Source organism: Arvicanthis niloticus, chromosome 15, assembly GCF_011762505.2.
Source record: "Arvicanthis niloticus isolate mArvNil1 chromosome 15, mArvNil1.pat.X, whole genome shotgun sequence".
In the NCBI taxonomy this organism is placed as follows: domain Eukaryota; kingdom Metazoa; phylum Chordata; class Mammalia; order Rodentia; family Muridae; genus Arvicanthis; species Arvicanthis niloticus.
In genome coordinates, this window is record NC_047672.1 from 2148620 (window position 1) to 2220708 (window position 72089).

The following is a 72089-nucleotide window of genomic DNA, read 5'->3' on the forward strand; positions in this document are numbered from 1 at the left end:
GTCTAGGACATTTTCAAGGCAGAGGTGTGTGAGACGGCTCTGAGAGTAAAGACATCTGCTGCCCGACAGCTTGGGACTACTCCCAAACACCACACAGCAGAAAGAGACCCAACCCTCAAGTTTTTCTCTGACCTCTCACCACACACACCACACATGTGCTGTGGCATGTACAGCCCTCACAGATGCCAATAAAACAAGCAAGAACAGATACACTGTAGATCTGTAAGGCTCAGGGACAGTGCTCGCCATGTCTGTGTGACACGCCAGGTTGGCATGGCAGCCTGCCTGTGACTCCATCACTCAGAAGACGGAAACAGGATCCAGGAGCAAGCTGGCTGGTAGAGTAGGTATGCCATTGAGTTCAGTGCTGAAGGGAGAGACGATGCCTCCGGGAGTCACACGAAAGAGTAACTGAGGAAAACTGTGGATGTTAGCCTGAGGCCTACACATGTGTTCTCTACACACACACCCCTCAGAGACACATAAAAATGTTAAAATATTTCATTAAAACAACAACAAAACAAAGAAGAAACTACAACAGATAGGTTGGAGGTGTCAGTGTGTCAGTGGTAGAATGGCTGTCTGGTATTTACAAGGTCCTGGGCTCACTCTTTGGCTCTGGGGGGAAAAAGGAAGACAAGGCTGAGTAAATAGCTTAGTGCATAAGATTGAGGACCTGAGTTCAGATCCCAACACTCATATAAAAGTCAGGCATGGGGCTGGGTATGGTGGTGAACTCTTAATCCAGTGCTGTAGAGGCATATCTCTTGAGTTCAGTGTGACCCTGGTGATCTCTGAGTTCAAGGCCTACATAGACAAGGCCAGCCAGGGACAAAATGAGAGACCTTGTCTTAAACAAACAAACAAACAAACTAACTAACAAAACAACAAATCAATAAACCAAAACCTCAAACCTACCCAGGTGGTGGTAGCACACACCTATAATCCCAGTACTTGGGAGGCAGAGGCAGGGGGACCTCTGTGAGTCTGCAGGCCAGCCTAGTCTACAGAGAGAATTCCAGGACAGCCAGAGTTACACAGAGTAACCTGTCTCAAAAAACAACCACCACTACCAGCAATACAAAACCTAAACAACTGTAACCCCAGCACACAGGTAGGAACAGGTGTACCAGGGGCTCGCTGGCCAGCCAGCTTCATTAAGAGTCCCTGTCTCAAAAAAGAGGGGTCAGAGGAAAGACATCTGGCCTCGGCTTGTACCTGCACCGAACCCACACAAACACATATGCCTGCCTCTCTCTGTCTCTCTCTCTCTCTCTCTCTCTCTCTCTCACACACACACACACACACACACACACACACACACAACTTAAGAAAAAACAGGAGATGGGAGGAACAGTAGAGCCTAGAGAACAAGATAATAACTCATTGTAACTATTGTAGTTTGGAGTTTTGAGAATCTTGGTCATGTAACTTTCTCTAATCCTGCTTTGGTTTTCTGTGAAATGTTCCCTACCCCGGGGGTGGGGTGGGGGTGGGGATGGGGGGCAGGGTGGTGCATGTCTTTCTTCATCATGGAGAGTCACACACACACTGGGAGGAATTGTTAGGTCAACTCGAGGTGGAGCCTGGGAAGCTGGGGGTTAACATCTTGTTCTTGGTAGCGAGCTTTCCCACAGCTGCCAGCAATTAGGCTAGCTGGCAGCCCCCTAGGAAAATCCTGCTGCCTGATTAGGACTAATTGCTAGCCAGCATCTAAGTCCCCAATCGATAGAAATGGAAATCCATTAGGGAAAGCCTGGGCAGGCAGTGAGGCTGCCTCCTGAGAGTGTGTGGAGGACTCACGAACCAGTTAACTAGGCTCCCACACGGGCACAATTCCAACTGCACCCACCCTGCCAGCTTCGCTGGAAACCAAACTGTGAAACACTCTCAAGGTTCCCCTTTCATCACCCCGATTATAGTTTGAATAAAGAAGCCTGTTTCTGCCCCCAAATGACACAGTGACCTTCCATCTCTTAGCCCCTTCATTAAACATTCTATGTGTATATTTTTGGTATTTTGTCTACACGTATGTCTGTGCAGAGGCCAAGAGAGGGCACTGGATCTCCTGGGACTGGAGTTACAGCTGTGAGCCACCATGTGGTTGCTGGAAACGACCGGGTCCTTTGGAAGAGCAGCCAGTGCTCTTAACTGCTGAGCCGTCTCTCTAGCCCCTCTTCCTTTATAAGTCTTGCTATGTAGCTCAGCGTGTCCTTAAACTGGCAGTAATCCTTTTGCCTCAGCTCCTGAGTGCTGGAATGTGGCAGGGAGAAAGATGGTGCCACAGTACCACACCCTTCCCCCTCTTGAGACAAGAGGCTTAAGGAGCCCAGGCTGGCCTTGAACTCTTGCTCTTCCTGTCCCAGTCTATATGCTAGAATTACAGGTGTGCACCACCACACCCAGCCTCATTAAAAGTATTTTTTGTTAAAATGTTCTAATGTGTATTTTCCCCCAAGTTAATACTGTCCAGTTTGGACTTGTAATGCCCTGAAGGTGTTGCAGGGCCTCCCTGGAACCCCTGGAGGGCTGTCCCCTGGCTGTGTCTCCAAGGTGCTTGGGAGGAGTTCCTACCGTCTTCCTTCTGGCAGAACTGGACTGAGGATGTGCAACAAGACCCAAGAATTAGTGACTGATCTCAGGAAGCCTTCACAAGAACTTGCCAGTGAGCAGTCCCCTTCTCTTCCTTCCTTCTAGCTGTGGTTTGAATAGGAAAGGTCCCTCATGGACCAGTGTGTTTGAAATGCCTGCTTCTAGCCCATGGTACTGTTTTTTTTTTTTTTGGGGGGGGAGGGAAGGGAGGGGGTGTGCTTTTGGAACTTTTAGAAGGTAGAGCCCCACTGAGTGCATGACTGAGTGTTGACCAGGAGGTTTACAGGCTGCCTTGTCAGTGGTGCATGGCGCCTGCACCATGCCTTCCTCATCGAGGTGGACTGGATCCCCTTTAATTGTGAGCCATAGTAAGCTTTCCTCTTGTCAGTTGCTTCCTTAAGCCACTGGCCAAGTCTAGCAATCAGCACTGTTCCTGTCACCCTGCACTTTCTATGTTTCTCTTCTCATCTGTTTCCAACGCTGTTAATTTCCTGCAGACCAGGTGTAACGCCATTCATTTCCCCCTAGGAAACAGCAACAGTGGTGCCCCGTACCCGAAAGGTAAATGTTCCAGCTTCATCTGTGCTGTGGCGCTACACAGTGACTCAAAGCAATGCCGGGAGGAAAGGGTTTATCTGGGCAGACAGTTTATAGTCCATCCTGGAGGGAAGTCAAGGCAGGAGCTGATGCAGAGGCATCAAGGAAGGCTGGCTTCCTTTCCATGGCTTGCTCAGCTCGCTTTCTTACACAAACCAAGACCACCAGCCCAGGGGTGGGCCCACACACAGTGGGCGGGCCCTCCACAACAATCTCCACACACACTTACCCACCGGCCAATGAGTTCCCTCTTCCCAGATGATTCCATCTTGTGTCAAGCTGACAGACAACTATCCAGGACAGAAGCCAAGGCAGGAAACTGGAGGCAGAGACATGGAAGGACTCTGCTCACTGGCTTGCAATCCCTGCTTGCTCAGCTACTTTTTCTCATACAGAACAGCTCCGAGTCTCCTAATCAGATAGCAATTAAGAAAATGGCCCACAGACATGCCTACGGGCCTGATGAGGCGAGCCCTGGGCCAGGCTCTCCCTTCCCAGGAGTATCTAGGCTTGTGTAAAGTTGAGGAAGCAGCACAGGATGTTTCCTATTTAGTATCAAGTCCTGGCCAGTAGGACTCCGTTAGACTTAATATGTCTGCTCTTACGCTTCAGTTTTACAAAGTTAATGTGGGCGAATTCTAAACACCCAGAACCTCAGAGTTCAGAAGCCATGTACCTCACTTTTTAGGAAGCCCCTGTGTCTCAGAGCTCTGGCAGTGAGGTAACTCAGGGGACTGAAGGGACAAGTGATTCCTAATGGCTGCCAGCCTTCCACTCTCCCTGGTGTAGCACAGTTCCCTGACTATCTTTTGCTCAGCACTGATTCCAGTGTCCTTAAGTCTAAGTTTTATCTAATGAACACAGAATCTTCTTAAAAGCCATGGTTTCAGTGGAGTGATGGCTTGGTGGTTAGAGCACTTGTTGCCGGGGCAGAGGGCCAATGTTCCACTGTGAGCATCCACACTGTGGCTCACAACCATCCTCAACTTCCAGGCAATCTGGCATCGTCTTTCCTCACCAGGCACCAACATGGCACATACATATACACATATGCAGGTAAAACACTCATGCACATACAAAAAGAAATAAAAGCAACAACTAAAATCTATGGTTTCTTTTGCAGTGAATAGGAGTCTAGGTTTAAAAATGTTCAACCCACCCTGTGAGGACAAGCAACCCCAGACTGAAGGACTGACAGTAAGTAATATTACAGGAGGGACCAGTGGGGACAGCTTGGTGATAAAGGCACTTGCTGTGTACGTGTGGGGACCTGAGTTCTAATTTCCAGAGTCCACATAAAAGCCGGGAGCAAGAGCATCTGCACCCCCAGTGCTGCTGTGGGGAGATGAGAGTCCTCAGAAGATCCAGGGCCTGCTTGAAAACAACCCATCTCAAACAAGATCGACGGTTGTCCTTGGATCTGCACACAAGTGCTATGGCACACAGGAATGCACACACACACACATACATACTACACACACCACACACACAAACCACACACACACACATACATACTACACACACCACACACACAAACTACACACACATACATACTACACACACCACACACACACACACACACACACACACACACACACACACACGATAGAGAGAGAAAGAGAGAGAGAGAGAGAGAGAGAGAGAGAGAGAGAGAGAGAGAGAGAGTGAGTCAGTAGTCCTGGACATGCCTAGAGGATTACATTCTTCCTAGAGGGCAACTTCAAAACTCAAAACTCAAAATTTTAAATCCTGGCACAGGACTCCTCTACATTTAACTGAAGCCAAGTGTTACAAAAAAAATCCTTCCCAGGTCCCCCATCTCCACCCAGATTCACTCTGAGTTCACTGGCTTCCTAATGAAGCATAGGTGAAGGGTTGCTTACGGGCGCCTATGTTTGATGGGTCACACTGCATTTTTTTTTTTCTCCGGTTTTTCGAGACAGGGTTTCTCTGTGTAGCCCTGGCTGTCCTGGAACTCACTCTGTACACCAGGCTGTCCTCGAACTCAGAAATCTGGCTGCCTCTGCCTCCCAAGCGCTGGGATTAACGGTGTGCGCCACCACCGCCTGGCCACACTGCAGTCTTTACCCAGCAGAGATGAGGCTTCCCCACAGGCACATAGACAGAGGCTAGTCTTTCCAGCCTATACCACCTAGCCCTTTCCTGAGGTCAATTTACGTTTTCTTGATGGAGACGGGGTCTTACCATGTAGTGCATTTTTGCTTGGAACTAACTCTGTAGACCAGGCTTGCCTCAGGCTCAGAGATCTGCCTGCTTCTGCCTCTGGAATGCTGTGATTAAAAGTGCACACTGCCCTACCTAGCCTTATGATGTGGGTTTCCAACATCTGAGAGAGCACCGCCTACTTTATGGGGCCACATGTTCTCTATAACACCCTGCTAAGTTTAGGTTTAGCCCTCACACGTAGATTCTGAGTTACCCTCACATTGGCAAACTTCAGAGAGGAGAGTGTTTCTTGCTGCAGAAATGCAGGGAAGTCTTCTGTCGGTCATGTGGATCCTTGCCTGGGAAGTGATGGTTAAAAACCGATGCTTACTGATTTGACTAGTTTCTTTTTTATTTTTAACTATAGATGTGCATGAGTGGCGTGTATGCATGTGTGCAGGTGCTGGCTGCAGAGGCCAGAAGGGGGCGTTGGAGTGCCTGGAACTGAGTTACAGGTGGCCATGAGCCTTGTGACATGAGTACCAGGAGCCAAACTTGGGTCCTCAGCAAGAGCAGAATTGTTCTTGACTCTTCTGCAGAGTCTCCAGCCCATAGTTTGACTCATTTCAAATTAGGTAAATTTGTTTCTGCACAGACCCTAAGAATCCCTTTTCTAATGGTGATCTGCTTGACCATCACAAATACCTTATTATTCTAAAGGAAGGTGGCTGGGTCCTATTTTGTGTGGTAAAATAACAGGGCTCCACCGGCAGGAGAAGGCACATCAGCCTTGTGGGCTAGCACAGAAAGAATTAAAGAGGCATCAGTAGAATAGATCATAGAGCAGCCTCATAGTCTGGGGAACTACATTCCCCGTGGAATCTTTAGGAGCCATCAGACTAACTTTAGAGCACCATCCAGGAGCCTGGTAGAGAGGCAGAGTCCCAGGTCCTGGGTGTGAGCCTGAGCCGTGTGCATTTGAGCAGGGACTGAGCTTAGTGCTGCAGCAGAACATCAAGACCCGACTCCCAAGTGCCCAAGTGGTCATGAGCACTCCGTCCTAGGAAGTACTTGTGACTCCCAAGTGCCCAAGTGAGTGTAAGCACTCTGTCCTAGGAAGTACTTGGATCGGGATTCATGGTCATGTAGGACAAAGCAATCCCTCGTGGTCTGTGTTAGTTCACAGCCGACTCTAACAACTCAGTCAAGGGCTATTTAGTATATTCTTCTGAGCCAGGTTCCAAGACCTATGTTATGTATATAAAGATGTATATTTTACCCTTAGTTTCTATGGCTGGGAGACAGGCTAGCCTGGAGAGAGGAAACAGTCCCAGATACCGTGTTGGGCTTGTCCTTCAGTGCTGAAGTTATGTGGTGTGCCGCCATGCACCGCCATGCCAGCTCCCCCTGAATGCTGAGGATGGAACCCAGGGCCCCCAGCGCACTGGGCCAAGTGCTCCAGCATTGAGTCATAGCCCTGGCCCCTAATTCTTTAATTTAATAGACCTTATTAGATTTTAGCATGAAGAATAGGACATGTTGCTTTAATAAGCCTCTCACTCACTCAAATGTAAAATGCATGTTCTCATATGAAACCAGGTTTGCTCTTTCTCTCTGCACACCCTGCACTTCATTAGATGAGCCCAATTTAAATGGCACACTGAGCATTTAGGAACAGTCCCAGAAGCGCTCTGCTAAACAAATAAAGCTACAAAGTTGAACACAATGTTGAGCATCAGGAAAACAACAACCATGGGTGTGGACGGCTGAAAACCTGCTGCTCGGAGGAGCCACATGTGACCTCAGGACAAGAGAACAGTGTCACTGGCCAGGCAATTCAGCCACCTCCACCCACACTACAGTTGTTTTCTACCTACACTGTCCAGGAACAGTCTGCTTCCTATTCTCTCACCAACAGCCATTGATAACCGAGCACCTCCTAAGCAAACAACAAAGCAATAAACTTGGTGGAAGCTATAACAGTATAGGATTGAAAACTAGTTCTTTGGGAACTAAGTAGGAGATTAGCCCAGATAGTACCCAAGTCTCAAATGGAGGATACTGTAAGTCTGTAGATGCTAGCTCTGGCCAAGGAAGATCAGAGAGGCCTCACAGGACATGAAGGATTTAGCTGAGGCTGGTCTTGAACTTGCTTTGTAGCGGAGGATAACCCCGACTACCAGGTCCTCAAGTGCTGGGATTTAGCCTTGAACAGCTCAATAGATTAAGTTAAATAAAATCATAGAATCAATGTCAGTCCCGAGGGAGACAGTCTTCCTCAAGGTGGCTCTTATGGTGGTTCCCTTAAAGAAATGTTTTGAGTTCAGGGTGTCTGGGATTTGGGTCTGAGGTCTCGATCTGTCACTGTCCTACTCAGGCATCAGCCACCACATAAAGAAAGCCATCATGACTGCATGCCAAGCTGATCTAGGCATGGGAGCTCTCTCTCTGCTTACCAAGCTGATGCAGGCATGGGAGCTCTCTCTCTGCTTACCAAGCTGATGCAGGCATGGGAGCTTCTCTGCTTACCTGGCGAGATGCTGGTGAGTTAACTTCATTTCCTCGCCCTTGGGATCCCCTCACTGTTTTGGCCAGGAGGAGGAGTGCTGGCTGAAAATGACATGGAGGTGTGCCAACCACTCTCCATATTGCCCTGGTTCACTGTGCCTTCTGGGGTATGCTCTTCCCATGGAGGGAGGGCCTAATAAACACTGCTGGCAGACGGATTACCTAAAACTATCAAGCAAAGCTCTCTGGCCCATCCTTTCTAGGTTGCCAACAGAAGAAATACTCACTAGTGAAAGAGGAAAAATAAAGTAGAGACTCGGGAGCAGCTGGCATAGGTGTGGTTGTAACAGTCACATGTTTTGCTCCTGTTTAGCAGTGACCCGACTTAGAAGCAAAAGTAGAAGTAAGGGTAAAAGAATAATCTCGTGAGGTTCTTCCTATTTATTTATTTATTTATTTGAGACAGAGCCTCACTATGACAACTTGGCTGTCCTGGAACTCCCTATATGGGTCATGGCTGCCCTCAAACTCATAGGGATCTGGCTTCCTTGGCCTCCTGAGTGCTAGGATTAAAAGCATGTGTCACCATGCAAAGCTAATTATTTATTTTCAATTTTATGTGTATGGGTGTTTTGCCTGCATGCATGTCTGTCATCATATGAATGCAGTGCCCAGAGGCCAGCCAGAAGAGAATTTTGGATCCCTAGAACTGGAGTTACAGACAGCTACAGACCATCTGTGGTTTTAGGAATTGAATCCAGGTCCTTTGCAAGAACAAGTGTTATTAACCACTAAGCCAACTCTCCAACCTGTGAACATATTTTAAGATTTTTTATATTATACATTTAGTGTGTATGTGTGTGTGTAGGTGTGTGACCCACCACCCATGTATGGTGGTCAAAGGGCAGCCTGAAGGAGTTGGGCCCTGAGGATCAGATTTGGGGAATCGGGCTTGGCTGTCAAACCATCTTGCAGGCCCAACATTTAATATAAGAAACGCTGCAAGCAAAGCCAAGTGCTCACATGGGGACACATGAAAGTGACTGGGTCAGGCTTAGGTTAGGGGGAGCCAGCAACAGCTCTTTGGAGAAATGGACATGCCAGTGGGGTCTAAGGACCATATACAGGTCTGGCTAGAAATCACCCTTAAGAGAATGACTGCAAACAGATGAAGGGCTGGTGTCAGATATTTTTCTCAAAATGATTCCATTTAGATAGAAAAATGCATTCTAAGTTATAAGATGTGACAGACTGAGGTGTTTTAATTTGTTTTTTATTTTTTTACTTAAGACAGGGATTCACGCCGGGTGGTGGTGGCGCACGCCTTTAATCCCAGCACTCAGGAGGCAGAGGCAGGCGGATTTCTGAGTTCGAGGCCAGCCTGGTCTACAGAGTGAGTTCCAGGACAGCCAGGGCTACACAGAGAAACCCTGTCTCGAAAAACCAAAGACAGGGATTCACATAACCCAGGCTGGTCTGACTTTTACTCTTCTTGCTTCTACCTCTGGAGCGTGGGGTTGCAGGTATGTGCTACTTACTTACTTTATGCTGTTTTGGAGATTGAACTCAAGGCCTGGGGCAAGCTAGGTATGAAATCTACCAACTCAGTCACACCACCAGCCTTGTCTTAGGGTTTTATTGCTGTGAAGAGTCACCATGACCAAGGCAACTCTTATAAAGGAAAACATTTAATTGGGGCTGACTTACAGCTTCAGAGATTAAGTCCATCATCATCGTGGAAGCATGGCAGCGTTTAGGCAGACATGGTGCTGGAGAAGGAGCTGAGAGTTCTGCATCCTGATCTGCAGGCAGCAGGAAGGGAGGAACTAGACATTTGGATCAGCTTGAGCATCTGAGACCTCAAAGCCCACCTCAAATGACACACTTCCTCCCTAAGGCCACACCCACTCCAACAAGGCCACACCTCCTAATAGTGCCACTCCCTGTGAGTTTATGGGGGCCATTTCCTTTCAAGCTACCACAAACCTAATAGTTTGGAAATTACTTATTATCATATGTGGGGTGTGTGTATGTGTGTGTCAGTCTGTCTCCATTAATTCCAGGCTAGCACAAGCTCCCTACAACATGACGTATGTAAATTAGCACAGAGAAGTGAGTTAATGTCCTGTTAGAATAGGACAGAACTGGACTTGACCTACTGTCTTGTCCTCTTAAGATAATTCTGGAAACTCATTGTTTTTAATGAGCCTAAAAGAGTTATTTTTAATTATGTAGCTGGGTGTGGGTTGGTGTGCTTACATGGGGTGCCTGTGGAGGGCAGAGGCATCAAAACCCCTAGGGCTGGAGTACCAGGCCAGTACCTGTGTGGGTGCTGAGCCTGGGTGTCTGTGAGCGCACGTGTACTCTCTCCAACACTCCCCAAAAGGTTTAAACCATTACAATGCTTAAGAAAACCCAAAAGAGCATTAACAATAGAGTTAATATCATTTAAATTTTTCTTTGTTCTTTAAAATGCCTTGTTAACATCCATTGGCAGAATATAATACACAATTATTTACAAGTTGGAAAGAAATGATCTTTGTTTGTTCATTTAAGACAGGGTGTCACTGGGTAGCCCAGTCTAGACTGGAATTTGTGTTGTCTTCATCTCCCCTCCCGCCTGTTGAGATCACAGGCACGTGACACTGTGCCAGGCCAGAAGGAGGCTTAAGCAGCAGTAAGAGTTCTGGGAGTTTGGTCTAAGGAATTCAACATACGTGTATGCAAAATGTCTACATATAAGTTGTCCTGACCCATGTCGTCCAGAAAAATAACTCAAGACACTTCCATGTGAGAAATGACTGGAGTGGGAAGTGGGGGTGCAAGAGAGAAGGGAGACAGCGAGCACGCGAGCCTCATATAGATGTGACACCTTTCGCAGGAGAAGGCAAAGCAGCCCTGCCATATCTGGCCCAGTCTCAAGGTCTTTCTAGAGCTTGGTGCAAACCTCCATGACTTCATAACTTACAAAACCAGCACCGTGTGGATGAGGCTGCCATGTCCCGTTGCCAGCTTCAGATGTGTTCTAATTCCTACCCACCACGGCTGGAAAGGCCTTCATGTGCTTTGGTGGCTGAACCTGGGGACACATCCAGAGGCAGTTTCTTTCTAGCCAGGAACACTTTCAGTGGAATTTGCAGCTGGATCTCTCCCCCATTTGGATGAATGTGCATACTTATAAGTGGGTTGTGGGTGGCGGTCTTTTCTATGGTGCCTCTGCCCTGTCTACCACTTGAAGCTTACTCTCCTTTCCTGCCACACTGCAGGCTTCCCTCCTCTTTGTACTCCACCTACTGCTCTCTGTAGACCTGGAAAGCTTGAGCCGGAACCACACCACAGACTCCATACTGTGCTGTCTTGGGATTTCCTCTACCAAACAAATGAGTCCCTTACTTTTGAATGTGGCCTTATCCAGTGCAGCACCCAGCCAAGCTCATGCTCTTCTCTGATGCCTCCTCAGCTGGGAATTCACTGTCTGTGTTTCTCTTGGCATCCTGGGCTTTTGTTCCCCACCAGAACAGCCTGTTAAGCTAGGTTGACAGAACTCTATTTCCTAGCCTTTGGTAAGAATCTTTCAAAATGCCCCTGAAAACCAGCTCCAGAGGCCACAGTCAGGCAGTCCCACCAGTGGCTTCATTTCTTGGTCCAACGTGTAGGAGTTACTTTCTCACCCTGTGACCAAATACCAACAAAAATGAACACAAGGGAAGCAAGGTTGATTTGGACTTATGGTTTGAAGGAACAGCCCTTCATAAAGAGTGTCACAGTCGGGGGCTGGACAGAAACATGCTCCTGTAGCCAGGCCTCTCCCTCTTTTTTATTCTAAATTCAGCCTGGCACATTAGTCCATGCACTGTCCACATCTGGAGGGAGTTCACCCCTCTCAGTTAAAACTCTCCGGAAACATCCTGATAGATACATCCAAGATATAGCTCTTAGGGGATTATAAATTCTTCCAAATTCTGGGATTCCAAATCTTACCAAGTTAGCAAACAGAACCAACCATCACATCTATTTTTACTGCTTTCAACAGTAGTGATGTAATCATAACGTTTCTTTACTTGAGACAAGGTCTCGTGGATCCTAAGCTGGACCTGAACTTGTTATGGAGCCAAGGATGACCCTGAACTGATGTTCCTGTGTCCTATACAGTGTGCTGGGATTTCAGGAGTGTACACGTAAGACTAGAAGCCAGGGGTTCATGCATGCTAGGCAGACGTTCTACCGACCGAGTCACACCCCCACTGAACCTCAGAGTTCTTCACATTAATTATCAAATATCTGGTGCTGTGAGGACACAGGGAAAACGGTCTGAAACTTAAACCTATATGCACACATTTGTTACAAATATGTGATTTGGCAAAAACCAATAAAATATGATCAAAAAAGTAGTATAGAAGATTGGATTAAAATTCCATGAGGAGGAATAGAAATAAAACTAGAACTAGTATAAAATTCTGACTGTTGCCGGGCAGTGGTGGCACACGCCTTTAATCCCAGCACTTGGGAGGCAGAGGCAGGCAGATTTCTGAGTTCGAGGCCAGCCTGGTCTACAGAGTGAGTTCCAGGACAGCCAGAGCTACACAGAGAAACCCTGTCTCGAAAAAAACAAAAACAAAACAAACAAACAAAGAAAATTCTGACTGTTAAACTCAAGCTTTACTTTTAAAATTTACTTTGAATTTTTTAATATGGCAATATACATGTGTGTTTACTGTGTTAATCATATTAAATGTGGTAAGTACACATACATCATTGTGCAGACAACTTAAGAATCATTTTATCCTGTAAAGCTGGAAATATACACCATCAAACAATTTCTCTTTTGCCCTCCTCCACCTTCTTTCCCACTTCTGAAAGGTAGGTCTTGCAGGGTATACTTCATAAATATTTTACTTTAAAATGTAAGTGGCTAGAGGGATGGCTCTGTGGTTAAGAATGCTTGCTTTACAACCATTAGACCTGGAGTGTGGGTCCTAGCGCCTTTATTGCAAACCTGGTCTCCCCCACACCTGTAACTGTAGCTCCAAAGAGAGGAGAGACAGAAGGCTTGCTGGGGCTGGCAGCCAGCCCCAGATTCAGGGAGAGACCTTGCTCAAAGCATAGGTGGGCGTGGTTGAGGAGGACAACAGTGCCTTCTGGCACAGAGGCATGGATATATACGTGTGTGTGTGTGTGTGTGTGTGTGTGTGTGTGTATACACACGTACACGGAGACATATTCACACAATAAACAAATATGCTAGTATGCCAGGAATTAAATAACTTGGCATTGATTAAACTAAAAATGAAAAATTTGAAAAAGTCAAAAGGTTTGAGTGGATGCATAATTTTCCAAATTTCTTTTAGGGAGAATGGGAGTGGGTGGTTGTTATTGTGTGTACCTTTTCTACCTCACCAAAGCTCTGGGAATGGCCACGCTACCACCTCCTACCCAGCTTCCCTTGAACCCACAAATTAAAGACACACACACACACACACACACACACACACACTCACACATGTTCATTTTCAACTTGCCTTCTTGGCACAATTGCTGGGCATTATTAAACTCCAGCGGCTAGCATGCCCTTATTTATTTATTTATTTATTTATTTATTTATTTATTATTATTATTTTTGGTTTTTTGAGACAGGGTTTCTCTGTGTAGTTCTGGCTGTCCTGGAACTCACTCTGTAGACCAGGCTGGCCTCAAACTCAGAAATCCGCCTGCCTCTGCCTCCCAAGTGCTGGGATTAAAGGCGTGTGCCCAGTTTAGCATGCCCTTATCAATACTCTGAGCTCTGCACCTCCCACCTGCCCTAAACTTTAGTTGCTCAGGGACATTTAGTCCCTGCTAAACACCCCTGACCACCTGCCTGTAGGAGCAGCCTGTGTAGCCACTCCATTTCAACATCTCACATGGCTGGTCAGCTTTCCTCCATCAGAAGCATGGTGGACTCTCTTCTCCTTTTCTTGCATCTGTTTCCTTGCCTCTAGGGACCCAGAAGTCCCGCCTATTCCTTCCGTCCAGCTATTGGCCCGTGGCTTCTTTACTGACAGATCAAGAGCCAACTTGGGGAACAGGACCTCAGCATCAACACTAACCCTACAGTTGGAAGATGCTTGTCCCCAGTGGCACTATTAGGAGGTGTGGTCTTGTTGGAGGAAGTGTGTCACTATGGGGCTGGGCTTTGAGAGAGCTTCCTCCTAGCCGCCTGGAAGACAATCTTCTCCTGTTTGCCTTTGTTACAAGATACAGAACTCTCAGCTCCTCTAGCGCCATGCCTGCCTGGACAGTGCCGTGACCACCATGATGCTAACAGACTGTTCTGAACCTGTAAGCCATCCCCAATTAAATGTTGTGCTATATAAGAGTTGTCTTGAGCCGGGCAGTGGTGGCGCACGCCTTTAATCCCAGCACTCGGGAGGCAGAGGCAGGCGGATTTCTGAGTTTGAGGGCAGCCTGGTCTACAGAGTGAGTTCCAGGACAGCCAGGGCTACACAGAGAAACCCTGTCTCGGGGAAAAAAAAAAAAAAAAAAAAAAAAAAGAGTTGTCTTGGTGATGGTGTCTCTTCACAATAATGGAAACCCTAACTGAGGCAGGGAGTAATAAGAAGCCTCACGATCTTAACTTGGTTTCTGTTTTACACATGGGATTAAATGATACTCACTGTAGTACATCAGCAAGGGTCAAGGGCTCTTGGTATCAGACCTGGTTGGCTGGTACTCTGTGATTCAGGCTGGCCTCCCACATGCTGGGATCACAGGAGCCCATCACAGTGTCCAACTCAAGAACTGTAGACTATTGATACCCAAGTGTTCATTCCAACCATACCCTCCATGCCTACAAACTTTATACATGTGTCTTTGTCAGTGCCCTACTGCTGTGAAGAGACACCTTGAACACAGAACTCTTACAAAGGAAAACATTTATCTAAGGCTGACTTACAGTTTTAGAAGTTTATCATCATGACGAGCAGGCAGACAGACAGACATGGTGCTGGAGAAGTAGCTGAGAGTTCTATGTCCAGATCAGCAGGCAGCAGGAAGAGAGTTATATTGGGCCTGGCTTAGGCTATTAAAACCTCAAAGCCCACCCTCCAGTGACACACTTCCTCCAACAAGGCCACACCTCCTAATCCTTTTTAAGAGGTACCACTCTCTGATGGCTAAGTATGCAAATATATGAGCCTATGGGGCCATTGTTACTCAAACCACCACAACCTATATTTGTATTTTCTTTCTTTTTTCAAAAAGATTTACTTAGCATTTTATTTTTTAATTTTTAGACTCATTGTGTATGTGAGCATATTCAAGTGTGTGTGTGTGTGTGTGTGTGTGTGTGTGTGTGTATAAGCCACAGGTAACACTGGGTATCTTCCTACATTACTTTGCCCTTTGTTTTTAATCAATAATCAATCAATCAATTAAATTTATATGTATGAATGTTTTGCATGTATATTTGTCTGTGTGTCACATGAATGCAGTGTCCATGGAGGGCAGAAGAGCACTGAATCCCTAGAACTGGGGTTATAGATGGTTGTAAGCTGCCATACGTATTGTAAGAGTTGAACCCTGGTCCTCTGTAAGGACAACTACTGAGCCATCTCCAGCCCCTCCACTTTACTTTTGAGACAAAGTCTCTCACTTAACCTGAGCTCACCATTTTGGCTAGACTGGCTGGCCAGCAAGCCCACAGGTTCTACCTGTCTCCCTTTACTTCCACAGCTGGGGATACAGAGGAGTGCCATTATGTCCAGCTTTTATGTGGGTGCTAGGCACCTAACTCAGGTCCTTTGCTTGCAGGGCAACAAGCACTTTGCCCACTAAGCTTCCTCCCCCAACCTTACTTATTTAGATTTCCTTTTTTTTCCAATGAGGTTTTTTTTTTTAAAGACTTATTTTATTTATTTCATGTGTATGAGTACACTGTAGCTGCCTTCAAACACACTAGAAGAGGGAATTGGATCCCATTACAGATGGCTGTGAGTCACCACGTGTTTGCTGGTAACTGAATTCAGGACCTCTGGAGGAGCAGTTGGTGCTCTTAACCACCAAGGCATCTCTCCAGCCCAACTTATTTAGATTTTCAATACTGCATTTACAACCTTATCAGGAATACTGTATACATTGTAATTTATCTGTGGCATGTTAGATTTCTGTACAATGGATTCAAATGGATACGCCTTACTCCATAATATAATCACTGTTTTAAGATAAACTGTACAACCATAAGTGACCCTAATAAGGACTTACAGAAGACAGGAGAATTTAGAGGCCATGTAGTTAGAAGAATGTAGAAGAATAAATCAGGTCACAGTGATGACCTTCCAACAGGGCTCCAGGAATTAGGAATTGTATTATAGATGTTAAAGACACAGACTACATAGCCACCCACAAACATTCCTTCTTCTTTCATAGGGATCCCTTAAGAATTTCTGAAGTAAATGAATGGAGCCAGTTATTATAAAGCTCAAGTACTGCTATTTTTACGTCATCCTGGATTATGTGCTCATTTGCTCCTCAGAAGAAAAATCACATTTTTATTTCTTATATTTTATTTATATTAGAGTGGGCACTTTAATATTAATTCAAATATCTACCCACTAAATGCAAAAATGTTAATGCAATATTAAAATCGAAACTTAAATGAAAGCAAGGGAATGTTATATTAAGGTTTCCATGGAAACACTTATTACACGTGCCAGCTTCTGAACCGCAATAAGGTAGTTTCCTATCAAGCTCATATCAAGTATAATTCTGAAAGGGTTTGAAGATGTATAGGTTAATGTGTGTCAATTTGAGACTTCAGATGAAATGTGATATAAAGCATCGGACTGAAGATATGCAAAACATTAGCCTGTATTCTTAATTTAGACAGTCCTACCCAGGTCAGAGGCACACTGCCCAAATTCTAAATGACTTGCTAGCTCCACAAAAACCACAGCAGTCCCTATCACAGCTGAAACGAAGTCCTTTCATCTTGAAACATTCACAGAGGTATGAGCAAGCCACTCACTTCAGGGAGAATTTCAAATCACAAGTAACAAATTTTGTTACACTAGGCAAAAATATAAATTTGCCAGTTCATACAAATGAAATGTGCACAAAGCGAACCCTTCAGCTCCATGGAAGCTCCCCAGACTCTACCTTTAAGATAGGCCTGTTTGTCCTACAACCCTTTAATTGTAAAGATTATTGTACTGAAAACACAAAGCTGCCAATATCTTTTAACTAAGAGCCTCCCTTTTAAATGTAAAAGACATAATTGGATTATCACTAAGCCATAAGTAGGGACTTAGGAAAAATATAAACAAATTAAGAGTCCATTAGTAGGAGTCGAGTAGGCAAAACAAGGAGTATTGTAGATGATTAGATTGATACTGTAAATAGAGTGTGTGGCAGCACACAGGAAGTGATGCAGGAGGATCAGAAGTTCCAGGTCATCCAAGTGATGCAAGGATAACCTGGAGTATAAAACAAAACAAAACAAAAACCAAAAACGGGCTCGGGAGATGGCGAAGATAGCACAGTGCAGACAGAAAGCAGGATTAGTGAGTGGGTACCTGGGGCTGGGGAAGAAGGGCCTGGGGTGACAACCAACAGGTGTGGGGTTACTTTAGGAGCAGGGTGGCTCAGTGGTTAACAGCACCTGCTGCTCTTGCAGAGGATCTAAGTTTGTTTTTCAGCAGCCACATGTTGATTCAAGCACACTGTAGCCGCAGTTCTAGAGCACCTGGCGCCTTCTTCTGGCCTCTGTGAGCACAGCATGCGTGCAAACACACACACACACACACACACACACACAACACACACACACACACACACACACACACACACACACACACACACGGGCACGCATGCAAGCACATGCACACAAAAAGCTTTCTAAAAGAAAATACTCTAAAGAAATGTTGTCTAACTTAGAACACTAAAGTCATCACAGAGTATACTTACTTTGTTGGTCCCAGGGATCGAACCCAGGGCCATGTACATGTTAGGCCTTCCCTACCACTAGGCTACACCGTGATTAGTGTACTTCAAATGCATGAACTTTATGTAGGGAAATGCGTCTCTACAAAGCTGTCAAAAAGTATTATTTTAACCAGCATGGCAGCATCCTTGGTTCTTTTGTGGTTTGTTATCATTAGATTTAGGTGTTAAATAAAGATAACTTTGATGTTTGAAAACACCTTCCTAGAAGGTAAAACTTTATGGAAAACTTGCCCAGTTTTGTTCGGATATCAATTTATGTTAACAAACTCCAAATTACATTTTTTCTAGTATTTTCTTTTTTAAAATTAAAATTTGTTCTTGTTGTTTTTGAGACAAGGTTTCTCTGTGCAGCCCTGGCGATACTGGAACTTGCTCTGTAGACCAGGCTGGCCTTGGGCTCAGAGATCCACCAGCCCCTGTGTTCTGAGTGCTGGGATTACAGGCATGTGCCACCACTGCCCAACTGTATTTTCTTCTTTAAAAAGGAAACTTTTTTTCAGATTAGAATTACCTCATTTCCCCTTCCCTTCCCCCCCGCCCCCCCAGTTCTCCCATATACTCCTCCTTGCTCTCTTTCAAATTCATGACCTCTTTTTTCATTAATTGTTGTTCATTACACATATGTGCATACATATATATATATTCCTAATAAACCCTGCTCGGTATGTACAATGTTACTTGTATGTTTTCAGGGATGAGCTTTTGGTATTGGTAAACAATTGGTATGCTCTTCCCTGGGGAAGGCTTAGCATTCTGTCTAAACTCCACCCCACAGCTATCTGGCCCACTATAAAGGGGGCTGCTTGACCCCTCCTTCATCTCTTGTTCCTTTCTTGCTCTCTTGGGCTCTTCCCTTCCCTCCTCCCTTCCCCATCTCTCCACAAGTTCACGGCCAGCTTCTCTCTCTCTCTCTCTCTCTCTCTCTCTCTCTCTCTCTCTCTCTCTCTCTCCCCCCTCCCGCCCTCCCTCCCTCCCTCCCTCTATTACCCTCTGAACTCCTCTCCCCATGCCCTGAATAAACTATTCTATATTGTACTGTTGTGTGGCTGGTCCCTTGGGGGGAAAGGGATGCCTCGGCATGGGCCCACTGAGGCATCCCCTTCTTCCATACTTGACTACACCTCCATAGAACATATCTCCCCTCTCTTTATCTTTTTATAAACGCATCACTATGCCCACTCCAGGTGTTCCTTAGTTGTGTGCAGGGTTGAGGACTCGGGCTCTCCCATCCTCTTCAGCATGTCTACAGTTGTTCTTGTTCAGATCCAGTTTAAGCAGTCAAGTCGTCATGTTGGGAAGACTATAGGTTTCGCTTCTGACATTATGAGGTGACAGAATCTCCCAGTAACTTCCCGATCCCCTGGCTCTTAGTCTTTCTGCCCACCCTTCTGAATGACCCCCAAGCCTTAGGGGTGGGTGGTTATGACACAGATTATCCGTTGGGACTGGGCTCCACAACTCAGCATTTTGATTGGCTATGGTTTTCTGTAATGGTGTCTGTCAGTTGCAGAGTTGAGAGTAGTCAGGAATCATGCTGGTTTAGTAAGGAGGCGGTGTAGGTTCTCCTCTGGGATCAAGATTACTCGCCCTGGGAAGTTTGCTGGATTTCCAGTCAGTTTCTCTGTTGTTGATTGGGTCTTCAATTCAACTGGAAAACTTGGTTACCACCACCAAGGTATGCAGCGACACATTCCTTTAATCCCAACACTCAAGAGGCAGAGGTTTGAGCAGCCCACAGCTGTGCTTTACTGTGGGGACACTAACATGTCCATCATTGCTCTGCTGTCGCTTTGAGTCACTGTTTGCTCTTGCTGTTACAAATGGTGGTAATCAACATATTCCTGTCTTTCCCAGTGCACAGCATCCATTTCTCAACGATATTCACCTCCCAATCCTGTGTGTGCTTGTTCCTTATGGTTCCCCACCCTACAGCCATCAATCGGGGCTCTTATTTCTGTCACCAGTGTAGGTGACGACGTCTTACTGAGATCTTCATATATACTTGACTTTTTTTTTTATTTATTTATGTTGTATGGGGAGGGGGCAGTGAGCACACCACAGTGTGTGTATGGAGGTCGAGAACAACTTGCTCAATCTGCTTCTCTCCTTCCACTACGTGTATCCTGGAGGTGGAACCGGTTGGTGGTTAGTGCTTTTAACTGCTGAGCTGTCTTCTCAACTCTTCATTTGTATTTTTAATTACTGATGACATTGAATCTTATTTCTCATATTTTTTAAAATTATTTTATGTTTGAGTATTTGCCTGCATGTATGTATGTGTACGTACACGTCTGGTGCCTACAGAGGGCGGAGGATCCCTGGGAATTGGAGTTACAGATGGTTGTAAGCTGCCATGTAGGAGCTGGGAATCAAACTTGGGTCACCTGCAAGAGCTGCTGACACTCTTACTTCTGAGCTGTGTGTCTAGTCTCACTGATTACAAACACTGTGCCCTTCCCACACCTTCTGACCCGTTCCTCCCTACTATTTCCCCGTACAGCTTTTATTCATTTCCAAGATTAATTGAACAACCCGTCTCTTCTCTTAGCTGTACCCAGCTGAAGAACTGACAGGGAGTTCTGGATGCAGTGGGATATTGGAAGCGTTATTTCCAAATTGTTTAGCCCATACCATATCAACCCAGACATCAGAATCTGTTTTTGTGGTCTTGCATTCTGCATCTGTATCAACAGGACTGATATCTGGGGTATGCTCATAGACCCAAGTTATCACTGTGGCTAACCTTGACAAGCTGGAAACTGAGTCGGTGAATTTCACATTACTTAACAGGCACCAGTTTCCAAGTAACCCACAGCCCATGGGAAGTACCTACCATGTTAAAAGCCTACCTTTCAGTGGGTGTGGTACCACACACTTGTAATCCTAGTACTCAGGAGACTGATGCAGGGAGACTGTAAATTCTAAGCAAGCCTGGGCCAATCTCAGCCACATAATGAGACTCCATTTTAAAACAAAATCAGGGCTGAAGAGATGACTCGGGGTACATAAACACTGCTCTTGTTAAGGACTTGAGTTCAATTCCCAGCATCCACATCAGGCAGATCACAACTTCAGTTCTAGGGAAATCTAACAACCTCTTCTGGACCCTGTAGGCACCCGCACTCACACGGGCATATACTCCAACACTGACACACACACATAATTTAAAAATAAAAATAATGTTTCCTACTCTGGAGATTAATTTGGTCTTCAGGGACAGTATTAAATTGGGCCAATTTTTATTTATTTTTGTTTTTTGAGACAGGGTCTCTTTACATAGCCCTTGCTATCCTGAACTTACTATGTACATCAGGCTTGCCTAAAAATCAGAGATCCACCTGCTCCTGCCTCACAAGTGCTGGATTTAAGGCGTGCATCAAGATGCCTGGTAAACTGAGGCAATTTTAAAAGGGACATGTCCAACAACATTCCACTCTTAAATGTTTTTACTGTAGGATTTTTTTTATATATACTTGATCAATTCTAGAAAATTATCTTCAATTTCACCGCAAGTCATCATTTCCTGTCAGTGAGCTAGAAACTGTAACTAAAAACCACCTGAGATAGTTTAGATTTTCCCCATTTTCCCTGTGCAAGCACGTACAAGCTCAGCACTGTGCACAGGTGAGGTCATAGCACAAGCTTCCTCCTCATGGTGGTTTCACTGCTATCAGGCTTGGCCGCTGCACTGTCCCAGCGGCCCAGCCTCTTGTGAGCAGGAAGGCTGGCTCTGCTCATGTTTCCACGGGTTTCCGTCCATGGCCTATTGGCACCATCGATTCTTTTATTTCTCACGTGTGTGGTATCTGCATGTGTTCATGTGGATGTGTGTAGGTGTGTGCTGGGGGAACTGTTTCTTCAGTTTTTGTGTCATGTGACTGTAGATCAGTGGTTCTCAACCTGTGGGGCCGAACAGCCTTTCATAGGGGTCACATATCGGATATCCTGTATGTCAGATATTTACATTATGTTTCATAACAGGAGCAAAGTTAGTTTATGAAGTAGCAACAAAATAATTTTATAGTTGGGGGGGGGGGTCACCGCACCATGAGGAACTGTCTTGAAAGCTAACAATTTTAGGTCACCTTCATATTAACCAGACTTAAGTTAGTATTTTGTCATTCCTGTTTCATCTATCCCAAATTTTAAATTAAAAGAAAAATAAGTAAAAAAATGATAATTTTCAAGGTCTGTGACTCTCCCAGCCAGCAGATTCGAGGTAGAACAGTCTAGGTTCATCCTTGTCACCTAGGGTACCACCATTCAGTGTGCAAAGACAGTGGGCTGTAGGTTATAGCACTTTCCTTCCAGAGTGATCACACTCATCTTTGTCAAGGGACAGCAGACACCTGCCCTCTCCCAGAACATAGTGACCCACTAACTTCACATCTCTCTGACACCTTAAATATAAATGTGTCCCAATTTTACCCCCTCCCCAATTTAATGAGGTTATCAAAAACTATGTAGTCAAAGCTGGACATGGTGGCACATGCCTGTCACCTACTGTTTGTACAGCATGCACAAGGCCTTTTGTCCCAACAAACAAACAAACAAAAACAAACCAAATTGAATAAAACAACCCCAAAAAACTACAAATTCTCTGGGCACGGCCATGGTGGCTCACACCTTTAATCCCAACACTTGAGCTCGCAGGTGGATCTCCGTGAGTTTGAGGCCAGCCTGGTCTATAATGTTCCAGACCTCCAGACCAGCTAAGACTAGTGAGGCCCTGATTCAAAAAGAAAAACAAAAACCAACCAACCAACCAACCAACCAACCAACCAACCAACCAACCCACCCAGATGTACATATTCAGCTATTACTAGAAATGTAATTCTCCCTAAACACACATGGGGAAGACTTCAAATAAGCAACACAAGGCTTATAATGACAGCATTAATGGCTGTCAGTGGGTTCTGGGCTAATAGTGGCTGTTTTTAATCACTAGTTTCTTAGCAATGGTAGGCTTTCCATTGGCTTTACTCATTAATCAACACCTCAGGGTTTCTCGTGTATTTATGTGTACATCTGTGCAGGTAGGAGCCCGAGCATGTGATTAGAGGTCAAAGGTCAATCTTAGATATCATTCCTCAAGTGCTTGTGTTTTGAGATAGGATCTTAGCCAGGCGATGGTGGCACACGCTTTTAATCCCAGCACTTGGGAGGCAGAGGCAGGCAGATTTCTGAGTTCGAGGCCAGCCTGGTCTACAGAGTGAGTTCCAGGACAGCCAGGGCTACACAGAGAAACCCTGTCTCCAACAAACAAACAAACAAACAAACAGAGATAGGATGTTTCTCATGGGTCCAGGGCTCTGTCTGTCTCCACCTTCCCTGCGCTGGGGTTACTGAGTGTATATTATATATACTGTATGTTATTGAGTGTGTACCACCTGGCTATTTTTTTACGTGGATTCTAGGGATGACACTCATGCCCTATAACAAGGCACCAACCCAGCCTTGGCTTCTGTAATAATTTTTCTCCCTCCAACAAAGCTTGCCTAGCAATGGGTGTGCGTGAACATGGGCTTTAGAGCTAAGGGCTGAAACCAAGATATACAGAAGGAGGTGAGGGGTAAAGTAGCTACTGTGAGTGGGAAGTCAGCCTGGGCTACATATCACCTGCCTCCATAAACAGGCTATGTGCTATCTCAGTTCTGTAAGTATCTTCTAAAAGGAATGTCTGGACCAAACATGCATTTTATAACTAGGTTCTTACTGTGCCCTTAGGTCAGGTAAGGACTCCCCCATCCCCTAATAAACAGGATCAATATTTTAAGACCTGTAACCACTCATATACTGTTCTTTTGGTCCTATCTAGCACCCTGCATCTGCTACCTATATAATTTGTTACACACCTCTTCTTTCTCTTTAAGCCCCCTTCCTCCACAGGCACTGGATTTTCCGTGGTGCTCATGAAGTCCCATTTGCATAACTTTCAGTTTAAAAGAAACATTTTTTATCAACTAGTATTCTTAATTTCAGCCGTCAGGCCAGGCAGCAATCTTTTTAAGTTAACTCTTTGGTCTGGCACATTAATATACAGTTGATAATTTAGGTTACAACAGAGGTTGTTATTTTTTAGTCATGTTCCTGAATAATCCAGTCCATTAAAGAAAAGGGAAATCTAATCACATCAAGGGTAGAACTCTGCTAAGCCTTGCAAAGCTGCTTGTCACACACTTTACCAGACTACAGGGCTGAGAGGGAAGAGATTGCATTTGCATGTCTTCTATGAGCTAATAGCGCTGTAAAAGTGATAGATTCCACAGGTCATTACGAATATTCAATTATTCCTGTGTGACATGTTAGAGGTGCATATGTGTGGTGCTGACAGGCTGAGTTTGATCCCTGGACCCCACAAGATGGCAGGAGAGAACCAATCCCGAGAGCTGTCCTCTGAACTCCATACCCTCGCTGGCACACACAAGAATTTCTTTTATTAAAAAAAATGGAAATATGAAATACAGAAATGTTTAAAATTGTATTAATAAACCACTTTATTAAAGCAGCATAAGTCCTGTATGCATTGTAAATATACAAAGATAAATACAGCTCTTCTCCCTCAACAAAGAAACATCTCTTTGAAACAGGAACCATTACAGAAAACCACAGGGACCAAGATGAAGAGAAGGAGTGGACATGTGATGCCCTGCCCATCATCCACCGACAACATCCTGGACCAAGGCTCAGGGGGCATCTCAGAAGAAAGGGTAAAAGACTGTAAGAGCTAGAGAATGGGGTGTCTGCTGTAAGACTGTGTCCTAGACACGTCAGGAGGGAGCTCAACAACATGGCTACCTAAACATGACCTGAATACTGACAGCACCAGTAGACATGCTAACAGAAGGGGAGATCTCAGACCCCAGCCCTAGACAAAAATCTGGGCAACCAAGGAACGCTGGGAGCAGGGGACACAGTCTTCCCCAGGGATGAGCATTCCAACTGGTTAGTAGTGAGCCCTAAGAACATACATACAAGTAACATTACAAGGACTGAGAAGGCTGTGTGTTTAGAAGGCTGTGTGTTTAGAAGGCTGTGTGTTTAGAAGGCTGTGTGTTTAGGAATATATTTGTGTATTTATCTACAATTAAATTATCTGTATGTTTATATACAATTAGAAAAAAAAAGGCCAGAAACATGAGTGAATTTGAAAGAGTAAGGTGAGTGGTGTACATGGTAGGGAGAGGGGGTAGGAAAGAAAATATGAAAATTATGTCATCGCATTTTAGCTTCAAACTATTTTTAAAATCATATTAATGAGCCAGGCAGACCGGAATACATCTTTAATACCAGCAATCAGGAGAGCAGCTGAGCCACACAGTGAGACCTGGGTTTGGAGAAAAGCTGTCTCACTGATGAGGACAATAGCCCTATGAGAAGAGGCAACTGAGGAACTTGATATACTCAGGAAGCTTTACCGAGTTAACTGGCTGTCCATCCACCTTGCAGTAGCCAAGAAAGCCAGGAAGTCAGCTCCTACCTACTCTACTGTCTAGCCTGGCTCACAGGCAGCCCAGCAGGCTCTAGACACAGAAGACAGCCTCAGAAGCCTGGGGTGAGTGCAAGCAGGCCCAGGGATGCAGGCAGGGCACAGACAGGAAGTTAGATAGCTGTGCCTTCATAATGAAGAAACTTAGTCACAGCTTCTCTACAGGATGCTTTTTAACTCACAGACCTCTGGTAGTATGAATGAACAAAGCCACAGCGACAAAGGGAAACACGGTATTTTGTGACATAGGCATTAAGAGGTTTGAGAACAGCAGTTAGTCTGAATATCACATGTGGAACTTTCCCTGGGTCTGAACAGGAAAAGAGATTTTCTAAAGCCTTCTTCCTATGCATACTCTGTGCTGGATAGTTTTATGTCAACTTGACACAAGCTAGAGTCACCAGAGAGGAGGGAGCTTCAGTTTAGAAAATATGTCCATAAAATCAGGCTGTAGGGAAGCCTGCAAGGCATTGTGATTAATGGGGAGGACCCAGCCCAATCTGGGTGGGGCCACCCCAGGCTAATGGTTCTGGGTTCTATAAATAATCAGATTGAGCAAACTAGGAAGCAACCAACACTCCTCCATGCTTTGCATTGGCTCCTGCCTCAAAGTTCCTGCCCTTCCTAAGTTCCTGTTCTGACTTTCTTCAAATATGGACTACATTATAGAAGTATAAACCAATAAACCCTTTCCCCTCCAACATTCTTTTGGTCACAGTGTTTTATCACCGCAATAGTAATCTTAACTAGGACACCTCCTGAGCAGTGCAAACTCTTTCTGGGTTTTATGGACACACAGCACCCAGTTCCCCTCAGCTCACAGCTGGAAGTGACAGCCTGTTCCAAGGTATCTATAGCTATTCTAAATAAGAAAACACTAGTAATATAAAACTTAAACAGTTTCAGAATCTATCAATTAATGAGAAGAACATTTCAAAATAAACTTCAAAATTCTAAAATGAGTACATCATTTCCCTGTATTTGAAAAAGTACACAGAACCCCCAAATAATGTAAACTCATCTTGAATTCAAGTATAACTCATCAAAATCTGCTGGCTATAAGGAGCAACACTGATTACCTGGCTACCTCAGAGACAGAAATGCAACGAAGTCTAGCTTAAACTATATGACATCCTTGGCGAAAGGGAAGCAGGTAGAGAGGAAAGGAAAACGGGGAAAGAAGACACGAACATTCCTTTCTGTCTGTCTGTCTATCTATCTATCAATCAGTTTATTGACTGGCTTTTTGGGACAGGATTGTGTAGCTCTGGCTATCCTGGAATTCACTATATAGACCAGGCAAGCTTTGAACTCACAGAGATCCACCTGCCTCCACACCCAGCTCATTCGTTTCTTGAGGGAGGCAGATGAGCAGGTGGCCCTGTGCTTCTTCCTTTGATTGGAATAACAGCTCTGTACATCTGCTCCAGCCACAGCCTCAAGGAGCCAAGGGACCAGCAGTGAAGCCTTCCTAAAGTACTCAGAAAGTGACTTAGTCTGAAACATGTGTCATGTATTGAGCTTCAAAACAAGCTCAGGGGAGCCCAGTATGTTCTGATTGACCTTCCACACCCTGGAGGGGACAGAACAGCTTCCAGTTTTTCTGTACTGTTTATATTAATTTTGCCAGAATTAAAAACTTTAGAATCAAACCACTTTAGCTTATAAAAGACTTTAAAGACCTGCATTAGTGCACCTAAAAGCCTTTCTGATGATAAAGATCAACAAAACTCCACCCCACTTTCTCTGATCATAAAAATGTGTTTTTTTAAACTGTTACTTTTTAAATGATGCGAAACTAATGAGAACCGGCTGCTCTTGGCCTCGTCCTCTCTGGAGAAGATGACTCTGTGCTTCACGACCCTCTGCCAGGCCTTGCAGAGATAGGCTCTGTGGTCCATGTCTCCATCGCACGGGTGCTTGGAGGAAGAAGGCCCTTCTGCTGAGTCTGAGCTTTTCTGCATTAGACTCTGTGTTGTTGCGAAAAGCAGCAGACGGTACTCAGTGGCGAGCCTCTCTAGGAGCTGAGAGCACTTCTTCAGCGTTGACTCCTGCAGGGACACACTCTCCCCTCCGCTGACTCGGTCTACCCAGTAAAAAGACGACAGGCTATCCACAATGAGAAGGCAGAGCGAGGGCTGACTGCAGAGCAGGGCTTCCAGGGAGTGCAGTGTGAGCAGCAACTGCATGCTGCTGCTGCAGTAGGCCAGGAACAACCTGCCAAGGCAGAGCTTTATGGTTTCCTCGGAGCTCTGCGAGAGTCTATGCTCAAGAACTGTCACAAGCCGGAGCATGTCAAAGTGGTAATCTGTGTCAATAAATAAGACTTCTATTTGCAGTCCACCCTCTGATTTTGGAAGTATACATCGGGCTGTTAAATGATAGAGCATTTCTGTTTTCCCCGTTCCTTCTGGACCATGAAATTCAAGAATGTCACCTGTGTAAAATTCAAAAATGTCCATCAGGATACAGCAGGGCAACAGTGGGGCACAGACCAAGCCTCGGGGAGCTTTACAGAGAGGTTTATTAGAATACGAGCTAAAAATCTAAATCCACTTGTTACAGTGGACCTATATAGGCAAATGCAAACAAAGAAGGAAATTCATATGGCATCTCTGAGAAAGGACCCAGCTTAAACAAGTTTTTTGTTGTTTGTTCTGGTTGGTGCTGAGTGAAATCCAGGTCCTCAGCTGAGGTAGGAAACAGCTCTACCATTGGCTGCACCCCCACCCACAGTAAGAGGGTTGAAGTGGTGCAAGGGAAACTTCCTGAGATGGGTTCACAGGACTCAATGGCGTCAGAGCCTGTGTTGTTAGAGGCTGAGCCTGAGCCCAGTCCCAGAGCCACATAATGCTGACGCAGTGGCACTTGGTGAAATGGGGGTGCAGGCAGGAGACCCCCACTTGCCTGCTGTACATCCACGATTGTCCTCTGACTACTGTGTGCTGTGGTGTAAGTGCACACATATACAGATTAATGTAAAAACTGGCTTGAAGGCCGTAGTTAAACACACAAAAGCACAAGATAGAGCCTGTCAGCAGGCTCTCAGGAAGCTAACACTAGTAGCCACTGTCGCAGTTATGGAGCTGATGCTCAATCTTGAGCATCACTGACTGGATTAGAAAGTGCCTGGACAGTGAGTAATGTCTCAGGGACTGTCTGGGAGACCTGCTATTGTGACAGGTCAATCCCCTGATGACCTCATCTGATGGCATTCTTGGGAAGTGGGAAGGTAGAAGGTGGGAGCTAGGTGACTGGAGAGTATCTTGCTCTGGCTGCTTCCTGACCTCAGAAGTGAAGAAAAGTCTTTCCAAATGCTCTTACGTAATGGTAGCACTGAGGCCAGGTGACCATGGATGGAACCCTCTGAAACCATAAACCACAGTGAATACTTTCTCTTTAGGTTGTTGTGTCCTAGTGATGTGAAAATAACTAATACATGTCTGATTACATTTCCCATTGCCTTCTTGAATTCAGGTTGCTACCAAGTATTCTAACCCCAGGACTCCAGGCCTTCCTTCCTTCCTAACACACTTCGGCAGATGCTCTCCTAAGAGCAGGTATCTCCCTGAAGAAGACAGATCACAACCGTCCTTCAGCTTGACTCCTAGACCTAACCCTGGAAAGTGCTTTTAAAAGTGGGTTCATAAGGTTCCCTAAGACCGTCCACTGGGAAACGCCAGTGCTGGGGATGGAGTGATGGCTCAGGAGCTAAGAGTAGTTGCTGTGCTGGCAGAGGACCGAGGTTTGATTCCCAGCACCCACATGGCCATTCATAGCTGTAACTCCAGTCCTAGGGGACCCAACAAACACTTTTGACCTCCATGAGTATTGCACATACATAAAGCAGACATTCATGCAGACAAAATATCCATACACATAAAATAAAACGAAGGAGAGTTCAAAGCCACCTTGGTCTCAAGTCCAGGACAGCCAGGGCCATACAAAGAAACTCTGTGTAAAAACAACCAGAGGAGCCCCCGGGTGCTGACATAAGTAATACTGTATAAGGATAAAGTAAGACTCTTGCTTTGCATGAATTAAACTGAGGGGGAGGGGGAGGGGGAGGGGGAGGGGGAGGGGGAGGGGGAGGGGGAGGGGGAGGGGGAGGGGGAGGGGGAGGGGGAGGGGGAGGGGGAGGGGGAAAGAGAAGAGAAAAGAGAAGAGGAAAAAGAAAACAAAAATTCCAGAGTTTGGCACTTGAAAAGCTTAAACTGACTTGGCTGGGGAAATCTGGATGGCTTGGCCCTGACAGCTCCTCTTGGATGCTGGGAGGAGTTGGAGCTAACAGACTGAGGCAAGAGCCTTTAGAATACGTAAGAAAAAAGCCAAAGCAATCACCTTGGTAGCAGCCTAACTGTGTAGCCAACACACTGAATTTGCAGATCACAACTTCTACTTCCCAGGACTTAGAAACTGGGCACTGCAGTAAGCAGCCTCCATTTGTAAATGCATTAAAGATGCTTCCACAGCCAGAGCCCAAAGATCTTACTGCAACTTAAATGTCCTATAATAGATGCTGGAAACATTTTGGTTGTTTGTTTGTTTTTGTTTTTTGAGACAGGGTTTCTCTGTGTAACCTTGGCTGTCCTGGAACTCACTCTGCAGACCAGGCTGGCCTCGAACTCAGAAATCCACCTGCCTCTGCCTCCCAAGTGCTGGGATTAAAGGCGCACACCACCACTGCCCAGCTGGAAATCTTACTAACATAGAAACCCCAATCTTGGGTCTGCCAACCGAGTTCTTGTTTAGTTTTACAGTAAATGTAAATAAATGTAAGCACATGTTTTTGATAGTGACTAAACATGATGGTGTTTCTCAATGTTTCAATAATATTTGAATGCAAAAACCTGCTAAAAAAAACCCTTTCCCTATACACAGTTGGTTTCCTACGGCCCGGCTCATCAATACAAACACATGTGAAATGACATGCCTTCTTATAAAGTTCAGAGACAACTGACAGATGTACCAGCAAGCCCGGAGTCCTTCAGGCTGAAGGAAACAACAGTAGCTGATGGCGAAAGGCAGATGACGGAGGCAGCACAGGAAAGTCAGTGTGCGAGCAGCATGTCTGTGTCTGTCCTCTGGGATCAGCTGTGCCACTGGAGCTGCTGAGCATTAGGTGGATGCAGCACTTACACGATGACACTAGGGGCCACTGAGACAGTCAGACAGCCGTCCGTTGTTCCCTTGCCTCAGCCATCAAACCTTTTCTTTCAGCAAGTTTGGTACCCTCATTTCCATTTCCACTCAGCAACACAGTTTTGGACACAGACTCCTAGAGTGGGAAGTGGTGGCGCACGCCTTTAACCCCATCACCCAGGAGGCAGAGGCAGGCGGATCTCTTGCGTTTGAGGCCAGCCTGGTATAGAGAGTGAGTTCAGGGACAGTTAGGACTACACAGAGAAACATCTCCCATAACTCCCCTCCCCCCCCCCCAAATAATGGTCAAGTCCCCATTAGAAATATCCACATTCAAAAATGAAAGCAACAAACACTCTCAAGCTGGGTGTGGTGATAGACACTTGTCATCCCAGCACTCCTGAGGGTTAACCTCAGGTACACAGTGAATATGAGGCCATCTTAGGTTATAAGAGGACCACACTCAAACAGAAAAATGCACACAACCCTAAAACCTTACTACTATTTCCAGTTACTGTTATTCAGTAAAATGAAGTTTCAGCGAACACACAATGCACAGACATAATGGGAGGAGTACAGAGGGTGAAGACTAATCAGACCTCAACAGCAGTGAGGGCTGAACTATCGAAGCCAAAATGTTAATCCAAACTAGACAGCTATAAATTAAGATATTAACTAATGACAAGAAAGAAGAGTCTAAAAAATATAAAAGAGAATGGGACGGGAATTAAAATGGTAAAGCAGAGGGGCTGGAGACATGGCTCACCAGGTAAGAGCATTGCCTGCTCTTGCAGAGGACCCAGGACCCAGATGGTGGCTCACAACCACCTGTAACTCCAGCTCCAGGGGAGTCAACACCCACTTCTGGCCTCTATGGGCACAGACAAAACATATTCATACATATGATATAAAATAAACAAATCTTAGGGGAAAAAGTATGGCAGCAGAGCACAATCTAAAACAAAACAACAACAAAAACAACCAGAAAAGGTTGTAATAATGAACACACAAATGAACCTTTAAAATAAAAGTTATTATTTCAGATAGTAGATGTGTATGTATGTAGGCTAAAAAATATAAGAAATAAAATAGATGTGTTAGCTACTTATAATCTCAGAATGCTGAATGCTGAGAGACAGGAGGACTGTCACAAGTTCAAGGTCTGCCTGGGCTACACAGTGAATTCCAAGCCTTGCAAAGCTGCTACTCTGATCCATTTAAGTGCTTTCAATAACCCAGGTAAGTAGAATCATATGGTTTGTCTTAGTCCACTTAACATATCATTCTCAAGGTTTTTTCAAAAATATTTTATGGGTTGGGGAAATGGCTCAGCAGTTAAGCACACTAACTGCTCTTCCATAGGACCTTGGTTCAAATCCCAGCAACCACAAGCAACTCACAACTGTCTGTAATTCCAGTGCCAGGGCATTTGATATCCTCGCACAGACATACATGCAGGCAAAACACTAATTTATATAAAATAAAAATAAATAAAAATTGTTTAAAAAAACGTATTTTTAATCATGTGTATGAGTAGGAATGTACATTTGAGGGCAAGTCCCGAGCAGACCAGAAGTGCAAAGCTCTCCTAGAGCTGAGGTGGATATGAACTGTCCGATGTGAGTTCTGGGAACCGAACTCGGGCCCTCGGGAGCAGCCCAAATTCCTGAGACCAGGCTGCTCTCAAACTCACAGAAATCTGCCTGCCTCTGCCTCCCAAGTGCTGGGATTAAAGGTGTGCGCCACCATGGCCAGGTCTTTCTCTCTCTCTGATTCATAGGAAAAGCAATGATGCAGACAGGGATGGCAGAGCAGAGCAGAGCCAAGGGTGAACCAGCTTTCTAACATCCACACTGCACTTCTCTTCATGAAGCTTCCAGCCTCCAGCTATTCTCCAATTCCAACAGAGCCCTTCCATGCATGCTGTCAGGAGCAGGACAGTAATAAAAACAGCTCAGCCACCTCCCCACGCGCCTGCTCTCAGACCTCTTGATGGTCCCAGCCCCACGTGGATCACCACAATACCAAGGTAAATAAGAGAAGTCCATGCAAGTCCGGTGTGAGCAGGTCCCGTCATGAAGAATGTACGGGAGTACAGAGGGTGGAAATAGTGGCTATCTCTCCAGTTTTATCCATATTGACAGGATTCCTTTATAAGGCAGAAAATTATTTCATTGTGTGCGTGCGTGCGTGCGTGCGTGCGTGCGCGTGCATGTGAAAGTGTCACTTTGTAGCCTCACCCCTCTGGTGACCTCCTCAAGTGTCAATGCTGAGACAATTACAGGTGACAGCCCTTGTACTTTGCTTGTCCCTGCAGTCATCGATGAACATGTGTTTGCTTCTACCTCACGATGGTTCACATCATATGGTAGTTCTAGTCCCACTAACACGCAGAAACTCCTTGCTGCTCTCAATGACTGCAGCGTTCTTTTCTGCACGTATCAGAGACACGTGATGGTTCTGGCCTCCTCACAACTCTGACAACACCTAGGATTTTGCTTTTGTTTTAGATAGTGTCATCCTGATGAGTATGATGGAAAAGAACATTTTATAATGATGAATGGGTCAGCCAGCAAGAAGACATAACAATAATAAATTTTATATGCAGAATGCTCAAATCCCTAAACACAGGAAGCCAGATAGACAGAACTGAAGAGAGAAATAGAAACAGCCAGGAACATCAATAGCTTACTCACTCTAGAAAATGGGATGACAGCTAGAACAGGCACACAGGAGTGCAGCAAGGAGGCGCAGTTACACCAATGGCCAGCCAGAAGCAAGTGTCATCAAGAGAGCACTTGGCCCAGGGACAGGAGAGTACAGTCTTCTAGAGTGCAAATGGTGTCCTCTAGATTAATAAACACTGCTCGTGCTGCAGCACAAGTCTCAGTACATTCAAAAGGCCTGAAATCAAAGCAACGTGCACTTTCAATCAGAAAATGACAATCTATAGACCTTTTTGTTTATTTCTGAGACAGGATCTTGCTACACACAAGCTGGCCTTAAACTCTGACCGTGCATGCTAGAACCACCCGAATGTACCAGCATGGCTGGCCGTAAATCTTCCTGACCCTGGATTAGGGAATAAGAGTCTTGTACATGCTACTAAAATATGAGCAAAGAAGAGATATTAGGACCTCAACAAAGTTAACAACCCTTTCCTTTAGAGGAAGCAACAAATCCCAACAACAGTGTGGAGAGGCGCACTGCAGCTTCATCTACTGGAGAAACATTGTTTATCTAAAGCGTGTAACGCCACTACGATGCAATAAAATTAGCAAATATGACATTTCTTCTAAAGACACAGGCAAACTGTGAGTGAGTTCAGGTAGATACATGCAACATTATCAGCCACAGTAGGGTGTTGCTCCATCTAGAGCAGGATGCTGCAAGCACAAAGACACACTGAAAAGCAGTCCTGGGATGTGTGGAATTTGGAACCAACACTTCACCAATGGCCACAAGAAAAACGTGATGCGCCTTTAGAGATCACTTTGGCTATCTCCAAAGATGAACAGCACACATCTGCTTATAACTTTCAAACTCCCTCATGAGTGTCACCCAAGGAACCAAACCCCATCCACCCACAACAAAGACTTGTACTAAAACCCCAGCAGCACGGCCCGCAGCTCCTGAGTCATGGTGACCGACCACAGTGAGACTGTTCCCCACTGCAGAATCAGTTACTGGGCTGGAGTCATGACTCAGTAGTTCTACTTGCTGCTCTTGCAGAGCATCTAACTAGGTTCTATACCTAGCACCCACATCACAGCTCACGGCCACCTGTAACTCCAGTTCCAAGGCCTTTTTCTGTCCACGGCAGGCACCAGGCACCCACACGGTTCACAGACATATACACTGGCAAAACAATCATATGCATAAAATAAATAAATCTTAATGGAGAAGGATGTGCTACTGATACATGCTACAAAGACAGATATGAAGGTCGACCTTAATTACATAAGACCTCCAGAAAGGGCAAGTCTACAGAGAAAGCTGGCTATGGTTGCCTAAGGGTGACCACTAGTACAGATGGGTTTCTTCCTGTGGTGGCAGTTACACATCTGTGTGACTACACTAAAACTCAGTTATAGGCCTTAAATTCTGTATTACAGTGAAACTAAGCTAGTTTAACTAGTCAACCTTCCCTGTAAGTTTTCCTAGTATGACAAGTTAGTTCCTATTTTTCCTGCTGGAGAAATATTAACAGAACAGTTGGGAACCTGAGGACTTCCTTGAGGCTTTGCAAACATCTAAGGAAAAAGAGTGAAAAATAAGCCAAGCAGCATTCCCATGAACACTGTGTGCCAGAAGAGACCAGTGTATGTGCTGAAGATGATGGCCGACTAGGAAGGCTTGGAGCTCCCTGTTCTAGTGTGCCTCACACTTAGCCTACACTGCCTCCTCCTAGGGCAATGTGTGAATATGGCTACTCAGGGGCACAAGAGAATACTCCAGGAAAGCGGTCACACAGAACTCCCTTTCACAGGCTCTCCTGCTAAGCACTGTGTTTTACCATGCACTGGTGAATCTTCATCAGCAAACAGGTTGGGTTCTAGTTCTTTCAAGGAGCTTCTGCCTTCAAGTCGGGCAAGGAGCTTAACAAGAGAGAGAGAAGGGAAAATATTACTAAAGTGGATACAGCATTCCAGAAATTATTTACATAAATTTCAAAAATCTTTAAGACTATAATTTTGAAGATTTAGAGGAAAATATTAGGAAGGAAATACATCTTAGGAGAAATATTATGTTTATATTTAAAGAATTGTATTATTTATGTGTATGTGTGTGTATGTCATGTGCAGAGGCGCCCAAGGCCAACAGAGGGTGTTGGATCTGCTGGCTCTGCAGTTAACAGTGGTGTGAGCACCAGTGTGGGTGCTGGAAGTCTCGTGGGTGCTCTGCAGGAGCACCACACATGAACTGCTGAGCCATCTCTCTCCAGACCCTGCCTGCCTCCTTGCCTCCTGCCTGCCTGCCTGCCTGCCTGCCTGCCTGCCTGCCTGCCTTCCTTCCTTCCTTCCTTCCTTCCTTCCTTCCTTCCTTCCTTCCTTCCTTCTAAAGACAAGTCTTCAGCTGTTCCACAGAGACATCCTGTCTTGAAAAACAAACAAACAAAAACAATAAAGTCTGGGTCCTCCTATGTAGCCTTGGCTGGCTTGGACTCACTATATACATCAGGCTGGCCTCAAAAAACTCACAGAAACCCACCTGCCCTCTGCCTCCCTCCCTCCCAGGTACTGGTTAGTATTAAAGGCACATGCCACCACCATCCCTGTTCATTTACTTTCAAACTATTTTAACTTTTTATTTTTATATCAGAGCTACTGATGTGAAATGAGTCTGAACCTTTGAAGTAATAGACAGCAACTGTAGGGAATGCGGATACATTTCTAATGACAAACTATCATTGGTGTACGATTTTACAATAATGCTTCTTGTACCTATGCCAGCTATGCAGTGATCTGATTGAATTGATCCCATTTTATTTCGCTAGGAAAGGGTCCCAGGGGAAAGTCAAGCAAAGACTCCCTGGGGAGCTGCAGGCCTAGTTGTACTTTTAAAGTAGGAGCTCAAGTACACCAGCCACGGGCAGGCACAGCCACAGGCATAGGAGAGGGGTGCAGCCAAACACACAGAGAGCAGTGTAGGAAGCAGGCAGGAGACTTGACTGGATTCAGAACCACTAAGGACACACACCTCGGCTGTGCCTCAGAGTGTTCCACAGAGGTTTAACTGAAGAGGAAAGAACCTCCATCAATGTGCGAGGTGGTAAGACTGGGCTAGGGTACCAGACTGAACAAGAAGGAAAGCAAGCTGAGCTAGAGGGTCCTAGTTTCCTTTCTGTGGCTATGATAAAACACTCTGACCAAAAGCAACTTAGAGGAGGAGAGGGTTAAATTGGCTTACACATCCAGGCCACAGTTCACCATTGACAGAAATCAGGGATGGGAAAGCAGAAGCCATGGAGGAACACTGCTTGCTGACTTGCTCTCTGCTTCTATTTAGCTAGTTTTCTTAAACAGCCCAGGACCAGAACCTACGGATGGTGCATCATAATGGGCTGCACCCTACAGGATCAATTAATCCTTCACAGATATGCCCCTGGGTCAGTCTGATCTAGGCAATTCCTCAATTGAAGCTTTCCTCTCAGATAATTCTAGGCTGTCACATGACAATTAAAGTTCACTAAGGCAAATTCCTTAAATCTTTATTTCCTGACTGAGGATGCAGTGTGACCAACCATATCAGACTCTTGCTGTCATGAATCAACTCTCTCCCTTTGCCTCTGTCAGGTATCTGGTCACAGCCATGAGAAAAGTAATACAGAGAACAAGGAGCAGGGTCGCTGTGATAAACCTGACCCATGCTTCTCAGGTCTCTGGAACTGGTTAGCAGGATGAATGCGGAAGAATCTAGAGCTATGGGCAGAAGAGCTCTAGAAAGCTGTATGCAGAGCTAATGGGTCATCCTGGTGTTTGTCTCGCCCCGCTTGTCCAGCAAGGAAGACACAACAAACCGGATCCTTCTCAACAGCCTTTATTGGAAGTGCTCTTTTAGATTTCTTGGGGAGACTGCCTCGAATGCCCAGAACGGGCTGCTTATATACCCCCAGCCCTGGGCGTGGCAAAGCACATGGAGGTGTCCGATTGGTCAATTTGCAATGCCTCATTAGCATACCCCACCCGGGAGGGGGTGATTGGTCAGGTTCGTGGTACCCTAGTGGTACCTCATTTGCATGCCCCGTTCGGGAGGGGCTGGAGCCAAATTGAACTGCGCATGCGCAGGCCTCTGGTAGTTCCTACCAGAGCCTAGGCAGGCGTCATCTTGGATTGCCGCCTCAGAAATGTGCAAATGTGCGCCCTTGGCCCGCAGAGTTGAAGCGTGCAGCGTTGTTTTAGTCAGCCATGTCAACTCTGCGGTGCCGTTTTACTCAGCCGCATAAGGTTGGCGGCCTACATCGGTGGGAGTTGGGAAAGCAAGAATGCAGAGAGAAATGGAAACAGTGAAGGCCCAATTCCTATTGGTCGTTCAGGCTATCGTCTAGCAAAGAATCTGGCTGTGTTCTCAACTTGGGTAAGGCTGAATTTAAAAGTAATGAATTTATCTGTTTGGTGGCAGAAATCTCAAGAGGACTACATGAGGCCATGCCCTGGCTATAGGTATTCAATTCAAACTGCAAGTGTGGGAGGGTCATGGAGTTTTTTTTTTTTTTTTAGATTTATTTATTTTATATATGTGAATACACTGCAGCTATCTTCAGACACACACTAGAAGAGGGCATCAAATCAGATTACAGATGGTTGTGAGCCACCATGTGGTTGCTGGGAATTGAACTCAGGACCTCTGGAAGAGCAGTCAGTGCTCTTAACCGCTGAGCCATCTCTCCAGCCCGGGTCATGGAGTTTTATACTGTAGTTCCAGAAAGCTGCTGAGACCACTCATGTGTGGCAGGTTTGGAGGTCAGTATGGGAAGCTATGCTGATGGAGCCCAGCTTCAACAGGGACCTCAGAAGATGCCAGGACCATCAGACATCCTGTGGGGAAATCTGTAGCACTGAGTACCTCAAGAGAGAAGCTATGTGTGCTGCAGGCCAGAGCTAAAATGGAGGGGAGTCCCCACGTCCTCTGGAGCTGTACGGACGTGACAGCCGGCCCTAACCTGATAGCATTCTGCTTTTGTCTGCTCAGAAATGATTTCACTCATCTGAGTGCTCAGACCTGAGTAATAACTTACACAGGTTCCTTGTGATGATTAAAGAAACTTACTATGGAGCCAGGCATCCCTTAAGGGCCACTGAGCTTTTGCTGTGGAATGTGTGGAAGATCCTAGTGGCCTGCAGGTGAGCTAAGAATAGGATAGTGGCTGGGCATGGTGGTGCACATCTTCAATCCCAGCACTTAGGAGGCAGAGTCAGGAGGATCTCTGAGTTGGAGGCCAGCCTGGTCTACAGATCCAGGTCTAGGACAGCCAGGGCTACACAGAGAAACTCTGTCTCAAGAGGGGGAAAAAGAACAGGATAATGGGCTGTGAGGTATTAATAGCTGCCTTTGCTCCTGTAAAACTTGCTTTTTGCCATGGGGAAGGGATGAAACAGTCGTTTTATTACTATATTGCCCGAAAGAATAAAATAACCAAGGAAAGTAAACAGCTGCCCAGCTGTGGATTCCATGGACAGCTGTGATGTACTCCTTTCTGATGTCTACTTTAAAATCAACCTCAACTCCCTTCCACACAGCATGCTGTTTGGCTCTAAAACTGCAGTCCTGCTGTAGGAGGAGCTAAGGTGGGAGGAGTAAGGAGAGGAAGAGAAGGAGTAAGGAGAGAAGAAGAAGTAAGAGGAGGAGGTAGGAGAGGGAGATGAGAGGAGAGAGAAAGGGGGGAACATGGAAGTGGATATGCGCATGTCTCTAGCAGTCAAAGGTAGTTGGTATATCTAGGTTGGGTATTGGGTTATACTTCTAATTGTATAGGCATACTGTTATTGAGCATTACCAAGCATATAAAGCCTTTGACTAATGTTTAAGCATTTGAGTCTCATTCTCCTACTGGGCCGCATAGATAGCAGGATGGTCTGGGCAATACCCAGCCTTTCGGAGACAGCATGGAAGATTGGCAGAGCCATCTCCCACACTGGCGTCTCGAGGGTGGCAGGGCTGGTGCTTCTGGCTGGTTGTTTCCAGCTGTGGTGCGCATGTGGCCTCTGGACACGAAACATGGCGGATGAGCTAAGCAGAGCTGCCGCAGCTTAGATAGTCACTTGACCAGCGGCCATTTTAAATAATTACTTTAACAAAGTGGTGCCCATGTTAGAGGTATAACCTAATGCCCAACCTAGATATACAGACTACCTTTGACTGCTAGAGACATGCACACATCTGCTTCCATGTTCCCCTCTCTCCTCTCCTTCCTCTTCCCACCTTAGCTCCTCCTAGCAGTAAGAATAAATTAATTTAAGGTAAATTTGAATCAAGTCTGTCTTTGGTTTCCCCCAGAGTATGTAGGGCCACCCCAAAGCCCCATTCCACCATGAGTGCCAGGTGCTAATATGGAGCTACAGGGTTTAACATTTGTGTTGCTGGGTTTTTGGTCTTGTTTTGGTCTGATCTTTCCCTGTACTATGTTCACAGACCACAAGAGAATGGATTACGGGCTTCCACATGGTTTCTAGCATCAGCACAAACAGGAATCCCACTGCAGTAGGGTCACAGACCCAGATGCAGCTGGGCTTGTGGGCATACCAGGGACATCTGCCTTAGCATTCGGTGGCAACATGGGCCATGGATATTAACACAGACCCAGTCATGGCCGTCTGTGGCATCATGGCCCCAATATCACCTTGGCCTTGGGTGGAGTGCAGGCCACTCAGCTCAGCATTACCCACAGCGACAGCATGGCACACAAACATCAACATGGCTTCAGGTTGCAGCACAGACCACAGACATCTGAGTGGCCTTCAGTGGTAGCACAGGACATGAACATCAACACAGATCCAGCCACAGGAAGACCACGAACCCAGGCATGGCTCTCAGAAGCAGCACAGGCCTGGACATCACCATGGTAGCAGTGCAGGCCACTGACATTGGCATGGCTCCTGGCAGCCAGCCAGCATATCTTAATCGGCAAGCTCCAGGTCCAGTGACAGACCATGTCTCAAAAAAAAAACGTGGACAGCTCCTAAGGAACAAGCCCCGAAAGCCAACCTCTTGTATTGACAATAACAATCATGAAAAGAAAGGGAGGGAAGGAAGGCTTTAAAAGTAACTTTTATTTGCCTAAAGTAATTGTCCTCTCTGAGGCTTACTGCCTCAGTCTACTAACCTAGGCCTTGAAACTTCTAGTCTCCATACATCTAGAATGTTTTCAGCTTCTGAGACTTACTGCAGAGTAATCTTACTGTTTCTTTTTCTTTCTGATCTTGGACTGGCTGATTCAATTCAGCTGTTTGGGCTCAAATGGCTCTCTAAGCTGACTGATTCAATCTGGCTTCTCTTTATTTGCCACTCCAGGATTGCTCTGCTTGACCTCAAACTAACTCTAGCAATCTGTTCTAATCTTCTGACTCCTTCTCATTTTCGGGCTCATTTTGTCTTCATCTGTATCTAGCTTGTTTTCTCCATATCCTGTCTCTCTCTGTATGACTGTCCTTTTAAAACTGCCTTTCTCCTTCCCCTCTCTGCGCTGCCCCTTAAGTAGCTTCCCTTCCCTCTCTCTTCTCATGAGAGTTGGGCATTTCCTATTCTGTCAAATCTTTCTCTGATTCATCACTTTTTCTGCCACTCTAATAATTAGACTTTCAAACATGGGTGTGTCTTCCTACAAACTAACTTTACCATCAGTGTTTGGGATTAAATGTGTGTGCTAAGGCTGAGCCTCACCACAACTAGAAATAGCTTTTTTTCAGTAAATAACACAATCTTGGGGTTCACAGTGAGATCAAATATCCTGCAATAGAAGGCAGGCAGCTGGAATGGACAGTGAGTGAGAGTAAGAAGCAGTTGCCCTGGTGTGGATATGATCAATGTGGAAGTTTTGGCTTTATCACAGATATTCCCTAAAGTCAGAGGATGTGCTGGCTAGTTTTTATGTCACCTTGACACAGGTTAGAATCATCTGGGAAAGGGGAGCCTCAATTAAGAAAATGTTACCACCAGACTAGCCTGGCAGCAAGCCGGTGGGGACATTTTCTTAATTAGTAATATTCATGGGAGGGCCCAGGCCTTTGTAGAGGGTGCCATCCCTAGGCTGGTGGTCCTGGGTGTTATAAGAAGGCAGGCTGAACAAGCCATGGTTAGGTAGAAAGCCAGTACGCAGCACCCCTTCATGATCTCTGCTTTTCCTGCTCTGACCTCCCAGAGTTAGGCATGATGGCCCATGTCTACAGTTTTTGATGCTTGGGAGGTTTAGGCTGGGGATCTTAAGTTTCCAGTGTTGCCTGGACAATACAGTGAAATTCCATCTCAAAAATTTAAAATATAATGTAATAAAATCAGAAGACTAATTTTTTTCACATGTGAAATTAAAGACTCCTCAGCCACTTCCAAAATTCAACTGCCCTTCAGGGCATAGACTCAGGCTTGGATCTTTTTTTTTTTTTTTAAGAATTTATTTATTTATTTTATGTAAGTACACTGTAGCAGCTGTCTTCAGATACCCATATGAGGGCATCAGATCTCATTATAGATGGTTGTGAGCCACCATGTGGTTGCTGGGATTTGAACTCATGACCTCTGGAAGAGCAGTCAGTGCTCTTAACCACTGAGCCATCTCACCAGCCGCCAGGCTTGGATCTTGAACAAAGCATTTATCTATATTACACAGAAAGACAACTGTTACTCCAATATGATATGATTAAATAAACCTCAGAGTTCTAAATTTATTCCCAGAAGGACTGCTGCTCTATAATTACCTTTTTAAAGCAACCATTTCATAAGACTAAAAGGAAAGACAAATGCATAAAAGTGTAACTATAAGATATACCTATTTAAATATTATATTCAAAAGCAATTAATAGAGACTAAAATGTCAACTTAAGTTAGTATTACATTGGGTATATGATTAAGTTTTAACTGGGAAGGGACTGAAGTGATGGCTCAGGAGGTAAAGTGCTTGCTGTATGAGCACAAGGACTTCAAATCAGAGCCCAGACCTATGCAAAGCCAGGCAAGGACAGTGTTAGCATCAGGCATCTCCACCACCTGGCCCAGGCACCCAGCAACAACAGACACTTATCACTAGCTACCAAGATGCCACACAATCCCACTGTCACCATGAGTTGCAAATCCTCCTCCCCTGTACACGGGCTACACCCCTTATAAAAGGCTAGTCGCTCTTCTTCCCACTGTCTTTTCCCTCCATCCTCGCCCAGAAGCAGCCTCCCTAATAAACCTATGTGAGACCTGTTGCATGGTGTGACTTTATGGTGTGCATAGCTTAGATCGTAACATATAGTGTACATATGTAACACTTGGGGGTGGGAGGGTGAGTAGAGACAGGATCCCTGTAGCTTGCTGTAGCCCATCAGCCTAATTGGCTTCTGCATGTGACATGGAATATGTACATATACACACAAACACAGAGATTTTTTTTTTAATTGGGAGTTTACACCAGACTGTTTCAAAATTTCAGTTAGAAATGTCTACAAGATCTTGGAAAGAGCTGGGAAAGTATAGCATAAATTATTTTAACCCCATTGCTGATTAGTGAATTCTAGGCCTTGGGCTTGCTAGGTGTGCTGGTTAGTTGTCAGCTCGACACAATTTAGGGTCATTTGGGAAGCTTCCACTGAGATTGGCCTGTAGGCAAGTCTGTGAGGCGTTTTGTTTTTTATTTTTTTAATTAATGATCAATGAGGGAGAACCTAGCCCACTGTGGGCAGTACCTATCCCCACTCCCCTCAGGAGGTAGTCTCGGAGGTATTCCTCCATGGCCTCTGCTTTGGTTCTGGCCTTGATTTCCCTCAATGATGGGCTGTGATTTTGAAGTATAAGCCAAACAAACTTTTTCCCTCTAAGTTGCTTTGTCATGGTGTTTTAGCACAGCAAATAGAAAAGCAAGACACTAGGTAGTGCTGTCTCAGCCACGTTGAGCCTTACAGGGCTAGACAGTACAGAGGTTCCTCCATCTTGTATTCTTGTGGAGGTCGTTTGAGGTTTAACTAGAATCTAATCTCCTTGACAGAGAATCCCATAAAAACAACCCAAGTCTATTCTAGAAACTGATAGGATGTCCGTAGCTAACTTATCTTGGTTTTCCTTAAAACTGCCTGTTTGTGCAGGAACCCTTTCCAGCTAACTGTTCATCTTAGCGGCTGGCTTGCACGGGACTCCACCCTTAAGCTTCTCTTAAAACTACTTGCTTCAAACTGCTTACTCTTTGGAACCCTCCTGCAGCTGCTAAGGGAGATGCCTTGATGAGGTCTCTGCTCTTCAAAACCCCATGTTCTGGACAGTCCTGAGTCCCTGACACTTGGGTGTAGTCCCAACCAGCTGGAATAAAGATTTTCAAGTGGCTATAAACTGTCTGAGTGTTCACCTCTGGTGGGCTACCAGAAACAAAAGGAACTTGAACATTTTTTTAAGTTACATTTATTGTATGTCTATGTGTGCATATGCAGGTATGTTATGGCACATGTGTTAAGGTCAGAAGGCAGCCTGCAGAAATCACTCTACTCTTTCACCATGTGTGTTCTGGGCTCAAAGTTGGTTATAAGGCTTCATGGCAAGCCCTTTACCCACCAAGGGTCTTGCCAGCCTCTACCCTCCTTCTTTGAGACAGAGTCTCATGTAGCCTGTGCTGACCTAAAGCTCACTCTGTAACAGGACAGCCTTGAACTCTTACACCACGCCTGGTTTTATGTGGTGCTGGAGATCAAGCCCAGAGCTCTGAGCATATAGGTGAGCACTCTGCCAATTGAGGGAGTTACAGCACCAGCTCTGTAGGAACTTTTGATAGCAGAATGCTGACCACTTTCATTGGACATGAAGTTTGGACACAACCTCCCATCCTCTCTGTATTACTTATCTCACTGCTGAGACAAAAACACCTGACAAAGCAGGTGTCAGGAAGGAGGGGAGGGAGACACTGGGGGCGGGGGTTACTTTGTCTTACTTCTGAGACACAGACCACCTTGTCAGAGAAGGGAGGCTGATCACATGGCACCCTCAGTCAGGAAGCAGAGAGAGCACTGAGCACTTAGCTCAGCTCACTTTCTCCTTTTACTCAGTATGGGATCTCAGCCCATGGGATGGGCAGAGCCTGTATTCAGGATGAGTCTCCCCACCTCAACTAATCCAACCTAGAAAATCCTTTATACACACGACCAGGGATTTGTTTTCATGGTGATTTTTAAATCCCACCAAGCTGACAATTAAGATAAACCATCGTGATCTTCCAACTTTCCCTCAGGAAGGAACGTTCACTTGTGCAGCTCCCCACTATACTGCGGTCTCTTCTGAGGCACGGTTACCATAAACCTAAGGTGTCCTGGAGCTCAGTGTGTAGTATAGGTTGGCCCCCATGCTAGGATTTCAGACGTGTAGCACTGGCCTGGACAGAGGTCTTCCAATGGGCATCTTAAGAGCAGGAAATAATCTACTGTGCTCAGCAGTGTAAAGGTCTCAGTGGTGCTGACGACAGATTCCATGACTGGAGCTAAGGAAGCAGAGGCAACTGCTTCAAGCAAAGAAACGGATCGAGAGGCTGGGGTGCCACAGGGTAACATCTTGGTTTCGCTTTTATCTTGTTTTAAATTGTGATTCTGGTGGGAAAGACCAGTAGAAATAAACGCAGAAACCAACCATGGTGGTTCTTCCTGTAACCCTAGCACTGAGGAGGCAGAGGCATCATGAGTTCAAGGCCAGCCTAGACTATATAAGACTCTGCCCCAATAAAACAAAAACAACAAAAACAGTGCAAAAGGGAATAACCTTAGGAGGAACACAGCAAAATCCTTTCCTCTTCATTTAAAAAAAAAAAAAAAAAAAACACCAAACTGTTTTCAGCTGGGCAGTGGTGGTACATGCCTTTAATCCCAGTGCTCAGGAGGCATAGGCAGGTGGATCTCTGTGAGCTCAAGGTCAGCCTGGTCTACAGAGTGAGTTCAAGACATCCAGGGGTATACAGAAAAAAAAAAAAAAAACCTGTCTTGAAAAACAAAAACAACAGAAACAAAAAATATATTTCTGGGGCTAGAGCAATGGCTCTTGCAGAGGGTCAAGGTTCAAGTCTTACTACCAACATGGCAACTGGGAACTGTAACTCATGTCTACCGAATCTGATGATCGTCTGGGTTCTATGGGCCCAGGTGTGTACAAAGTACACACATATGCACAGAGCAAAAATTTATATAAATAAAGAAGTTTGTAAGCCTATGATTACACAAAACTATTTTTAAGTAAATGCTATTTTGTCTTACTTAACATTTGTCTATGACAAAAGCGCATGCACACACACACACACACTCACACACACTCACACACACGCTTGCCTGTGTCCATCCGCTTTTACACTGGGAGATGAATACTCCACCTATTTCTTAAAGTTCACTTCCCACCATTCTCTTTGTTGCCACTCTACAGAACACTGGCTGTACCCCTAAGTCAGTGGCTCTCAACCATTTTAGTGCTTCAACCCTTTAGTACAGTCCCTCATGTTGCAGTGACACCCAACCATAAAATTATTTTCGTTGCTACTTTCATAACTGCTAATTTTGCTACTGTTATGAATCATAATGTAAATATTTTTTGAGATAGAGGTTTGCAAAAGGGGTGGTGACCCACAGGTTGAGAACTGATACCCTACATGTTGCCCTTACTTAAAAAGCACACCATACCTGAGCTGTTCCCTCCTCAGCAACAAACCACTGCAGATAGTCTTTAAAATGCCAGTTCAGGGGCTGGGAATTGTAGCTCTGGTGGCAGATTCCGTGCCTAGTAATCATGAAATTGGCACTGGATAACAGGGTGTGATAGCACACACTTGTAATCACAGCATTTGGGAGGCAAGACGATCAGAAGTTGAAGGTTAGGGGCTGGAGAGATGTATCTCAATTAAGAATGGGTATTGCTCTTACAGAGAACACGAGTTTGGCTCAGAGGACTCAATTGCTAGTGACTGCAGTTCCTGATCATCTGGCACCTTTTCCTCTGGCCTCCAAATTCATCTGCACACATGGGTCCAGATCAACCCACAAACACACATTCATTTACATAATTTCTATAAATAAATAAGCACATTGGTCAAGGTTACAACTGCACAGCAAGTTCAAGGCCAGCATGAGCTACCTGGATCCCCTCTGAACACATGTAAGTCATCTCTTCCTACAATGTCTTACAGATCATCTTTTGGAGAGACATGCTTTTACCATATACTATACATTTTACGGCAGCTTCGATTATTACATTTTGTTTGTTTGAGAGAGGGTCTCACTATGCAGCTCTGACTGGCCTGGAACTACCTATAGTAGTTAAAGTTACCAGGCTAACTTCAAGCTCATGTAGATCTGTCTGCCTGCGCCTCTTTAGTGCTAGGATTAAAGGCGTGCACCACCATGCCTGTTGATTTTTGTTGTTGTTGTTTCTTACTCTCTTGTCTTGGCTGACATAGTACTCGAACCAGTAGCACACTTTAACAGCTAACGGTTCCTGAATGAAACGGCTTGCGTGGCTCTGGAGAGACAGACCATGGGGGTATTCTGGGATAGAGGGCCGGATGCCACAAACAGGTTAGTTACAAAGGTGAAGCAAGCTACCCAAATTCAGAAAACCTCTACAGAGGCCAAACTGATGGGCCTGCCTTCCCTAGCTCCTGCCGCACATCCCGCCATCGCTGACCCGTTCCTTGGCGGCTGTCGCGCCACCCCACGGTGGCCCTCCGCACGGCCAACCCCCACCCCCACCCCGCGGTGAGCGGCCCTCCGCCGCCCCGAGTCTCTCACCTCCGTCCCGGATTCCGCCCGGCGAAAGTCGCTGCACATCGCCCCACCAGCTCCTCAGGTTCAACCCAACCGCCTGCAACGCCATTTAGCAAAAGCGCGAGACACACAGCCAGTCAGAGCAACGGCCCTGTGTGCGCGTGCGCACAGTGCGGGCGCTGGGCCAAAGAGGCCAGGAGCATGCGCAGTAAAGCTGCGGCGCCCTCTGGGTGACGCCAGTCCCCTGCGCCTCCTTTAGTCCTTTCGTTCTCTTCTGTTAGTCATCTCGACTTCCCTTTATCGAGCAAAATTAACATGCATTTGATTTTTAAATTTTATTTAGTTGTTTTTAGAGACGAGCTTCCTATGTAGCTCTGTCTGTCCTGGAACTCACTACGTTGACCAGGCTGGCGGCGAACTCACAGAGATCCTCCAGGCTGGCCTCCAACTCACAGAAATCCGCCTGCCTCTGCCTTCTGAGAGCTGGGATTAAATGTGATCACCACCATTCCTGGTGCTTACTTGTTCTAAAGACACTTAAAGTAAATCTTCCTACCACGGTTGTGTATGCCTGTGATCCTAGCGCTCAGGAGGCGGAGGCAGGGGAATCACCAAGAGTTGGATCAGGCTATAAGTCTGGGCATGAGATCATGTCTAAAAGATAGTAGGACAAAAGTTTACTGATTTGGGCTTTTGGTGTGACAGGTCCCAACAACTCCTGAGGCGGAAACCATATGATCTTTTGAGCCCAGGAGACTACTCTGGAACAGCGGAACCGGGTTAAAAGGAAAACTAATAAGGTTACTGAGCAAGCACATTCTTTTGTTCTTTCTTGAGTCAAAAACCTCTGGCTGGCTGTGTTAATTATAGATAGTTGGGGTGGGAAGAGAGAAATGTATGTTGAATTGAAAAGAACTGTGGAAATACACCGAGCCTATGAATTTTTCAAGCTCTTGGTTTGGTTAGGTTGTTTGTTTGTTTGCCTTTGTTTTTTGTTTTGTTTTTCTTAAGTTTTAGAAATACAGGTCGGGAGCACTCCTTTATGTGGTTCTAGGCACCAACACTTCAGTGCATGCTAGCTAAGCACCCTTGGAGATGAACCACATTCCCTGGCCCATTTCGTAAGATCTTGGGAAGGAATGGAGAGTAGAATAATTTTCTGTTTCCTTTCACATGCCCATTGAATAAATAGGTAGAATACTTATATTCTGTATAGCTATGAGTAGAAATCTTATGTACACAGTACACATGAGTGTCTGTACAAGACATACTACCACACATCAGATTTGAACTTTTCTAGGAGTATGCCACTGGAAACACGCCTGATGGAGTTTACAACTTATTAGGTCAGTTACTGGAACTCTCCTGAAAATTCACTTTCCCACAGATTTGTAGGTTGTGTCCTTGTGAAAAGGTGTGAGGTTGGCTCTGTGTCATTTTTCTCTCTTGTCATATTCTTGAAGCTGTGTAGTTAAGTATCTCTGATGGCTAGTTTATGTCATCTTGATACAAACTAGAATTATCTGAAAGTCAGGTGCCTCCATTGAGGAAATACCTCCATGTCTGTCTTTCTGTGTCTCTGTGTCTCTGTGTCTCTGTGTCTCTTCCCCTCCCCCCTCCCCTTCCCCTGTCCCTTCTTTCCCTCTCTCATTAAAGACAGGGTTTCTCTGTGTAGGCCTACTATCCTGAAACATGTTTTGTAGACCAGGCTGGCCTCAAACTCAGAGATACACCTGTCTCTACCTCCCAACACCCTGGGATTAAAGACATGCAACAGCAACAGCAGCAGCAGCAGCAGCAAGGGCATTTCTTAATTAGTGATTGATGGGGGAGGGCTCAGCCCGTTGTGGGCGGGGCCATACTTGGACTGGTGGTCCTGGGTTCTATAAGAAAGCAGGCTAAGCAAGATATGTGGAGCAAGCCAGTAAGCAGCACCCTCCATGGCCTCTGCATCAGCTCCTGCCTCCAGGTTCCTGGTCTGCTTGAGTTTCTGCCATCACTGCTTTTGATGATGAACTGTTACCTGGAACTGTGAGTGAAACAAGCCCCTCCTTCCCCAAGTTGCTTTTGGTCATGGTGTTTTGTCACAGCAATAGTAGCGCTGACTTAAGACATGAGACTGCTTTGTAAATGCCAGGTGCTGTTCCAAGTGTGTTACATACACTGATCCACTGACTCCTTAGTCCTGTAGAGTAGTTGCTGTTATTGTACACATTCAGTAGAGAACAAGAATGAATACCACTTAAGCCCCAGTTACTTTACAGTGATACTGTAATGAGTTGATAGAATGATGCAAAATTGCAAGTAAATACCACATATATAAACAACTGCTTTAAAAAGCCTTGATATGGCCAGGCAGTGGTGGCGCACGCCTTTAATCCCAGCGCTTGGGAGGCAGAGGCAGGCGGATTTCTGAGTTCGAGGCCAGCCTGGTCTACAGAATGAGTTCCAGGACAGCCAGGGCTACACAGAGAAACCCTGTCTCGAACCTCACCCCTCTCCCCCCCCCCAAAAAAAAAAGCCTTGATGTGAATGAGATATTCTTCAAACCACCACAGAGAGCATTGTTGTCCCAGGAATTTGACATTTGGCCCAGGTTCACATAAGGAGAGCTGACCTGATAGCAGGTGTTTTGTCTCTCAGCTCATTCCAAAACCTTCTTTTCTTCATCTGATGCTTGCAGACCTTACAGATGCAAAGCCCAACCTCAATGATCATTTAAACAAAACCTTAAGTTGACCTTTCATTTCTTTCTGATGAATTTGAGTAAATTAATTCGGAATTATTTCATACAAATGCAAATATCCTTGGGGGGGGTGGAATCTCTAAAGTTATCAGTGTATATTTCCTTGAACCAAAGACTTCCTCTCATAGTTTTTCTTTTTCTTTCTTTTTTATTTATTTTATTTTATTTTTGAGACAGGGTTTCTCTGTTAGCCCAAACTGTCCTGGAACTCAATCTGTAGACTGGGCTGGCCTAAATTCTTCTGCCTCTGTAATGCTAGGATCAAAGGGGTACACTACCACATTTGGCTTTTCCTCTCATAAAATTTAGAAAACACTGACAAAATATTTAAATTTCACACCTAGGTCTCTTGAACTCAGGCCCTAGATCTTCCTCCCAGCCCCATGCTCCCAGAAATAAGACTCAGACTCAAAATATAATTACAAATGCCTTGGCCATATAGCTAGGCTCTTCTCTGACTAGATATAAGTTAAAATATCCCATTTATTCTAGCCTACATTCTGCCACATGGCTGGTTACCTGTGCTCAGGTTCCATGCATCTGTCTCATCACACCTTTTCAGCGAATCTCTGCGTGGCTCTATCCCAGAATTCTGTCTTCTCCCAGACATCCTACACCCCATCTTCTGCATAGCCATGGGCCATAGTCTTTTTAAATGACAGGTGTTGCATCCATAGAATACACCAGATATTCTCTGTATAATTCCCCTTTTTAGTCCAATAAAAGGCTCTTTTTCTTTCAAATATAAATTGAATGTAATTATAACAATTATGAAAATTAGAAGGTTTGATATACATTTACAATGTCCAGTCCATAGTATTTGGCAATTTAGGTAAAGTATTCTATAATCTATTCTATCTTGGCGAGTTCAGAGTTCTGTATCTAAATAATTTTCTATCCTAACTTGTGTTATTAACCATCTTCTTAGACCTAGAATTTTTTCTTAAATCCTAAACAATGTAAGCTTATAGTAAGACTATGACTATCTGTCTCAAATCCTATCAGAGACTTAAAAAGGAGTATTACCTGAGTGTGCAGGAAGTACAGGGATGCAGCTTCCAGAAATTATAGAAATGACAGAGACAGTTGATTGTCAGGAAAGTCCCCAATATTGTCTCTATAATATTGGAGCATCTATCTTCAGCCTTCTCTCCCAGGATATCTGACAGACCTTATGTGAAGCAGGAATTATGAAGGACTTGCTTACCCTGTCTTGGCAGAGCTTGGCAATTGACTTTGCTGTGTGTGTTTGTCCATTCTGGACAGATTTCTCTGTAGTTGAAGCATGGACATTTTCTTTGCCCAGTGGCTAACTTGTCACAATTGAAGCAATTGCATATGGAGGTTATTGATGCTCATCTTCTTTGATGTGGAATGGGAGTACTGTGCGGAGCTGACTTGTCTCATAGTCAAAAGATTTTTAGTAATGAAATAATTATAAATGCCATATTCTGTGGATCTCTAAGGTTTTTGAAGAGCAACTTATCTGTTGTATATCTGGATTTTCAAACATTATATATTCTTAGCTATCTATTATGTAAATAACTTTGAAAACATTGTATTATAATTAGCAAAGCTAGTATCATGTGATGGTTTGAATATGCTTGGCCCATAGGGAGTGCTACTGTTAGGCAGTGTGGTTTTGTTGGAGGAAGTATGCCACTGTGGGGGTAGACTTTGAAGCTCTGCCCAGTGCAGAAGTGTCAGTTTTCTCCTGGCTGCACTCAGATCAAGGCAGAACTCTTAGCTCCTCCTGCACCATGACTGCCTGGAAGCTGCTGTGACCCTGCCTTGATGATAATGAATTGAACCTCTGAACCTGTAAGCAAGCCCTAATTAAATGTTGTCCTTATAAGAGTTGCCTTGGTCATGGTATTTCTTCACAGGAATGGAAACACTAATGAAGACATATCTAATATAAACATGAGTTTGACTGTATAATTAGTTGTTGAGAACAGCACTGCCCCATGCTTTGGGGCTAAGTGCTCTGGTCTGAGGGGATCAGACAACAGGGTCTAGCAATAGAGAGAGAGTGGGGATGGATGGGCAAGAGATGAGAAGAATGGAGACAAGACAGGGTGTGTGTTCAAGTCTCTAGTCTCTTTTATTGCAAGGAAATCCTGGGTATTTATAAGCACAGGAAGAGGAACATAGCTGAAGACACTTTACCATGTGCACCTTGCAGCCGGGGGCACTAAACAACAAAACAAGATACGTGGGATAAACAAGATGTTTATCGGAGTGTGCTCAGCTGTCGTAGGCTGTTGAAAACAAGTCTCTTGTCAGGGTATATGGTCCAAGATGTCTGTGAAGATGATAGCTGCTTTCTGCTCCAGACAATTAGTAATTTGTATTTCTTAAACATCACCAGTAGTTTGTAATAACAGCTTCCAAAAGGATTAAACTTTATACTGCATCTTTAAGAATTATATAAGTAAAATACCTCAAATATACATTGTGTTCATGAAAAATAATCTTAAATTTGTATCAGTATACAAAAGTCTTTACCAATGTAAGCTTATGGTTATAAAATGCTTTTTGGTTTGAGAGTAGATTCAATAACCTACCCCTATTTATGTCTAATTTCTTATATTTCTATATCCTCGCCTTTTCAACTCCCTTTCCCTTATCTAAGAAAGAGAGAGAGAGAGAGAGAGAGAGAGAGAGAGAGAGAGAGAGAGAGAGAGAGAGAGGAAGTTAGAGAAGAGGAAAGATAGAAATTCCTGAGTCTAAGCTCTCAATTTAGTTTCCTCCCTGTCTAAGACCATAATTATTTGTAACCATTCCCTAAAATGACAGCATATTTATAATTTATAAAATGACCAAAAGTATCCACTCCAACTTAAGGGACTGTGACAATATTCTTCTTATAATTGCTTCATGCTGGATTGGGACAAAGAATTTCTGTTTGGAGGCCCAAGAAAATCAGAAAACTGGTTAGTCTTAAGAAAGTTAGCTGTAGCATTTGTTTTCCAGTCTCTTTTTTTTTTTTTTGAGAAAGTTTGGAGCTTAAGGAACAGTCTGAAAGGCTGGATGAACTGAGGTCATCTGGGATTAGCTCTCCTTTCTGAAGCTGTTCGTTCTAGAAGCAAGTTTCAGGAAACATCACCAATCTGAGGCAGAATCAATTAGGGAGCTAGAACAGTAGCTCTCAGCATCTCAGCATCCTCGAGGGTAAATCTCGTTAGGGCTGCCCTCCTGGTTTTTTATTCTGCAATATACGGACCTTACAAGGAATACATAGTTCTATAAAGACATTTGTATGGAACGTGCAAGGTACACAAATAAATTAAAGATCATTTCTTTCTTCCTCTTTGTGCAGTTGAAAGACATCTGTCTTTCTTCAGAAGTTAGTTTGACCATATAAACAAACGGCAATATAAATTTCCACTCATGTTCCGAGCCCCTCCGTGTCCCCTTTGCCCGTGAAAAGAGACACGTGAGGCAGTGTTCGGGTGGTTACTACAACGAGGCTTTACTTCTTGTATAAGCAGAAGCAGAAAGACCCAAAGCCCGGGAAAGGCACTGCTATATGTACCCTAGAGTGGCGTGTTCACTTCTGATTGGCTGTTCACTCCTCACCCCATATTACGCCCCAGGATGGGCAGTGACTTTGGCGCGCTTTTTGCCTTTTGCACCTGCGCAGTCAGTTGTTTACTAGTGGGAGGACAGGATGCCCGCGCCATCTTGTAATGGCGAATGTTGACACGCTCACTGCGGCTCCCAACACACTCATGCCATATGAAAGGATGGTATGTAAAAAATAAGTCATGAGAATTTTGTTGCCAACAAGATTTATTGGCTATGCAAGCCATGCAAGCTGTGGTTCTGGCTGGGAATATATATATTAGACACACACACACACACACACATATATATATATACACACACACATATATATTTTATATATATTATAATACATATTATAATATATTAAAATAGCTCTGAAACTGACATATTTTATATATTTTATATATATAACATAATATATATTATATATAATATAAATGTCAGTTTCAGAGCTATTTTAATAGCAGGTTTAGTAATATACATTACCAGTTTATTTGGTCCTTTTGATTTTCTCCTGTCTGTAGTTGAGATCTTAAGAAAGTCTCCCTCTATCAAATCTGATCCTTATTAATTTGGGAGGCCTTTTCCTCTTTCCCACTAACACAAACCTAGAATCTTTCTCCCAAAATAGCGATGTCCTTGGTCCCACAGCCCAAAGTCATCAAAAGTACAGGTTGATTCAATCTAGCATCCTCTGTTTTATTTAGGTCTATTCTATTTTGACTTCTCACATAGAGAATTTGTAATACTATCATAACTGTAGAACTTAAAACAATATTTTGATAATTAAAACAATTTGAAACTAATTAAATTTTATTAAATTATTAAAATTTACTAAATTAAATACAATTTAATAAATTAAATTTAATAAAAAATTTAAAATTATTAAACTCAATAAATAAATTATATTTATTGAGACAGGGTTTCTCTGTGTAGCCCAGGCCGATTTGGATTTGTTCTGTAGATTAGTCTGGCCTTGAACTCAGAAGGAACCTGTCTGCCTTTGTTTCCCACATGTTGTCAATTCACAGTCTAATGTTTTTTAAAACTATAACTACATACTGTTAGACCTGTAATTAGCTTAGGGTTAATGGTTAATAGAATAAGTGGAATAATATATAGGGTTATAAGTGTGAGCTCTCCTGTATGTGATGGTTGTAAGTTGTTTATGTGACTAGTCAGATCAAAGGTCTGGATTTATTTATTTATTATCTATGTACCCTTGAAATAATTTATATCAATTCCCAATTTCTTTCTCTGTTCTTTTGATATTAATATCTATGTGGATAAATATACCTATATTCCTTTCCCTCTTTATATAAATCTACATGTATGTGTGTGTACGCATGTACATGCATGTGCAGTTTATTGCTTGTGAGTGTGCTCCAGCCCATGTATCCTTGCCTTCCACTTTGTCTGAGGCAGGTCTCTATGTTACCCACTGCTCTGTATACACAGCTAAGTGGTCCACAGCTTCCAGAGATTCTTCTAGCCCCCAACCCTACTTCACTGTAGGAGAACAGAGACTACATCTGGCTTTTACGAACTTAGCATCTCTCCAGCCTCACTAGCCCAGAATCAGTTTGAGGATCCTGCATTCTCCCTAGGTGTCAGACCTCTTCAGTCACCTTCCAACTGACAGGGTTTTTTATGACAAACCCTGGTGAGTGGTATTTCAGGATGTACCTCCTTTCTGGTTAGCCTGGCAGTATCCTACCTGGTGCTGTGAAAAGACAGGACAGCCAAGGCAGCAAAAGAAAGCCTAGAATAGGGGCTGCCTTACAGTTCCATCATCACCACGGCAGGCAGAATGGTGACTCACTGGCAGACACGGTGCTGGAGAAGTAGCTGAGAGTTCTATGTCCAGATCTGCAGGCAGCAGGAAGAGAGAGACCATGGGCTGGATATGGGCTTTTGAAACCTCAAAGCCCACCCCCAGTGACACATTTCCTCTGACAAGGCCACACCCCCTTATCTGTTTCAAGCAGTGCCACTTTCTGTTGACTAAGCATTTGAATAGGCATCTCAGGGGCCATTTTTGGTCAGCCTCCACACTGACAGATTTACTGATGCACCTGTGGGAGGAAAGCCACGTAGGAATGATTTTTTTCTGCTTCTGACACTGACTTGGATTACTCTAAGGTAGTTAATATTTTTCCATCTGTGACAATGAGCATCAGGGTGATGCTCTATGTAACATTCTGCCACTCTGACCTACTCACTGTAGCATCTGTTGGTGTGGCTTTCCCAAAGTACTACCCCGGGATCCCCAATAGTTGTTTTCTGACCTAACATCCTTTCAATGTTTCCAGCTACAAGTTTTCCTGTAAGCCATACTTTCCTCTGCTTCCTTACTTTATTTATCTTCAGACAAGGTCCTGCTATGCACCCCGTGCTGACCGAGACTTTACATTCTTTCTGTCCCTTTTGTCCATCTTTGTAACCCAACCTTGTATTTATTCAAAATGGGGCTTTACCCCACAGCTCAGATTGCCTGTAGTCTACCATGGAGCTGAGGCTGTTCTCAAATTCATGGCAATCCTCCTGTCTCAGCCCCAAAGTACTGGAATCCCAGATGTGTACTACTAATGATAACACATGTTTCACTTTAGTAAGACTCATCACTTAAGTTACGTGACAAATGTGTGCTCGGATGTCTAGGTATGCATGCAGGGATAGACCATGCAATAAAACATGTATCAAAACTAAAATTTCATTTTTATACTTTGTAGATACAAAATTCATTTTAACCAAAGGAGAAAAGGCCAGGATAAAAAAAAATAACCCTTCCAGATGATCCAATGGGGTTGAAAGGAATAGTACACATTCATTGTAAACTTCTCCTAGGAGGGGCAGGGCAGGTCACAATGCCTGGAAGGCTCTGAAGAAGATGGGTACTGGATAGCTTTGAAGCCTTGTGAGTGAATAACTCCAAGGCAGGAAGAAAGAGGCAGCTTTCAGGCTAGTCCACAGGTTCTGCTGTGGAAAGGCAGGAGCAACCCTATCACGGCCATTCTGTCCAACAAGGTCTGAATGGATCCACCTTGCTGCTCAGTGGATATGGCCAAGTCCATAAACTATGCCTAAGGGTTCAAAGTAATCTTGGAATATGTGGCTTTGGAACATATGATCTTGCAAAAGCCACTGAGAATTGGGGATACAGAATTCTTGGGGATGAATTAAAAAAAAAAAAACATGGAACATCCTCTGTTCTAAAAAGCTGCATGAAATTAGAGATGATTGGTACCAGTGAATGGCTGAGCAGATAATGGCACCTCAGTTGATATCTAAAACCCACTGTGGAAAGAGAGACCGGACTCTCAAAAGGTGTCCCCTGACTTCCACACACATGCCCTCTCAGCCTTAATACTTCTCTATGCTTATGCAAGATGTCATGACCAAGATGACTTGTAAAAGAAAGCATTTATTGGGCTTACAAAGTAAGAGGGTTAGAGTCCATGATGGCAGAGCAAAGATGTGGTTCAGGAACAGCTGAGCTCACATCCTGATCCTCAAGCTGGAGCAGGGAGTATACTGGGAATGACCTGGGTCTTTTGAAACCTCAAAATCCATCTCCAGTGACACACCTCCTCCAATGAGGCCACACCTCCTAATCTCCCAAACAGTTACAGCAACTGGGGACCAAGTATTCAAACAAATGATCCCACGGGGACCATTCTCTCTCTCTCTCTCTCTCTCTCTCTCTCTCTCTCTCTCTCTCTCTCTCTCTCTCTCTCCCCTCTCTCAATCCTCACACACACACACACACACACACACACACACACGAGATATATTAGACCTTTTATGTGAGCAAAAACAAGTTAGAAAGAAATATAAAGAGTGACAAGATGGCTCAGCTGGTAAAGGAACCTGCCGTCCAGACGGCCCAAATACCTAAGTTTAATCCATTGAACCCACATGGTGGGGGGAGAGAAGGAGTCGACCTCCGCATGCTTGCTGCAGCGTGCTCATACAAATAAACAAACACACAAATGATAAATAAATAAATGTAATTAAAAAATTGAAAGCCAAATACCCATGAATTGGAGTCACCTGTGTGGTGACTGGGTGACTGCTATTCTAGCACTCGCTGTGGAGGCAGATCCATGGAGCTGAGAAAGAAAAGAAGCATTGTTCAGGAAAACAAATACTTATCTGAGCATGGTGCAGCCAGGATAGAGAGCTGTGGTCTGCGGCTGTGACCACACCCGTATGACACTTCAGGTTAAGGGGTATGGTTTTGCCAGAGGAGTCTGGTGTTTTATTTTTAATTTATAGATAATGACTATGCATGTTATAGGGTATAGAACAATGTGCCAATAGATATACAATATGAAAAAAAACTCAGGCTGGGTACTGTTGGTTATACCTTTAATCTCAGTACTCATGATGCAGAGGCAGGTGAATCTCTGTGAGTGCCAGGTCAGCCAGGGCTACTTTATAAGATCCTGTCTTATAAAGCAAAACAAAACCCTCAATACAGACATGTACGTGCCATATGGTCATCATCCTTATCTGCCTGCGTGCATATGCTATAGACAGGCCTGAAGGTCAATGAAGGACTCAGCTCTTCCTGAGCTAAAGTCTCATTTCCTATTTAACAATTTATTGGCAGGCCCTCAGAACTGTGATTCATGGAGTTTTTTTGTTTGTTTGTTTTTGTTTTACATCATGATGTATGTATATAATAAAGATGAAGCCAGTCTTGTGTGATTTACCGACTATGCCAGGAAATACACAAACGGGGCTCAAAGCATTTTCTGGTGATAAAATTCAACGACGTGCTTAAACAAAACAAACCAACAACCAAAGCTTCACATGGATGGAGGAACCAATTGACATGGCCCCAAGTGCCAGAGCCTGGATGATTTGACCAGCATGAGTGTGCTGGATTATGGCCCAAAGGGTAAAATAAATATACATGATATCGTACTGATCCAGGGAAATGACTGAATAAATGATTAATTGGGGGGTGATAGACAAAACTTCACACAGAAGGCTTTGAGACAGTTCATATAGATTCTCACCATGGAGTGTAGCTCCCTTCTTCTGTGTGAGGTATACATCATGACTTCCTTCCACAGAATTCAGCACAGAATGAATGAAGAAGACAAAGCAACATTGCAGAGGAAACCTTGTGTGTTAGTTACTATTCTGTTGCTAAAAAAAAAAAAAAAAAAAAAACAAAAAAAAACCCAAAAAAACAAAAACAAAAAACAAACCAAAACAAAAAAAAACCCACATTGACCAAAGGCATCTTATAGAAGACAGAGATTATCTTGACTTAGGTATTAGACAGAGAGCATCTTGCTGGGGAAAACATGGTGTGGCAGGAGAAGGCTGGATGATCACATTTTCATCCATGCAGGAAGCAGAGAGCACAGGAAGTGGATGGAAAAGGCCAGATCCTTCAAAGCCTGTTTTATTGGTATACTTCCTCCAGCAAAGCACTGCATCAACTAACGGTTCCCTAATGTCCTCAAACAGCACCACCAACGGGGGACAGAGTGTTTAAAAACATGAGCCCTTGGGGGAAGTGTCTCACTGAAACCACACCTGAAAAGCTTCTCACAAGGTTTATCACAAGGTGTTACAACAGGAAGCCATGCTGATGTGTGGGTTCTGGATAAGATGAGATGGGGCTTTGGCCTAACCTCTGCGGACTCCTTTCCATACCTATGACCCCAGTCTAATCATGAGAAAAAACTTCAGGCAAATCCCAGGGAAGGACCATCTTATAAAACACCTGACAGCATCATGAAAACTCTCTGTAAAGGGACCCCAGGATTCACCACTTGACTCTTGAACCTACTGTAGCTACATGACAAATACCAGCTCAGTCTGAACAAAACCTATTTGAAAACAAACAAATCCAAAAAAACCAAGGAAGGTCTTTTCGTACTTCAAGGGAGAGAGGACCAAGAAGAACATTACACAGTTGGGCGTGAGTTCCTGGCTAGGAACCTGTGACAGACTTGGAGACATTAGAAGACAAAAGGAATCAGAATAAAGAATAGACTTTGAGAACAGAGAGAGGTAGGCATAGCAGTGCAGACAGTGGGCTGAGGCAGGAGCCTTGACAGCTCAGGCTACATAGTAAGACTTTGTCTCAAGGAAAAAGTATTAATATTTTTGTATTAAATGCAACAAGTAGACCATACAAAGATGTTATTATATAAAACTGGGTGCCTGATACATGGGAATGCTTTGAGCTGTTTTCTAACTTTTTCTTTGAATATAATTTACTCTTAATATTTATTTATTTTTAATTTTTAACCTTCATTTTTATTTTATATGTATGGGTATTTTGCCTTTATGTACATATGTGCACCATGAGGCCAGAAGAGGACATTGAGTCCCCTAGGGCTGGAGCTATAAATAGCTGTGATCTGCTGTGTGTGTGCTAGGAATAGAACCTGGGTCTTCTGCAAGAGCAGCTGATACTTTTAAGCGCTGAGCCATCTCTGCAACCCCATAACATTCCTCTTTAAGTTAAGTCTACCAGAAAGTTTTGGGTTTGATTGAGATCCTAGCTCAATGAATAAGGTAAGAAGAACATTGAAGGGTTGTTCTCAACAACAACCTTGGGCCCACATGTGCAAACATCACACACACATGAACAATAAAGTCTGTTAGGAGGTATACACATACGTAACACCAATTCCAGCCCTAGGAATGCAGAGGTAAGAGGAGGTGGGCTATCCACAGCTACAGAACAAGTTGGAGGTCAGCCTATGCTATATAATCCCCTGCCTTGAAAAGCCAAGAATAAAAACAAAGTATCCAGGTGTGGTGATGCTTGCTCATAATCCCAGAATTTGAGCATACCGACAAGAGGATCAGTAGTTCAAGGTTATTCTTGGATGCTTAGAGACTTCATGGCCAGCCTGAGCAACAAGAAATACTGTAGGGAAAAATGGAAGATGACTCAATGCTTAGCATTGAGCATTGCTGTTGCAGAGGACCGTTCCGTTCCCAGTACCCACATGGGGGAAGCTCATAACTGCCTGTAACTCCAGCCTCATTTAGTAAAGTAAGAAAATAAACAAAGCTTTAAAAGCACCCAGTGAAACAAAAATAATAACACCTCTAATAGAGTGTATATAATACAGGAAGTTTACGGATATAAAGATGCTATGTATAGTGGAAACTTAGTGTTCTTCATCCTTTGTATTAGACAGGAGTTGGCACACATGTGACAGAGACCATAGTACGTTCATGGTTGTGTTTGGAGACTCCAGATGAGGCTCCTGTTAAATGACTAAAGTGTTCCATATAAATTATAAAATCCTTATACATTATACATTTTAACCACTAGTGGCAAAGGGCCCGGTTTTTACCTGTTTAACTCACTTTAGACTTGAAATTTGTAGTTGCTGCCAGTCTCCCCTGACCTCTTGTCAAATTGAAATAGGTAACTTCTCCCCATTTGATCTTAGCATTCGAGATGGATAAATAATTGATCAACATAGAAATTGCGGCAATATATTTAGCTTCTGCTCAGCACTATACTATTTTTAAATGTCCTCAGGCATCAACCCAGAATGTTCATCCGAAGACTGTCAGCTGCAAACTGAGAAATGAGGAGACAGGCCTGCATTGGGATCCTGAGACTCGGAACAGCAGGAGAGCAATGACAGTTGTCAGTCTCACTACTGCTTAAAGAGGCGGTCTGCAACTTTAATTTTTTTCAAACACCTATTTTTAATGATGGTTCTTAATTGCTTTAACCTCCCCTGTAGCCCCCCACCCACCAGAGGTAGTGAGAAAGAGAGGATATGGGGGAAGTAGACTTGTTTAGAAAGGTTCTTTAGAGCAACTCTTGTCTATGTTGTCTGGAAATCGACAGTTCAGTTCAGAGTTCAGCAGCAGTGGCTCAATCCACCCTCAAACACTTCACAGATATACAGCAGTCCAGTTCAGTAGAGTCCGGATAGCAAACACAAATCAGCAGCGGTGGCACTACCTAGCAGAGACAGCCAGGCCTCAGCCTTGGCATGAGTCAGCAGGAGGGACTCAGAGGGATGCCAAAAGTTCTCAGCTGTGCCTCTCTTAGAGAAGTGAAGGTTAGTAAAGACTCCAAACATCTCTTTCTAGACATTATATGCAGTCCATGGGTCTTGCTTCAGCATGTGCATCTGTCTCAGCTGACAGCACTTTGCCAATCAGTCCAAGCCAGAGGAAGCTGCAAGAAACTACAAGACATAGCATATCATTAGAAGTTTTTTGATGCATTTCTCTCTTTGAAGTCCCAGTAAATGTAGCTCAACTAGGCAGTGTAAGGCAGACCAATACATGCATGTTGTTAGCTAAGGATGCTTCATCATATGATACATATTACAAACATACATACATACGTACATACATAAATACTTACAATTTTATCGTGAACTATGTGTGATGATGCACTGCCTTTAATCCCAGTATTTTGAAGGTAGGAGCAAGAATATCAATGGCAGGGTTATTTAAGGCTATAATGAGTTCAAAGCCAGCTTGAGTCACATGAGACCCCATGCACCTACTAAAAATTTAAATTAAATTAAATTAAAACAACTATCAACATTTGTGGAGGCCTACACCCTGCTGGCTATGTTCCTGGGGCAGAATCCATGTCGTTCTGTCCCTTCCATGGCAGAGCTCAGCAATATTTAATGTGAAGTCTAGCCTCTTAATATAATATAAATATAGAATTCAGCAGTAGCTGTTGGGACAGTATTACGCAGCCACTCTTTCAAGTTGACCTTGCATAATTTTGAGACTTCGTAACTATTAATCAATAGCTCCTCTTTCACTTCTATCTAGCCCTTGACAGTCACCGTTCTACTCTGGTTCTTTGAGTATTTTAGATACCTCATCTTATCAGTTACTTGTCTTGTTGCTATGACAAAATACCAGACAAGAGAAACTTAAAGAGGAAGGTGTTTATTTAGACTTTTGGTTCCAGAGCATTCAGTCATCATAGCTGGCAAGGAATGCTGACAAGAGCTGGAGGGAACTGGTCACAGTGTAACCACAGTCAGGAAGCAGAGATAAATGAATTCCAGTGCTTGGTGCACTCTCTCCCTTTTATTCAGTTCAGGACCCCCAGTCCATGGACAGTGCCACCTAAACTTCCGGTGGGTCTTCACACTTCAATTAACTTATCTAGGTAATTCCTACAGATATTCCAATAGAGGCTGGCAAGCAGGCCTCATATCCAATTGAAATCAGTTGGTTGTCCCCACATCCCTCATGCCACTATGTCCTCTTGTGGGCACATCCTCCTGTCAGGTTGGAATTAACATTCACTGTTTACTACTGGAGGGTAGCATTAATGACTACCCTTTGCCAGTGGCCTTCATAGTTCTCTCCAACACAATGAAAGCTAGCTAGTGGAGCAGCAGGGTTTGTCTGTGTCCTGCAACCACAGTGTGTTGTCTTCAACAACAGGCTCTTGCCATATAGTTGTGGACAACCATGAGCAACAGCCTATGTTGTTTTGGGTGCATCTGGGCCCTCCTCAACTAATGGCTCATAGGGAGATATCTCACACCCTGAGATTTTCAGTTGACAGTATGACTTCTGAAGAGTTTACTTTGTTACATTCAGATTTCTTCATATAGACACACACTGCATGGTGATCTCTCAATGATGGACTCCACATACGGTGTATGCCACATGGCTTAGATGTGGGGCACATTGTACCATAAAGTCTGTGTAACTACCCTGTTAGGGAAGCACAACAGAAGTGCCTAATTGTGGGGAGCTGACAGAAGGCGGTTATCATCCTTGCAGCCATCTTGAGCCATATACCCTGACAAGAGGCTTGTTTACAATAGCCTACAACAGCTGAGCACACTCTGATAACATTGTTTAGATACCCAGGATCTTTCCTTGGGTGTGTGAGACTTAAAGGTGTGACTTAGGGATCAGATTTAGAGACAAAGCCTAAGGGCATGACTTAAAGGTGTGACTTAGAAGTGTGGCTTAGAAGTGAGACATATAAAAGGCGAGAGGCAGAAGAGTTCAGTATAACTTGGAGTAGGAATAAGGCATTGAGGAAGAAGACACTTGGACTAGAGAACTCAGAACAGATGATTATTAGGTATTAGGCACTTGGAAGAAGAGCACTTGAGACTTGGAGCTGGAAGAATTATAAGGTATTAGGCAAAGAGAATTAGACACTAGGCACTTAGCACTTGGAAGAAGAAACTTGGAACTTGGAGGCACTAGGGACTAGGAACTAGGAACTCAAGACTTGGGACTTGGACTAGGAAGAGAGACTGAAGAATAAACGGGATTGAATCACACTCTGTCTGGTCTCCATTCTTCACATTTGTCCTCACTCTCTCTCTTGCTGAACCCCGACCCTTGGACCTGAGCTGCTTGGGGCAGTGCAGGCTCTAACAGTTTAGGTCCACAACACCTAATGACCTCAGCACAAAGCCATTGTTAGTGCAGGTTTGGCTGTTTCTATGAACGAATAAATGAAACTTTCCATTCAGACTCAGGACAGAACTGGAACAAAACTAAGAATAGCTGGAGGTGCCCAGTTACCCATGAGACAATGCAGTCTCCTTTATAAGCCTCTCAAGGCAGAACAGCTTCTTTGATAGCATATTCCCCAGGCATGTCCAATACACTCAAGGTTTTATCACAGGTTTTCCATCCACTCAGGATCTGTGCCCAGCTTCCTCGTGGAGGGGTTGTTCCCTACTGAGGATTTAGCATCACTGGGCCTAGGTATTCCTCACAAGAGGTCACACGGAACACCCTTAGTCACTGTTCTGTTGCTGTGAAGAGTCACCATGACCACAGCAACTCTTCTAAAAAAAAGCCTTTAATTGAGGCTGGCTTACGTTTCAGAGGTTTAGTCCATTATCATCAGGGCAGGAAGCATGGTGGCACACAGGCAGACATGCTGGAGGAGTAGCTGAGTTTTACATCTGGTTCAGCAGGCAGCAGGAAGACAGAGAGGGACTGGGCCTGTCATGGGCTTTTGAAACCTCAAATACCAGCTCAGTCTGAATACTACCTGTATTCCACCTGCCAGGACACACTTCCTCTAACAGGAAGTGTTACACCTCCTAATCTTCTTAATCCTTTTGAATAATGCTGCTTCCTGGTGACTAAGCATTCAGATGTTTAGTCCTATGGGGGACATTTTTATTCAAACCACCACACAGGGATAGATGTTGCAACCATGCTGTGTCATGGTCAATCAATCACCTTCCAGGGATATATATCTCTCACCTAGAGTTTTATAAAGCTTGTAAGGACATCTGTCTCCTATCTTGGGGTTCCCTTCTCAGTCCACAGTGGCTGGTAGTCAACTGCCCTATCCTCTGCATGTCATAAGCCCCACATAAGCCCCTCTGGTTATACTGGCACATGCAGATAAGGTACCATGGGGAGTAACTAAATGAGCTAGTTCTCTCACACTGTGAAGACCAGGTTGGACCTGGGATGTGTTATGTACTAAGTAGCAAGGAAGTTTCAAGAAACTTAACTAAATAGTGGACTCCTTTTGGCTCCACTCTGGCATGAGCTTTTGGGGAAGGGACCATGTGATACCTAAATCAAAGTTCTGCTTTGTGGTTATCTTGAGGGAAGTGAGACCAGCTTTTGTCAGTGGCCTGTATGTGTCATTACTAAAAGCATGGGTGGAGTGGTGGTCTGAATAGGTTTGGCTTCCATAGACTCATGTGTTTGAAGGCTTGGCCCACAGGGAACGGCACTGTTAGAAGTATGGCCTTGTCGGAGGAAGTGTGTCTTTAGGGGTGGGCTTTGAGGTCCTATACCTCAAAGACCCTCCTGTTGTCTGCCTGTGGAAGCAAGTCTCCTGCTGCTGTCTTTGGAACAAGAAGTAGAACCTGGCTCTTCCAGCACCATGTCTGCCTGGATGCTGTCCACCATGGTGGTGATGGACTGAACCTCTGAAACAGTATGCCAGTTCCAATGAAATGTTTTCTTTCTAAGAGTTACCTTGGTCATGGTGCCTCTTCATAAACCTATAATAAAACCCTAACTAAGACAAGTGGTTTCCATCAATTGTCAACTTGACAGGCTCTGGAACTATCCAGAAGACAACCTTCTGGGCATACCTGTGAGGAGTTATCTAGATTAGCCTAACTAAGATGGGAAGATCCACTTTATCTGGGGGCAGCACCACTGCATGGGCAGGGGTCCTGAATTGATCAGAAAGGAGAATACAAACTGATTGTAAGTGTTCAAAAATCGGTGAAGGAAGACCCCAGACTCAGTATGTAAAAATAAAGAGCAATTATTCTACAGAAACATCCAGCATGTGGGGCCAACCATTCTCCAAAATGGTGACTCCAGATAAAGGCACACAGGCCTTCATATAGGGAATGAGGGGAATGCTCTAGAAGAATTATGTAATCTAAAATTTCCTTGGTGGGTGCTAGGTGTTCACAGGTGATCAGAGTGAAGACCCCCATACTCGGGAGTCCCTTCCTCAAGTCTCAGGAAATCACGACCACCCAAAGATCACAAGAAACCATACCTGGATGCAATCAGCAGAGGCTTTATTAGGGAAGTTGGCTGACGGTCAAACCACAAGCTCTCTCTCAAGAGCAAGGTTTGGCCTCGAGTGACGGGTTAAGGGGTCTTTTAAAGAGGAAAACCACAAACCAGGGGAGTGGGGAAGGGGTGAGGGGTTGTCAAGGATATATAACATAAGAATAGTGAAACATTCCAGAGAAACCCACCCTGAATGGTTTACCAACTATTTCAGATTAACTATCTTCACTTCTTCCGGCTATAGCCTCACCTAGGTGGCTTGCAGGGTCAGGAATGTGTCTTCCTGCCTTGGGCCTCTCCCACCCATAAGTGGGCCTACTGCCTGAGGCTTGAGGAATGTAATTCATCCAGCAAGTGTCCTGGGGTAGTAAAGACCTGAAATCTTATTTTCAGTTCCTCGTTCTGGGACCTGCATTTTTCTGCCCAGGTCTAAGGGCAAAGAAATCTACACATATTTCATAAAATAGCCTTTATAATTTTTCATTCTACAAGAGCTCTGCATTCCTACGCCATGATTGTTCAACCACGTGATGAAATAGGGCTGCCCAGCACAGACGGCCCATTCTGAGATAAGGTATTTCCCCATTTTTGTGGTTATCCCAGGCTGTCCTTTGGGAGGGTTTATGATCTTGTTCCAGATTTTATGATCTGTTCCTAGAGCTGGCTTCTTATGACCTAGTTTCTGGGACTTATGGTCTATTCCTGAAGCTGGTGCCTTACAGCTTTTTTTGAAATCAGGCCTGATCCTTAAAATGGAGACAAATGGGGTTCATATTTGTCCTTTCATGACCACCAGCCTTCATGTCTCTTCATGTCTCTCTGCTTCTTTTTTTTTTTTTTTTTTTTGGTTTTTCGAGACGGGGGTTTCTCTGTGTAGCCCTGGCTGTCCTGGCACTCACTCTGTAGACCAGGCTTGCCTCGAATTCAGAAATCTGCCTGCCTCTGCCTCCCAAGTGCTAGGATTAAAGGCATCTCTCTGCTTCTTGACTATGCAGTGTGAACAGTCATCTTAGGTTGCTGCCATCATGCCTTCTCTGCTAATGACAGACTGCATCCTGTAAGCCAAAATAACCCTTCCTTTCTAAGTGTGCTGGCTAGTTTTATGTCAACATGACATAAGCTAGAGTCACTTAAAAAGAGGGAACTGAAAAAATACCTCCGTAAGATCTGGCTGTGGGGCATTTTCTTAATTAGTAATTGATGGGGGAAGACCAGGCCATGGTGGGTGGGGCCACTCCTGCATTCTACAAGAAAGAAGCTGAGCAAGCCTTGAGGAACAAGCCGGTGAGCATCACTCCTCCATGGCCTCTGCATTAGTTCTTGTCTCTAGGTTCCTGCCCTGGGTGAGTTCCTATGCTAATTTCCCTTATTGGACGGTGACTTGGGATATGTAAGTCAAATAAACCCTTTCTTTCCAACTTGCTTTTGGTAGTGATGTTCATTATAGCAATAGTAAGCCTAACTTCAACACTAAGTTTATTTTGTCAGGTATTTTTTATCACACCAAGGAGACAAGTAACAACTAACATTTAGCCTATCACATGTAGAACCTGTTGACCACTGGAGGTATAAACAGGACTGGAAACTCCCTTCTGTCCTTCAGTATCTTGGCATGTCTGTGGGGAGACACAGGTCTAAGGAGCAATTGTCATATATTAATGCATGCAGAGCCAGCCAATGTGGATGCATTCTGCTTAGAGAAGGATGAAAGCCCTCTGAGCTACACACACAGCATCCTGGTCCACACCTGTCCCAGCTCCCCTCCTTCACAGTGACTGCCACACCTTGAGTCACGTGTTCTCTGAAACTGCTCTGTAATTTGAAGGGATGCTATAGCAACTATATTTGTTCTAACTGGTCTCAAGCTCTGCACCGAATCAATCAGACTGCAAATGACTACTGGCCCACACAAAGGCTTCTCAGCACTGTAAGGTTACTACTCTGTCTCTGTGGGGACATAAACTCATTCAGAGATGGAGTAGGGAAAGTGGCTTTGTGCCTGGAAAAGAAGAGAAACATAGGGCATTCCATACCTGTGGAGGCCCAGCAACCATTTTCCTGGTGCTGTTTGTATTCCTGTTTATTGCTTAGATAGATGATTAGAGTCCCTGGTCCATGCCAGGGTCTTTATAAGAGTCCCTCTTGGTGGGTGCACTTAACTCACAAAAACCTGACTTCTGGCACTTGGAATCAGATAGCCAGCATGTATTATTAAGCAGGAACTCAATATGCCAGGCTCTGGGGTGCACTGTCTGTCTTGTATGCATTTAGTCCTTCACTCCGAGACATGGAAACCTTTCACAATTTGAGAGCGACTTCTTTAATTGTTCCGAGTCTCAAAGAATATTATCAGATGGCTCTGTGCTGAATTTAGGGACTTCTCTCAGCTGTCACTCACTGCTTGGAAATACCTGCTGTGGTAGTTTGAATGAGAACTGTCCCCCATATATTTGGACTCACCATCTGAACACCTGGACCCTGGTTGGCAGTGCAGTTTGAAGAGATTTCCTTGATAGAGGAAGTACTGTCACTGGAGGCATGCTTCAGAGTTTGTAAGGTTACCTCTTTCAGTTTCGAGCCTCCATGACCCTCCACTCCTCTGCGTTGTATTTGGGGTTGTTGGTGTGACTCTGCTTCCCACGTCTGCAGTCTGCTGTTAGGCCTCTCTGCCATTACAGGTCCCCACTATGGAAACCAAAAGCCAAAATAAATGATTTCTTCCATAAGTTGCTTTTGGTCTTGTTGTTTTACCAGAGCAACAAGAGAGTAACTAATGTACTTGCTGTGTTTTTGTTGTTGTCAGAAGCACAAGGGCAATTTTATTAGCATTTAAATGAAAACCCACTGGGCAGGCAAGCAGTAAAACCCCAGCTGCTGAGCTGAGGACTACAAGGGAGTAGAGAAAGTGAAAACTAAAGAAAGAAAAGAAAAGGAAAGGAAAGGAAAGGAAAGGAAAGGAAAGGAAAGGAAAAGAAAAGAATTCATGCTATTTAAATTGAGGTGGAGGTCAGATGCAAGGTGGACAAGTAGCCACATGACAAGGAGGGGGGTTTTAGAGAGAAAGTAAGGAAACCAGGAATGTAAGGGTGTGTGTGTGTGTGTGTGTGTGTGTACATGAACACACAAAGTATTAAGAAAAACAAACTTGTACCAGAGAGAGAGGGAAACAAAAAAAGGAAAACTGCTTTTTTGAGCAACTCAGGCTAACTTGGGACTCCCTCAGTAGAATATGATTGGCCAATGGAAGTTGATTCTCACTGGAGGCTTTGTGGGTGGGTCTTTACAAGGCGATTGATTTGTTGGGAGGGATTAGTGCCTCCCTGTTGGGCTGCATCTGGTACTGAGGGGATGGGTTGTTGTAAAGTGAGGTCATTTTACCTGTGAGTGAACTTAGTCATGATGGAGGTTATGTGCTTGGCCTTCTGCTTCTCCACTATGGATGGTACACACACAGCCTTGCCAAAGTGGCTGTCCTGTCTTGGGAGTCTAACATCTAGAACCAAATGGGCTTTTTTCCTTTATGAATGATCTGGGATCTGGTATTCTCAAGGTCAGAGATCATGGTTTAGTCACAGTGCTAGTTAGATGGTCCCCAGCTGGTCATAGTGTTTGGGGGTGGGTAGTTAGAAGGTTTGGGTTTGCTGGAGGAAGTGGGTCACTGGAGGTGGGCTTGCAGTTTCTAGCCTCACCCTATTTCCTGTTCACTCTCTGCTTTGTGCTTGAGATATGTTCTTTCAGCTTCTGCTCCTTCCACCATGCCTGACACTTGCTGACATGCTTCCTCACTTGCTGTGATGGACTCTTTTTTTTTTTTTTTAAATAAACGTATTTTCTTATATATTACATCCCAACAGCAGCCTCCTATCCCTCTCCTTCTCTTCCTGACTCCCTGTTTATTCCTCCTTCTCAATTTCCCTTACAGAAATGGCAGCCTCCCACCTCAGGGATATCAACCAAACCTGGCATAGCAAGGTACAAAAAGACTAGGCACCTCCCCTCATATTAAGGCTGGATGAGGCGACCCAGTAGGAGTTGGAAAAGGAAAAGGATCCCAAAGGCAGACAAAAGCATTAGAAATAACCTCCACTTCCTCTGTAAGGTCTCCCACAGAAACACTAAGCTACACAACTATATCACATATACAGATGGCGTAGGTCACACCCATACCAGATCCCGGATTGTTAATTCCGTCTCTGTGAGCCCAGGTTTGTTGATTCCATGGGTTTTCTTGTGGTGTCCCTGACCTCTCTGGTTCCTACAGTCCTTCCTCCCTCTCTTCCACAGCATTCACTAATGTTTGGCTGTGGGTCTCCATGTGTGACGTACTCATCCCTCTGGAACCATAAGCCAATATAAATTCTTCCTTCCATAAGTTGCTTTTGGAGGAATGTGGAAGACTTTGGAACTGTGGACTAGAAACATGGCTGAGTGGTGTAAGCAGCCCTGAAAGGGCTGTTCTGGTAAGAGAACAAGAGGACAGTTGGGCTGAGGAATGCAGATGGTAGAAGCCCAGCTTATGAGGTTTCAGAGGGGAACAAAGACTATATTAGCAACTGCGCTAGAGGCCATTTGTGTGATTTCAGCAAATGATCTGGCTTTGTTTTTATGCTCCTGTGCCAACTGAATGGGCAAAGCCATTGCTTTCAGCCTTTCTTGCTGTCCCACAGGGCATGGTTTCCTTCCCTCATATTACATCAGCAATTCTCCAGTCCTTCGTGTAGAGAGAAAGCAGCCTGTTATTGGAGATGTCTTCCCAGGGCCTTTGTTTGAATGGTGCCTTCCATTCCCACCATCCTTGGGGGGCTCTCTAGGGAAACTCTTTAGCAATGCAGCCTTGTCATACAATCAGGGTACAAATGACAAAAACTGGGTTACTGAGCTTTGCAAGCCAAGCACTACAACCCTCTCTGCCCTTTTCCCAGAATCCCCTGCCTAACTAACAGGGCAGTCTGGCATGTAATGGGTGTTCCTGGGAGATGGCTCAGCAGGTGTAGGTGGTTGTCAAGTAAGCCTGGCAACCAGAGTTGGATCCCTGGAACCTACATTAAGCAAGAAGGAGAAAACAGACTCCACAAAGTCGTCCTTTGACCCCTACAGGTGAGCAGTGGTGTGTGCAGGCCCCATCATGAGCACATACATAATGACCAAATATCGGTTGAATGGGAATGTAAAGGGTCGGTTTTCTCACGTTCTTTTCATTGTGGGTCCACTCACAAGCATGTCTACTCATCTTTTCAACCTTAGGAATTACAAGACACTCTGGGAAGATGGCGACCCTAAAGTCAGTCCTTGCTTTTATGCTTTCTGCCTCCGACTTCAATGCTGCGATGCTGTGTGCACATGCTTGCGCAGGCCAGAGATCAGCCACCAGGGTTCCTGGGTCACAGAGATCAACCACCAGGGTTCCTGGGTCACTATACACCTTGTTGCTTTTTAAACACAGGATTTCTCACTTGGCCTGGAACTCTCCAATTAGGCTGGGCTAGCTGGCCAGTGAGTCCCAGGGATGGCACTCCTGCCCAGTCCTCCATGTCCATATTGGGGTTGCCATGATCAGTACTTTTTTGTGGGTTCTTGGGGTCAGGTCCTCATGCTTGGGTGGCAGGCAGTTTACCCGCTGAGCCACTTCCCCAGCCTAGCCCTGTAAGTTTTTACTGTGTTATAATTCCCTCCAAAGAAAATGTGCTTACATTTTGTTGTTTTTTTTTTTTTTCCCAATTGCTCCTCCTTGCAGGGTCATTTTTCCACTTTCAGAAGATGAGTGACTCAGGCCCTATTAACATTTTATTCTTGTAAGATAAGCACGGTAAACGAGATGTAGGCTTTTAGGAAGAGTAATGCCACTTTCTGTTTATTTTTTATTTATGGCAAAGATGTTATTAACGTACTTTCTAAATGACTGGGGAGCAAGGCAGATGGCCAGTGAGGATAAGGGGAAAGATGGGAGAGCTACAAGCTGCAGAGTTAACCCTGAACAATGGAGATGAAAGAAACACTCACCAGATTAGTTGAGCCGGCAGGTCAGGGCAATCCCATTTTCAGCATTTTATATGTCCTTTGTTCCCTGAAGCAAAATTCTTTTTATGCAGAGAATAAAGTAATCAGGTGCCCATCAGGTGCCCATCAGGTGCTGGGGTTGCATGACCATATGTCACAGCAGGAACGCAGGCAGGACCAAGCTGAAAGTGCAAACAAGGCAGGGGACCCAGAGAAAGCCTAGAGCAGTGCTTCTCAACCTATGGGTTGGGACCCCTTTAGGGTGGACAGACTCTTTCTCTGGGATTGCCTAAGATCATCAGAAAAATAGGCAATTAGTTATGAAGTAGCCCCACACATGTGGAACTGTAGAAAAGGGTCATAGCAT

The 72089-nt window shown here is 44.6% G+C and overlaps 1 protein-coding gene and 1 long non-coding RNA gene across 3 annotated transcripts; one reads left to right on the forward strand and one right to left on the reverse strand.

Annotated features, from left to right (window-relative positions):
* Positions 1-2416: 2416 nt before the first annotated feature.
* On the forward strand, positions 2417-4386 carry LOC143434495 (uncharacterized). The gene is made up of 3 exons (XR_013103969.1): positions 2417-2665; positions 3121-3153; positions 4313-4386. It is a non-coding gene; the product is annotated as an uncharacterized LOC143434495 (long non-coding RNA).
* A 19927-nt stretch (positions 4387-24313) lies between these two features.
* Positions 24314-47058, reverse strand: Xrcc2 (X-ray repair cross complementing 2). Of its 2 annotated transcripts, XM_034519680.2 has the most exons (3): positions 46912-47058; positions 34989-35070; positions 24314-27767 (listed from the first exon to the last, which is right to left on the reverse strand). In XM_034519680.2, exons 1-3 carry the CDS (start codon positions 46948-46950, stop codon positions 27052-27054), a joined length of 837 nt encoding a protein of 278 aa, XP_034375571.1. In that variant the 5' UTR covers positions 46951-47058; the 3' UTR covers positions 24314-27051. The 2 variants fall into 2 exon arrangements, with proteins under 2 accessions (XP_034375571.1, XP_034375572.1); XM_034519681.2 differs by lacking the exon at positions 34989-35070 and having other exon boundaries at positions 46912-47056.
* Between the last annotated feature and the right edge of the window lie 25031 nt (positions 47059-72089).

Coding starts and splice junctions, on each gene's coding strand:
- Xrcc2 (XM_034519680.2), bottom strand. CDS start 46,950: ATGTGCAGCGACTTTCGCCGGGCGGAATCCGGGACGGAG. Junction 35,071..46,911: donor GGGCGGAATCCGGGACGGAG/GTGAGAGACTCG, acceptor TCTCTTGTTAAG/CTCCTTGCCCGACTTGAAGG. Junction 27,768..34,988: donor TGAAGATTCACCAGTGCATG/GTAAAACACAGT, acceptor AATTTTACACAG/GTGACATTCTTGAATTTCAT.